The sequence below is a fragment of the Triticum urartu genome, chromosome 3A (genome assembly GCF_056163025.1).
Source record: "Triticum urartu cultivar PI428250 chromosome 3A, HENAU_Tu73, whole genome shotgun sequence".
Classification (NCBI taxonomy): Eukaryota; Viridiplantae; Streptophyta; class Magnoliopsida; order Poales; family Poaceae; genus Triticum; species Triticum urartu.
Genome location: NC_141875.1, coordinates 48057958 through 48129664, shown reverse-complemented (window position 1 = coordinate 48129664; position 71707 = coordinate 48057958). Strand labels below are relative to the sequence as shown.

General features: G+C 45.4%; 4 protein-coding genes across 5 annotated transcripts; 1 reads left to right on the top strand and 3 right to left on the bottom strand.

Annotated features, from left to right (window-relative positions):
- Window positions 1–15110: 15110 nt before the first annotated feature.
- Window positions 15111–18019, bottom strand: LOC147978403 (uncharacterized). Its single transcript, XM_087514741.1, has 4 exons — window positions 17647–18019; window positions 17504–17577; window positions 15909–17440; window positions 15111–15753 (listed from the first exon to the last, which is right to left on the bottom strand). Exons 1-4 carry the CDS (start codon window positions 18017–18019, stop codon window positions 15111–15113), a joined length of 2622 nt encoding a protein of 873 aa, XP_087370867.1.
- A 291-nt stretch (window positions 18020–18310) lies between these two features.
- On the top strand, window positions 18311–20398 carry LOC147978402 (uncharacterized). Its single transcript, XM_087514740.1, has 4 exons — window positions 18311–18375; window positions 18541–19666; window positions 19760–19972; window positions 20168–20398. Exons 1-4 carry the CDS (start codon window positions 18311–18313, stop codon window positions 20396–20398), a joined length of 1635 nt encoding a protein of 544 aa, XP_087370866.1.
- Window positions 20399–30007: 9609 nt separating this feature from the next.
- On the bottom strand, window positions 30008–34288 carry LOC125542673 (short-chain dehydrogenase TIC 32 B, chloroplastic). Of its 2 annotated transcripts, none has more exons than XM_048705806.2 (9): window positions 34001–34288; window positions 33782–33924; window positions 31740–31971; window positions 31501–31580; window positions 31250–31403; window positions 31095–31173; window positions 30682–30766; window positions 30523–30569; window positions 30008–30430 (listed from the first exon to the last, which is right to left on the bottom strand). In XM_048705806.2, exons 2-9 carry the CDS (start codon window positions 33897–33899, stop codon window positions 30263–30265), a joined length of 963 nt encoding a protein of 320 aa, XP_048561763.1. In that variant the 5' UTR covers window positions 33900–33924; window positions 34001–34288; the 3' UTR covers window positions 30008–30262. The 2 variants fall into 2 exon arrangements, with proteins under 2 accessions (XP_048561763.1, XP_048561764.1); XM_048705807.2 differs by having other exon boundaries at window positions 34011–34248.
- Window positions 34289–68090: 33802 nt separating this feature from the next.
- LOC147978401 (uncharacterized) lies at window positions 68091–69332 on the bottom strand. Its single transcript, XM_087514739.1, has 3 exons — window positions 69152–69332; window positions 68813–69042; window positions 68091–68723 (listed from the first exon to the last, which is right to left on the bottom strand). Exons 1-3 carry the CDS (start codon window positions 69330–69332, stop codon window positions 68091–68093), a joined length of 1044 nt encoding a protein of 347 aa, XP_087370865.1.
- Between the last annotated feature and the right edge of the window lie 2375 nt (window positions 69333–71707).

Below are 71707 nucleotides of genomic sequence, written 5' to 3'. Positions count from 1 at the left end.
TGCCTCTACTTGACTAGCTCGTTAATCAAAGATGGTTATGTTTCCTAACCATGAACAATGAGTTGTTATTTGATTAACGGGATCACATCATTAGTTGAATGATCTGATTGACATAACCCATTCCATTAGCTTAGCACCCGATCGTTTAGTATGTTGCTATTGCTTTCTTCATGACTTATACATGTTCCTATGACTATGAGATTATGCAACTCCCGTTTGCCGGAGGAACACTTTGGGTGCTACCAAACGTCACAACGTTACTGGGTGATTATAAAGGAGCATTACAGGTGTCTCCAAAGGTAGATGTTGGGTAGGCGTATTTCGAGATTAGGATTTGTCACTCCAATTGTCGGAGAAGTATCTCTGGGCCCTCTCGGTAATACACATCACTTAAGCCTTGCAAGCATTGCAACTAAATGAGTTAGTTGCGGGATGATGTATTACAGAACGAGTAAAGAGACTTGCCGGTAACGAGATTGAACTAGGTATTGGAATACCGACGATCGAATCTCGGGCAAGTAACATACCGATGACAAAGGGAACAACGTATGTTGTTATGCGGTCTGACCGATAAAGATCTTCGTAGAATATGTAGGAGCCAATATGGGCATCCAGGTCCCGCTATTGGTTATTGAACGGAGACGTGTCTCGGTCATGTTTACATTGTTCTCGAACCCGTAGGGTCCGCACGCTTAAGGTTACGATGACAGTTATATTATGAGTTTATGCATTTTGATGTACCGAAGGTTGTTTGGAGTCCCGGATGTGATCACGGACATGACAAGGAGTCTCGAAATGGTCGAGACATAAAGATTGATATATCGGAAGCCTATGTTTGGACATCGGAAGTGTTCCGGGTGAAATCGGGATTTTACCGGAGTACCGGGAGGTTACCGGAACCCCCCGGGAGCTATATGGGCCATAGTGGGCCTTAGTGGAAAAGAGAAGGGGCTGCCCAAGATGGGCTGCGCGCCTCCCTCCCTCCCCTAGTCCTATTAGGACAAGGAGAGGTGGCCGCCCCCCCCCCTCTCTCTTTTCCCCCTCCGCGAATCCTATTCCAACTAGGATTGGGGGGGGGATCCTACTCCCAGAGGGAGTAGGACTCTCCTGGCGCGCCACCCTTCACTAGTAGAAAACAAGGCTATGGTCCAGGACGGCTCAGCCCATTAGTCCCGGTTCAGTGTAGCACCGGGACTAATGTGGGCATTGGTCCCGGTTCGTGAGCCCAGGGGGCCGGCCGTACCACGTGGGCCATTGGTCCCGGTTCGTCTAGACCTTTTGGTCCCGGTTGGTGGGACGAACCGGGACTAATGGGCCTCGCTCCTGGCCCACCACCATTGGTCCTGGTTGGTGGCCTGAACCGGGACCAAAGGCTCCCCTTTAGTCCCGGTTCTTGCCACAAACCGGGACCAATGAGGTGCCTATATATACCCTCGCCCGCGAGCAGAGCACTCGAGTGCTCTGTTTTTCTCTGGGCGGCGAGGGGAGGGGTTTGTGGTGCTCTAGCTCACCTCCTATGCACATGAGGTGTTCGATGGAATGCCCGAGCCACACTACTTAAAATTTCTCCTCTTGAAGCTCGACCTCCAAGCTCCATTTTCCTCGAGATTTGTCTAGATTTAGCGGTCCGTCACGCCCCGTCCCCGTCTTCACCGCCGTCGATCACCCGCGCTGATCTCATCACCGACACCACCGTGGTGAGCCTCTTGTTCTTATCTTCTTTCTGAAAGGAAAAATATTCTTACTTGTCTGTTTAGATAGATACTTGTATCATTTTCTTACATTTATTATTGCATCTTATATAGTGCGATGGTTTTGGTATCCGCCCCCGTCGGCCCTCGTCCTGTCTATGATTCGGATTTGGTATGTATATTATCTTCATAACTATTGGTTCATTTATTGTTTATGAAAATTATGCCGACCAACGTGACATAGATTTTATTTATCTAGGATGTATGTGAATCGGAAATGCCAGCCGACCCTATTGTCGAGAGGTTAAATTTAGTTGAAGAAGAAAACAATTTGTTGAAGGAAAAAATAAAAAAAATTGAGGAGGAGAAGATGATATTGGAGTTGCATGTTGCGGATGTCGTCGATGATCACAAGATCAAGATGGATGCAATGCGCTTGAAGATTAGAAAGATTAGAAAATATGCCATTCATACCGAGGCTTGGTATCATTATGCCGTTGGATCAATTGTTACCTTGGTTGCGATTATGATCGCATTTGTTTTCGCATTGAAATGTTTTACATAGTTTCAATGTATGGTTTAATTAATTAGATGCTCTGGAGAGCTATATGTTGTTAGATGAGAACTATGTATGCACTTTGGTTTTAATGTGATGATGAACTTCTATTAATTTGGACACTTAATTATATATAATGCACGCAGATGAACCGGCAATGGATGTACGGTGACAGACATACCCGCGAGTACATTAAGGGCATGCATGAGTTTCTCGATGCGGCTGAGGCAAACAAGCAGAATGGTTTTATGTGTTGTCCATGCACTGAATGTGGGAATACGAGGTCTTACTCTAACCGGAAAATCCTTCACTCCCACCTGCTTTACAAGGGTTTCATGCCACACTATAATGTTTGGACGAGGCACGGAGAAATAGGGGTTATGATGGAAGACGGCGAAGAAGAAGAGTACGATGACAACTATGTGCCCCCTGAATACGGTGATGCTGCAACGGGGGGAGCTGGTGAAGATCAAGAGGAACCAGATGATGTGCCCAATGATGCTGCCACGGGTGAAGCTGCTGAAGATAAAGAGGAACCAGACGATGTGCCCGATGATGATGATCTCCGCCGGGTCATTGTCGATGCAAGGACGCAATGCATTAGTCAAAAGGAGAAGCTGAAGTTCGATCGCATGTTAGAGGATCACAAAAAAGGGTTATACCCCAATTGCGAAGATGGAAACACAAAGCTCGGTACCGTACTGGAATTGCTGCAGTGGAAGGCAGAGAATGCTGTGGCTGACAAAGGATTTGAGAAGGTACTGAAAATATTGGAGAAGAAGCTTCCAAACGATAACGAATTGCCCGACAGTACATACGCAGCAAAGAAGGTCGTATGCCCTCTAGGATTGGAGGTGGAGAAGATACATGCATGCCCTAATGACTGCATCCTCTACCGCGGTGCCTACAAGGATCTGAACGAATGCCCGGTATGCGGTGCGTTGCGGTATAAGATCAGACGAGATGACCCTGGTGATGTTGACGGCGAGCCCCTCAGGAAGAGGGTTCCTGCGAAGGTGATGTGGTATGCTGCTATAATACCACGGTTGAAACGTCTGTTCAGAAACGAAGAGCATGCCAAGTTGATGCGATGGCACAGTGAGAACCGAAAGAAAGACGGGAAGTTGAGAGCACCCGCTGACGGGTCGCAGTGGAGAAAAATCGAGAGAAAGTACTGGGATGAGTTTGCAAAGGACCCAAGGAATGTATGGTTTGCTTTAAGTGTGGATGGCATTAATCCTTTTGGGGAGCAGAGCAGCAATCACAGCACCTGGCCCGTGACTCTATGTATGTATAACCTTCCTCCTTGGATGTGCATGAAGCGGAAGTTCATTATGATGCCAGTTCTCATCCAAGGCCCTAAGCAACCCGGCAACGAAATTGATGTGTACCTAAGGCCATTAGTTGAAGAACTTTTATAGCTGTGGAATGGAAACGGTGTACGTACGTGGGATGAGCACAGACAGGAGGAATTTAACCTTAAGGCGTTGCTGTTCGTGACCATCAATGATTGGCCCACTCTCAGTAACCTTTCAGGACAGACAAACAAAGGATACCACGCATGCACGCACTGTTTAGATGACACTGAAAGTATATACCTGGACAAATGCAGGAAGAATGTGTACCTGGGCCATCGTCGATTTCTTCCGACCAACCATCAATGTCGAAAGAAAGGCAAGCATTTCAAAGGCGAGGCAGATTACCGGAAGAAGCCCGCCATGCGCACCGATGATCACGTGCTTGCTATGGTCAATGATTTACACTACGTAATCTTTGGAAAGGGTCCCGGTGGACTAGCTGTTCCGAATGATGCTGAGGGACACGCACCCATGTGGAAGAAGAAATCTATATTTTGGGACCTACCCTACTGGAAAGACCTAGAGGTCCGCTCCTCAATCGACGTGATGCACGTGACGAAGAACCTTTGCGTGAACCTGCTAGGCTTCTTGGGCGTGTATGGGAAGACAAAAGATACACCTGAGGCATGAGAGGACCTGCAACGTTTGCACGAAAAAGACGGCATGCCTCCGAAGCAGTATAAAGGTCCTGCCAGCTACGCTCTTACGAAAGAAGAGAAAGAAATCTTCTTTGAATGCCTTCTCAGTATGAAGGTCACGACTGGCTTCTCGTCGAATATAAAGGGAATAATAAATATGCCAGAGAAAAAGTTTCAGAACCTAAAGTCTCATGACTGCCACGTGATTATGACGCAACTGCTTCCGGTTGCATTGAGGGGGCTTCTACCGGAAAACGTCTGATTAGCCATTGTGAAGCTATGTGCATTCCTCAATGCAATCTCTCAGAAGGTGATCGATCCAGAAATCGTGCCAAGGCTAAGGAGTGATGTGGCGCAATGTCTTGTCAGTTTCGAGCTGGTGTTCCCACCATCCTTCTTCAATATCATGACGCACGTCCTAGTTCATCTAGTCGACGAGATTGTCATCCTGGGGCCCGTATTTCTACACAATATGTTCCCCTTTGAGAGGTTCATGGGAGTCCTAAAGAAATATGTTCGTGACCGCGCTAGGCCAGAAGGAAGCATCTCCATGGGCCATCAAACAGAGGATGTTATCGGGTTTTGTGTTGACTTCATTCCTGGCCTTAACAAGATAGGTCTCCCTAAATCGCGGTATGAGGGGACACTGACTGGAAAAGGCACTCTTGGAAGAGACTCAATAATATGCAGGGACGGATATTCTTGGTCTCAAGCACACTACACAGTTCTACAGAACTCTACCTTGGTGACCCCGTATGTCGATGAACACAAGAACAGTCTGCGCTCCAAACACCCGGAGCAGTGCGACGACTGGATTACATGTGAACACATCACGACTTTCAGCAGTTGGTTGGAAACACGTCTTAGAGGTGACAACATTATTTGTGATGAGTTGTACTTGTTGTCCAGGGGACCATCTTTGACTGTATTGACTTACAAAGGATACGAGATAAATGGGAATACATTTTACACGATCGCCCAAGATCAAAAGAGCACCAACCAAAACAGCGGTGTCCGCTTTGATGCAGCAACCGAGAGCGGAAAGGACACATATTATGGTTACATAGTGGACATATGGGAACTTGACTACGGACCTGATTTTAAGGTCCCTTTGTTTAAGTGCAAATGGGTCAATCTGTTAGGCGGCGGGGTACAGGTAGACCCACAGTACGGAATGACAACAGTGGATCTGAAAAATCTTGGGTACACTGACGAACCGTTCGTCCTAGCCAATGATGTGGCACAGGTTATCTATGTGAAGGACATGTCTACCAAACCGAGAAAAAGAAAAGATAAGGAAGCGAATACATCATACGATGAGCCAAAGCGCCACATAGTTCTTTCAGGAAAAAGGGACATCCTGGGAGTGGACGGCAAGACAGACATGTCTGAAGATTATGAAAAGTTTCATGAAATTCCTCCCTTCAATGTCAAGGCTGACCCAAGCATCCTGATAAACAATGAAGATTATCCATGGTTACGACGCAATAAGCAAATGACACAAGCAAAGAAAAAGTGAAGACTTTCTCCCGCAATAAGCAAATGCTATGTGGGTGAAATTATGATACCATCCCAACTTTCAACTTTTTCAGAGTTCATTTGAAATGCTTTCATGTCTTATGGTTCGAAACTTTGATACTTCGAAAGTGATTGTCCATTTTGTACACGAAGTGCATCAAGTTTTTGTCGTAACCCTCTCTACTTTTTGGAACATGCTATGTGGGTGAAATGATGATACCATGCCAACTTTCAACCTTTTCAGAGTTCATTTTGAAATGCTTTCCAATTTCAGAGTCATTTAGCTCAAAGAATGAATTAATAGCAAATAGAATGAACTACAAAACTTTTATGAAAATAAAAACAATCAATTAAAATATTATGTTATGATCAACTAAATAAAACTATAATATTCTTCAATAGCAAAAAGAATATAATTTGTGTGACCTAAAATCAAACTATAAGTATTTAATTGTAAGCATAAATAAAAAATAAATAGCAAAGAAGAAAAAAATTCTAATTTTATAGTAAATTTATTCATAAACTAGTGATTCACACAAATTTTTAAAAATTCAAATTTAAACTATTTAAAATTTAAAACTAATGGCACTAACAGAAAGTTTATAATATTTGTGACCTAAAAGCAAAAAGAAATCACTAAAAAAACTGTAATTATTTAGTTTTAAGTAGAAACAAAAAAATAAAAAACCAAAAAAATGTAGAAATAGAAAAGAAAAAACCAAAAAAAATGCCACCTACTGGACCTCCATGGCCTGAATACGACTAGAAACCCTACATGGGCCAGGATTCAGGCCCGCAGAGGCCCAACAGGTCCACAGGCAGTAGCAGTTTAGGCCCGAAAGCCTGCATTTCAGAGGAGCTCGAAAGGGGAGGCAGAGCAGCGCTTATAAACCAGTATCGGCGCCCTTCAGCTAGCGATGTGGGACTAAACTTCTGGGCGCGGGGCGCACAAGAGGATTGGTCCCGGTTGGTGCCACCAACCGGGACCAAAGGTCGCCGCTTCCCGCCCTTTGGCCTGCCGAAAATTGACCTTTGGTCTCGGTTCGTGGCACCAACCGGGACTAATGCCCACCTTTGGTCCCGGTTGCTGCCACGAACCGGGACTAAAGCCTGTTCTATATAAGGAAGCACTTAGCATTTTTTCATTCTCATCCTGCAGTTGCCCCGACGCCGCCCGCCCCCATCGTCGCCGTCGCCCGCGCCCATCGTCGCCGTTGCCCGCGCCGCATGCCGCCCCGGCCCGCCCCCGTCGCCGTCGCCCTCGTCCCTGCGCCGCCCCGCACCGCCCTCGTCCCTGCCCCGACGCCGCCCGCCCCCATCGTCGCCGTCGCCCGCGCCGCGTGCCGCCCCGGCCCGCCCCCGTCGCCGTCGCCCACGTCGCCCGCTCCGCGTGCCGCCCCGACGCCGCCCGCCCCCATCGTCGCCGTCGCCCGCGCCCATCGTCGCCGTCGCCCGCGCCGCGCGCCGCCCCGCTGTCGCCGTCGCCGTCGCCCGCCCGCCCCCATCGTCGCCGTCGCCGTCGCCCGCGTCGCCGTTCCGTCGTCCTCTGGTCCGGCCGCGGCGCCCTAGCTAGCATATTTTTTTTATATGCTTTTTTTCTGTTATATGCTTTTTTCCTGTTATATGCTTTTTTTTCATGTATATATGCAAAAAATAGTAAATATGAAAGAATATAGGATTTTTTCATATGATTTTTTTCATAGATTTTTTTCTGTTCATATGCAAAAAATAGTAAATATGAAGGAGAAGAAAGAATATAGGATTTTTTTTCTATTCATAGATTTTTTTGGTGATATTAATTATTGTAAATATGAAAATGTTTGTGTATTCATATGAAAAAATGAATTAGAAGAGGGAGAAGAAGAGGGGGTCGAGAGGGGGTCTAGGGTCGCCGAGGGGGGAGAGGAAGACGGGGAGAAATAAATAAGAAGAAGAAAAAAGAAGAAAAAGAAGAGGAGAAGAAGAAAGGAATAGAGGAGAAGAAGAGAAAAATAGAATATATATTCTATTTTCTCTTTTCTCCTCTATTCCTTTCTTCTTCTCCTATTTTTCTTCTTCTTTTTTTTCTTCGACACGTGGGGGGGGGTCGAGAACGCCGGACATTCATGAGAGAGGCGAGGAAGAAGGGGAAGAAGAAGAGAGGAAGAAGAGGAAGTCTTCTCCTCTATTCTTTCTTCTCTTCTTTTTTCTTCTTCTTCTTCCTCTTTATTTTATCGGGAACGAGGGTCGTCGAGAGGGTCGCCGAGCGGTAGAGGAGAAACCCTAAATAGAAAGTATCGTCGGTGTGAGATACATGTACCGTCGGTGTCGGACACTACATCCACATCCCACAAGTGGCGCGGGCTTCGACCCCCACGTCACTTGTGGGACGTGGATGTAGTGTCCGACACCGAAGGCCACATGTATCTCACACCCACGATACTTGCTAGCTATTTAGGGTTTCCTCTACCGAAAAGAAGAGGAGAAATAAATAAGAAGAAGAAAAAAGAAGAAAAAGAAGAGGAGAAGAAGAAAGGAATAGTGGAGAAGAAGAGAAAATAGAATATATTCTATTTTTTCTTTTCTCCACTATTCCTTTCTTCTTCTCCTCTTTTTTTCTTCTTTTCTTCTTCTTCTTCTTCTTCTTCTTCTTATTAGCCGGAAGTAGAGAGAGGTTTCCTAGTGTCAAAGTATTGAAGAAATCCATGCCTTCATCATTAGCCGGAAGTAACCAGGGCATGTTGGTACGAAGTTCTGCAAAGTTATTCTGGAATGGTGTCCCGGATAGAATAATCCGCTTTTTGGTACGAATTCAGCAAAGGCCATACAAATAGCGATATTCGGAAGGCTCTTGCTGAACTTTGTACCAAAAAGCGAATTATCCTATCTGGGACTCCGTTCCAGAACAACTTTGAAGAGCTTCGTACCATCATGCACATGTTACTTTTGCCTAATGATGAAGACATGGTTTTGTTGAATCCTTTGACACTAGGCAACCTCCCGACCCCTCGGCGATCCTCTCGAACATGAGACGAAGAAGAGGGTCGTCTAGGGGTCGAGGGTTCCAGGGTCGTCGAGGGTTCGAGGGGTCGAGAGAGGTTTCCTAGTGTCAAAGTATTGAAGAAATCCATGCCTTCATCATTAGCCGGAAGTAACCAGGGCATGTTGGTACAAAGTTCTGCAAAGTTGTTTTGGAATGGAGTCCCGGATAGAATAATCCGCCTTTTGGTACCAATTCAGCAAAGGCCTTCCAAATAGCGATATTCGGAAGGCTCTTGCTGAACTTTGTACCAAAAGGCGGATTATCCTATCTGGGAGTCCGTTCCAGAACAACTTTGAAGAGCTTTGTACCATCATGCACATGTTACTTTCGCCTAATGATGAAGACATGGTTTTGTTGAATCCTTTGACACTAGGCAACCTCCCGACCCCTCGGCGATCCTCTTGAACATGAGAGGAAGAAGAGGGTCGTCTAGGGGTCGAGGGTTCCAGGGTCGTCGAGGGTTCGAGGGGTCGAGGATCGCCGAGGGGTCGAGAGAGGTTTCCTAGTGTCAAAGTATTGAAGAAATCCATGCCTTCATCATTAGCCGGAAGTAACCAGGGCATGTTGGTACGAAGTTCTGCAAAGTTGTTTTGGAATGGAGTCCCGGATAGAATAATCCGCCTTTTGGTACCAATTCAGCAAAGGCCTTCCAAATAGCGATATTCGGAAGGCTCTTGCTGAACTTTGTACCAAAAGGCGGATTATCCTATCTAGGAGTCTGTTCCAGAACAACTTTGAAGAGCTTCGTACCATCATGCACATGTTACTTTCGCCTAATCATGAAGACATGGTTTTGTTGAATCCTGAGACACTACGCAACCTCCCGACCCCTCGGCGATCCTATCGAACATGAGAGGAAGAAGAAAAATAAGAGGAGAAGAAAGAATAGAGGAGATCTTCTCCTCTATTCTTTCTTCTCCTCTTATTTTTCTTCTTCCTCCTCTTTTTTTTATCGGGAACGAGGGTCGTCGAGGGACATAGATGTAGTGTCGTCGTTGTCGATATATACCCCCTCCCGATAGCTTACTATGATTAGGTAGCTAGTTCTACGTTTGGCACTAATATATCCATCTATCATGTTTGAATAATAATTGCCATGTTGTAAATATTTGTAGAAACTATGGACACCGCCCTAGACGAAGCAACAAAAGAAGCGTTGTTGAGGGACATAATCGCAGAAGGAAGTGATGCCATCTCGTTGTTTCTCAACGAAACCGATGGTCTAGAAGGACAGGGTGAACAATCTGGCTACGGTGACCTAATGCCGGTGCAAGAAGAAGAACATGAGGACGGCTCCGGTGACCCAATGCCGGTGCAAGAAGGAGACCGTGATGACGGCTCCGGTGACCGAACCGAGTCCGGCCAGGTATATATATTAGTTAAGCCTATGCTGACTAGCTGATTGATGCATTCATTGTTTTGGTATGTACACATATTAATTAAGTCTTTGTTCTTTTTTCTAGCCCTCCGAATCGAGCACAACTTCGGTAAAGAGACGAGGCCCGAAGAAAAAGTTGAGCTCGGATGAAAAGTTTGAGATCATAGCAATCGCACCCGACGGCCAACCTATTGAACCCCTCCGGACAAAGAGCGCATTTGTTGCTCAGTGCGGGGTTCTGGTTAGGGACAAGATCCCGATAAGCATCCAGCAATGGTTTAAGCCAGCTACAGAAGACCCTGAGGTGTCTTATGTCAATGATATGCAGAAAAATGATCTTTGGACTGAGCTGAAGTCAAATTTCACCCTACCGCCTGAGGATAATCCAGAGAACCCAGTTAAAGAGAAATTAATCAAGTCTTTTGCTCTGAAGAGGATGGCAGAACTATTTAGGAGGTGGAAGAAAGAGCTGAATAAGTTTGTCGAAAAAAATGAGACACCAGAATTCAAGGGCAGATATGAGAAGATCAGAGATCACTGGCCCGCATTTGTGGCCCACAAGACATCAGAAAAGAGTAAGAAGATGTCGGCGACAAACAAGCAAAATGCCGCGAAGAAGAAGCTTCACCATCGCACGGGGTCAGGTGGCTACCTCGTAGCCCGGCCTAAGTGGTCCAAGAGTGAGAATGATCTGGTTCATAAAGGGATCGAACCAGAGACAAATAACTGGCCAGACCGTTGCCGGACTTGGTTCTTCGGGGCTGGCGGAACCCTGGACCCTGAAACAGGGAAGTGCATTTGGACGAACGATCAAATGGACATACCAGTCAGTAAGCTTAAGCAGTATATCGAAGCAGCGCAGGAAGGGACGTTCTTTCCAGACAGAGAGAACGACGAGCTCACAATGGCCCTCGGGAATCCTGAGCACCCTGGACGGACACGAGGCACGCCAGGCTCCGTTCCGTGGAAGGTTGGGTTTCCGGACGCAGGCGGTTACAAATCCCATGAGAGGAGGAAAAAAGTGCAGCAGACCCAAATGCAGGCGCTGCAAGCAAGGGTGGACGCGATAGAGGAACGAGAAGCAAATCGTAGCAAACGTACTGCCGAAGCCTCCCCCGAAGCTACCCCGCCATCTCAGCGCAGAAGCAACGTGGCTTCCACCGAGCTGCTTCAGCTAGAGCATGCCTTGACGGCTCCTGCCAGCTATCCCGTGGATGCTATCACGGAGTCTCAAAATTGCCACCTTATGACGCAATGGATGAATTTGAAGGTCAAGGCGGCTGTTGGCTCTGTTTATCCTACTGAACCCGGCGCAACTTTTCACTGCCGGCCGATTCCAGAAGGATATGCTAGGGTGATGGTGGATGAGATAACGGAGGGATTTGAGGACCTCCAGCTTGACCACCCTACCGGTGAAGGGGAGACTCGGCTGGGGTCTGCTCTGAAGACTCCATGCCTATGGCGGAAGGACCTCATCAACCTTCCGAACTGGACGCCACCGCCTCCTCCTCCTCCTCTGGCGAGTCAGGGCACTCCGCCTCCACCGCCTCCTCCTCCTCCGGCGAGTGACGATCAGGGCCCTCGGCCGGCTCCTTCTCCGGCGCGCGGCGGCACTCCGCCTCCTTCTCCGCCTGCGCCGACGCGCCCGAGCAGCCCGCCTCCTCCTTCTCCGCCTCGTCAGCAAGGGTGGAAGAGACCTGCCGCCGCTCCAGCTGCTCCGGTGCGTCGTAGTCCTTCTCCTCCGCCGCTTAAGCAAGTAAAGAAGACAACTGCTACGTCTGCTCGGTCGGCGTCTAGCAGTACAACCAGAGGCGGGAGGACATACAGATTCGGTCCTTCTCTGAAGACTCCAGAGAAGTTACCATACGAGAGGACCCAGGAGGAGAACGCCGAGATCGCGCGAGAAGAAGTGAAGAAATTCTTTGAAGGGGTGAAAGCAAAGAAACATCCACCTCCGGAGGAGAAGGTAGATCGGGTGAAAGTGAAGTGCACTCTGGCTGCCCTGACAAAAACACCGAAGTCTGATTCGCCGAAAGGAAACTATGACTGCATTATTGGAAAGGAATTTGCCGAAGCGGAGCGGTCGGGAAGTACTGTCAGTGATCAAAGGCTGAAACAACGACGAGCTGGGAAACAAATTGCCCAGCTCGGCGAACAAGCGAAGCAATCGTGCCCCCCGCTCAAGGTGCCTAGCCACAACGTCGATAATGATCCGAGTATGGTGCCCGGTTATAGCAATCCTGCAGATTACCTGCCCGACGAAGTACATTATGACCCCATGGACGTGCAAATACAAAGATACGAGTACGGGAAGCCTCTCGTCAAAGATGAAAGATCTCTATCAACGATGATGCGAAGATTGCATGATTGGTACTTGAAAATCTGTAGAGACTCTGGGGGGAGGAGTACTTTGTTTGCGAGAGTTAAACCGGAGCATGACCTCGTTGGAATTGATCTGTTGCCTGTTCCATTTGAGGAGTTCTATCAGTTCTTCAATCAATTGGCCCTCGATAAAGCAACTGTCACCTGCTACTGTCTGTAAGTAGTACTACTTCTGTCATTAAGTTTCTCTATATAGCTTAGCTCTTTCATTGCATGTATTTATAATCATCCTCACTATATTATGCAGATTGAAGATCATCGAATTGAAGAAAAGACAAGTCGGTGATATTGGGTTCATTAACACAAATCTCATAGATGCAACTCAGGTTAAATTTCATGCCGCAGAAACCGAGGCCAGCATGCTAGAATCGTTGATAATAAATCAAAACAAAGATATAATACTCTTTCCTTACAACTTCAAGTGAGTGTTACTGTCTTGTGCGTATTCGGTTTCCCTTATATATATTAGTCAAGGTTATAGTAATGTAATTGATGAGTTATGCACAGAAGTGCTGACGCGTGGATGCCTATTGGTCCCGGTTGGTGCCACCAACCGGGACCAAAGGGTCTCCACGTGGGCAGTGCGCAGAGCCCAGTCAGGAGACCCTTTGGTCCCGGTTGGTGGCACCAACCGGGACCAAAGGGTCTCCTGACTGGGCTCTGCGCACTGCCCACGTGGAGGGCCTTTAGTCCCGGTTCTGGATTGAAACGGGACTAAAGGGTGGAGGTATTAGTACCGATACTTTAGTCCCGGTTCCTGAACCGGGACTAAAGGCCCTTACGAACCGGGACTATAGGACCTTTTGCTACCAGTGCTTGGCCGGCCAGCCTCCCCCCCTCTAGTCCTTTATATACTGAGGCAGAGGCACCCTAGAACACACAAGTTGATCCACGTGATCTATTCCTTAGCCGTGTGCGGTGCCCCCAGCCACCATAGTCCTCGATAATACTGTAGCGGAGTTTAGGCGAAGCCCTGCTGCTGTGGTACATCAAGATCGTCACCACGCCGTCGTGCTGACGGAACTCTTCCCTGACTCTTTGCTGGATCGAAGTCCGGGGATCGTCATCGAGCTGATCGTGTGCTCGAACTCGGAGGTGCCGTAGTTTCGGTGCTTGATCGGTCGGATCTTGAAGACATACGACTACATCAACCAAATGCTTCCGTTGTCGATCTACTAGGTATGTAGATCACACTCTCCCCTCGTTGCTATGCATCACATGATCTTGCGTGTGCGTAGGAATTTTTTTTTGAAATTACTACGAAACCCAACACAAAGAACTTGAGGGCCAATTTTGGACAAGGCCTGTTGGCCACTGAATGTTGAGCATAGGGTTGTAACTTGAGGTACACCTTGTCGCCAACCTGAAACTCTCTTTCACTTCTTTGTTGGTCAGCATAATGTTTGATCCTGGTCTGAGCTCTCAAGAGATGTTCTTTGAGCTGATCACAGTGTGCTTGATTTTCAGAAATCCACTGCTGCACATCAGGGTGTGGAGAAGAGGAGGTCACAGGAAATGTACCATAATGAGGTTCATGTCCATAGAGAGCTTTGTAAGGAGAGCAACCCAAAGAGGTGTGGTGGTTGGTGTTATACCAGAATTCCGCCACAGAAAGCCAAGATTGCCACTGTCTAGGTTGATCATGCACAGCACATCTCAAATACATTTCTAGACATTGATTCACCCTTTCGCTTTGTCCATCAGTTTGTGGATGATAGGCCATGCTCATCAAGAGTTTAGTGCCCCATAATTTGAAAAACTCTTTCCAGAAAACACTAGTGAAGAATTTGTCTCTGTCTGAGATAATAGTTTTGGGAGGGCCATGTAGCTTGACCACTTGATCCAGAAATGCTCTTGCTACTACAGGAGCAGTGAATGGATGCTTGAGTGGGATAAAACGACTGTATTTTGTAAACCTGTCGACCACCACGAGGATAGAGGAGTAACCATTTGATTTAGGCAGTCCCTCAATGAAATCCATTGTAATGTCCAGCCAAGGCCCCTGAGGCACAGGCAATGGATTTAACAAGCCCGGAGATCTGCAATGTTCATTCTTAGCTTGCTGACAGACTCCACATTGTTTGACAAAGTCTTGAACATCTTGTTTCAGATTTGTCCAGCAGAACAGTTTCTTGACCCGCTGATAAGTTGCTTGAATTCCAGAGTGTCCCCCTACTGCACTGGAGTGAAAGTTAGCAATAACTATAGTTTTGAGGGTTGTATTAGCCCCTAGCCAAATCCTTCCTTGATAGTGAATAATTCCCTCTTGCAGACTGTAGCCATCCAGAGGCTCTGAGGAAAGGGCCAATTTCTGCAGAAGTTGTTGTGCTTCCTTGTACACTGTATATGAATTTAAAACTTCCTGCATCCATGCTGGCTGAGTGTGGGAAATTAATCGAGTGGCCATAAGATGACCCACCCTGGATAAAGCATCAGCAACCACATTCTCCACTCCTTTCTTATACTGAAATTTGAATTCCAATCCTACCAATTTTGTCATTGCTTTTGTTTGCAATTCAGTTGAAAGCACTTGATCCCCCAGGTGACAAAGACTCTGGTGATCCGTCTTAATAATGAAAGGCCCCCATGCTCAAATAGGCTCTCCATTTCTCCACCGCCATGATGATAGCCAAAAATTCTTTCTCATAAATGGAGAGCTGCTGGTTTCGCACACTCAAAGCCTTGCTGTAAAATGCTATAGGGTGTCCCTCCTGAGCCAACACTGCTCCAATGCCCGTTGCACAAGCATCTGTCTCTATAGTGAATTGTTTAGAGAAGTCAGGTAAAAGCAGCACCGGAGTAGAGGTCATGGCCTTCTTGAGAGCTTGTAAAGCTAGGTTGGCCTCCTCACTCCATTGAAAAGCTTTCTTCTGAAGCAAGGTTGTTAGTGGTCTAGCCAACACTCCATAGCCCTTCACAAATTTTCTATAGTAACCAGTCAGCCCCAAGAACCCTCGCAGATCAGTTGGGTTAGTTGGCACTGGCCACTTAACCATAGCCTCTGTCTTGGCTGGGTCTGTGGCCACCCCTTTGTCAGAGATGATATGGCCCAAATATTCCAACTGAGACTGAGCAAAGGAGCATTTGGATTCTTTTGCATAAAATTGATGCTCCCTGAGCAGTTGAAACACCACCTTTAAGTGCTCCTTATGCTCTTCCAGAGTTTGACTGAAGACTAGAATATCATCCATAAAGGCGAGCACAAACTTCCTAATATACGGTGCAACAGATAATTCATGACACACTGAAATGTGGATGGGGCCATTGCCAAACCAAAAGGCATGACCTTAAATTGGTATTGTCCCAGATGTGTCTTAAAGGCAGTCTTGAACTCATCTTGAGGAACCATTCTAATTTGATGGTACCCGGCCTTTAGATCTATCTTGGAAAAATAGGTTGTTCCAACCAACTCATCCAATAATTCTTCCACAATTGGCATAGGAAATCTGTTCTTCATAGTGATAGCATTTAATTTTCTATAATCAATGCAAAATCTCCATGAACCATCCTTCTTTTTCACCAATAGAACAGGGGATGCAAAGGGACTCATGCTAGGTGTGATTAGTCCAGCTTTAAGCATTTCCTCCACTTGCCTCTCTATCTCATCTTTCTGTAGAGGTGAGTATCGATAAGGCCTGGAATTAACTGGCTGAGCATCAGGGATAAGATGGATTGCATCGTCAAAAGTCCTGTGGGGAGGGAGTGTCTTGGGCTCTTGAAATATGTCCTGATATTCAGTAATGAGCTGTTGTATAGGTTCCGGAGGGGCTACTGAAGTTGGAATTTCCTTAGGCATAAGCACAGCAGTGGCCCATATATCATTTCCTTTCTCCCATTTCAACACTTGATCAACTGGCATTCTCTGTAACACTGCTGGTTGCTGAGTCTGAATGCCCTTCAGTTTTATTTCTGTGCCTTTGTAGAGAAATTGAACCCACTTCTCCTTCCAATGGCAAGTCATATGACTCCATTGTTCGAGCCAATCCATTCCCAGGATTATGTCATGTCCTCCTAACTCCACCACTTTCAGTGGGTAACTTAAAGTGTTGCCCTGTATCCACCAAGTGAGTTCTGGAAGTTCAGCTTTACAAGGTAACACCTCCCCATTAGCTACTTTAACTGACAGAGCTGTCTGCAGAGATTGTGGCTGCAGTTTCAATCTGTCCAGGATAGCTTCATCAATGAAACTATGTGTACTGTCGGAGTCAAGGAGAATAATCACAACTTGATTTCCCACCATTGCTCTCAATCGAATTATTTTGGGATGATCTGCACCGGAGAGAGCATTGACAGATAACAGGAGCTCTTCTTCGACTGCTTCCTGCATAGCAATGGCGTCCAACACGGCGTCAGGTATTCGGTCAGCATCAGTGTCAGTCCCAACTATGGCATTTGCTTGAGCCACCGCAGGTTTAGCACAACTGTGACCTGGGGCAAACTTCTCCCCACACCCAAAACAGAGACCATTTGCATGGCGGTACTCTTTCAGTTGTCGTGCGTGCCAGATATCCCCAGAGGCTTGCCCCCCTTTGCTGTAAGGTTTAGTGACACTGGATTTTGGAAATTGTCGTGGTGCCCGAGCTCGAAGCAGAGTTCCCTCTTGAACGGATGCAAATGCTACAGCTGCTGCCACTGTGAGTGGAAACTGAATCTCCACTGCCCAACGCAATTCTTCTTTTAATCCTAAAATAAACCGTGTGACCAAGAAGGTATCACTGATAGCAGGGTCATACAGCCGCACCTGATAGACTAACTGAAGGAAACTTCTCTTGTATTCATCTACAGTGCTTTCCTGTTTCAACATCAGCAGCGCTTTCATCTTATCCCGCTGATAGTGAGCATCAAACTCTTGTATGACAGCCTCTTTGAACTGACGCCATTCCACCCATCCCACCTCCTATTTGTATGTGAGATACCAATGTGCAGCATCACCTCCCAAGTGCAGAGTAGCTGATGTTACCTTGAAGTTCTCCGGGATGTCATAGAGCAGGAAGAATGACTCACAACCATCGATCCAGATGCGAACATCGTCCCCTTCAAATCATGGGAAGTCCATTTTCGGCATCCATGGCCTGCGTGACGACTGCCCCTCCGGGGTCTGACCCTCCACACGTCCTGGATCCGGTTGAGCTGAAGATCTAGTTTGCGGCTGTGGTCGGGGAACTTGTAAGGGCGGAGGCGGGGGATGCGGAGGTGGCGAGGGCAGCAACGCCTCGGTCGCGTCGCGCGGTGAGGCGGTCTGCTGCGCCGCCTTGGCCCCCTTGGCCACCGAAACTTGCTCTTGGCGCACATCCGCGATCGAGCTCATCGTGAGGTTCACCTTTGCTTGTACTGCATCGATCCGGCCAGCTTGTTCCTCCATCTTCTTATCGATCTCCTCCAGCCGCGACGAGATTGCGTCAATCCCCTCAATTTTGTCCCGCACAAATTTGAGGGCCTCCAATTCCTTCATCAATCTCTCCTCAAACGCCTCCATGGCCGAAATCACCTTCCTCGATTGCACACTCGGCTTGGACGGCGTTGTTGCTGCTCCCGCCCCGAATCCGCTAACCCACTTCTGGATTTACGCAGATCAAACCCGAGGGCGTTCTGCAACCTTCCGCAGGATTTACCAGCTAGATCAAGAGAATAGGGAAGCGCAAACGGGTCAGACCAAGCTCTGAATACCAGCAGTGATGTACTGGGATCTCCTGATCGCCATCGGGGTAGGTAGGAGCGAGTAGGTGAGGTTTCCGTGGGGAAGGGGAAGAAGGAAGGAGGAAAGGGGATGGAAGAGAAAGTGAGCAATGAATCAATTCATCATAGCTATCGTTTACAGACGCACACCTCCAGGTTATATCCTCCTGGCCACTTACAGGCTCTCACACTCCAAGGCCCAACGACACGGCCCAGCACTTGCTATAACCCCTAGGCTAGGCCCAAACACACTCCCTCTACTACTCTCTATTTCCTCCTGACGGCATGCCCGCAGTAGTTGAAGCCATGGTGCTGACACAGTGAGGCGCGCCTCCGCCGCATCCGTGCTAACCTCTGCCTCCTTGATCCGCCGCCGGCCCTGTCCGCCGCCCACGACGAAGGCCTCCACGCCCTCGGCCTCCTCGACTTCGTCCGCCTCGACCTCCCCTCCTCCAGGGCCCCGCACCCCGACCTCGTCGCCGAGCTCATCGCCAACTACGAGCCAGATTACTCGAAGCCCGGATGGAGCTCCGTCCGTGGCCAAAGAATCGAGGTCTCCCTTGATTCATTCGCCCAGGCGCTCTGCCTCCTAGGAAGACCTAGACGGTCTGGTCCTGCTAGAACCGTCGTGGACTCCGCTGCCAAAGAGTTCATGAAGGTTTACATTCTGGCGCCAATAAAGGCTTCCACTGACAGGAAGCGCAGACTACCTATTGTGTTGGATTGCAACTCGAGCTGTGTGCAGTATCATCGGGCGCATCGTGTTTACTGGACGGGTCTACTCTGGGACCGAGTGGACGATGAAATGGAACACCTGATTAAGAAGAGCACCAACAGGGCATGCTACTACGGTGCATACCTGCAGAGGCTCATCTGGGTGCAGAGGCCAGATCTCTTCCAGCTGCCACCGGAACCATTCGTGGCAGATGCACCATCTGAGCCAGTGCCATTGGGGTCCCATAAGGAACGAGGAATGAATCGATCAACAATCAATGACAATCAGAATCGTGGCTCTAAAGCGATGTCTGAGAATATTGAAGTAAGGTCTGAGAAGGTTGATGCGGCGTTAGAGAAGATCGATGCGGCATCCAAGGTGATGATAGATGCGGCATTAGAGAAGATCGATGCAGCATCCAAGGTGATGATAGATGCGGCATTGGAGAAGATAGATGCATCATCCAAGGTGGTGATGGATGCAGCATCCAAGGTGGTGATAGATGTGGCGTTGGAGAAGATAGATGCAGCCTCCAAGGTGGTGATAGATGCGGCATTGGAGAAGATCGATGCGACGTCCAATATGATTGAAGCCACATCCAAGCAGCATGACGCTAGAGCTGGCGAGCAAGATGCTAACATGCAGGAGATGCAGTCACTCGTCCAGATGCTGGTTACCAAGGAACAACAAAGCAATGACGAGTTGCAACGTGCTCGGAAAATTCTGATAGATGTAGGTGAGCAGCTGACACCTTTTTCTTCCGTAGTGATAGCATCATATCTATCACTAATTCTTGTTGTCTGCAATACTCCTATGTTTTGGCAGGAACTGCAGAAGTTTACAAATGTGCAGGCACATATAGGGATCAAAAGGATGGGTGAGCTGGATCTGAAAGTATTTCCCAATGCTTGCAGCAAAAATGCACCACAAGAAGATGCACAAATTAAATCTGCTATTCTTTGTTCAAAATGGGAAGCTGAAATTGCAAACCCAGGCTGGCATCCTTTTAGGATAGTTATGGTTGATGGTAAAGAGACAGTATGTAGACAGTACAACCTCTACTATTGTTTCATGTAGCTCTGTTAGCCTATACTCATCATATTATTGGAGACTAATAGCATTCTATAACATTCTAATCAGATCTGCTTTTGCAAACATTATCTTCCTTTTATGAACTTACAAATATGTATAGGATTCCATCTGATGGCGCATACCTTCTTTCCTTTGGTTTAGGAAATTCTTTCGGAGGAGGATGACAAGCTTCGCAGCTTAAAAGAGGAGCATGGTGAGGAAATCTACAACTTGGTGACAAAGGCGCTGCTTGAGATGAACGAGTACAACCCCAGCGGACGCTACGCCGCACCGGAGCTGTGGAACCGTAAGGATGACAGGAAAGCAACGCTGGAGGAAGCCATCCAGTTCCTCCTGAGACAGCTGCAGTCACACAAGAGGAAGCGCCGTTGAGGCTCTGCAATACTGATGTGCAGGAGGCCCTCCTACTTTTGCTTCCGTAAAATTGTACGTGCGCGTTGTACTTGACTCTAGTGTAGTCGTAGTGCTGGTGGATTAGTTGGAGGCTTTGTAGTGGTCCACCAGTCTTGATGATCATGCGAACTAGATTAGCCATGATCGCCTTTTGATCGCTAGCTACATAGCTTAGCTAGATGATGCTATTGGAAATATGCCCTAGAGGCAATAATAAAATGGTTATTATTATATTTCTTTGTTCATGATAATTGTCTATTGTTCATGCTATAATTGTGTTATCCGGAAATCGTAATACATGTGTGAATACATAGACCACAACACGTCCCTAGTGAGCCTCTAGTTGACTAGCTCGTTGATCAAAAGATAGTCATGGTTTCCTGACTATGGACATTGGATGTCATTGATAACGGGATCACATCATTACGAGAATGATGTGATGGACAAGACCCAATCCTAAGCATAGCTCAAAGATCGTGTAGTTCGTTTGCTGTAGCTTTTCTGAATGTCAAGTATCATTTCCTTAGATCATGAGATTGTGCAACTCCCGGATACCGTAGGAGTGCTTTGGGTGTGCCAAACGTCACAACGTAACTGGGTGACTATAAAGGTACATTACAGGTATCTCCGAAAGTGTCTGTTGGGTTGGCATGAATCGAGACTGGGATTTGTCACTCCGTATGACGGAGAGGTATCTCTGGGCCCACTCGGTAATGCATCATCATAATGAGCTCAATGTGATCAAGTGGTTGATCACAGGATCATGCATTACAGTACGAGTAAAGTGACTTGCCGGTAACGATACTGAACAAGGTATTGGGATACCGACGATCGAGTCTCGGGCAAGTAACATACCGATTGACAAAAGGAATTGTATACGGATTGATTGAATCCTCGACATCGTGGTTCATCCAAGGAGATCATCGTGGAGCTTGTGGGAGCCAACATGTGTATCTAGATCCCGCTGTTGGTTATTGACCGGAGAGGCTTCTCGGTCATGCCTGCATGTCTCCCGAACCCGTAGGGTCTACACACTTAAGGTTTGGTGACGCCAGGGTTGTAGAGATATTAGCACACGGTAACCCGAAAGTTGTTCGGAGTCCCGGATGAGACCCCGGACGTCACGAGGAGTTCCGGAATGGTCCGGAGGTAAAGATTCATATGTAGGAAGTCCAGTTTCGGCCATCGGGAAGGTTTCGGGGGTCACCGGTATTGTACCGGGACCACCGGAAGGGTCCCGGGGGTCCACCGGGAGGGGCCACCTATCCCGAAGGGCCCCATGGGCTGAAGTGGGAGGGGAACCAGCCCCTAGTGGGCTGGTGCTCCCCCCTTGGGCCTCCCCCTGCGCCTAGGGTTGGAAACCCTAGGGGTGGGGGGCGCCACCCTTGCCCTGGGGGGCAAGGCACCCCCTTTGGCCGCCGCCCCCCTAGGAGATTGGATCTCCTAGGGCCGCCCCCCCCCTAGGCATCCTATATATAGTGGGGGGAGGGAGGGTTGCGCACCCAAGCCCCTGGCCTCTCCCTCTCCCTCCCGTGACACTCCTCCGTCTCCCTGCGCTTGGCGAAGCCCTGCCGAGATCACCGTTGCTTTCACCACCACGCCGTCGTGCTGCTGGATCTTCATCAACCTCTCCTTCCCCCTCGATGGATCAAGAAGGAGGAGATGTCTCCCAACCGTACGTGTGTTGAACGTGGAGGTGCTGTCCGTTCGGCACTTGGTCATCGGCGATTTGGATCACGTCGAGTACGACTCCATCAACCCCGTTCTCTTGAATTCTTAGCACGCGATCTACAAGGGTATGTAGATGCACTCATCTCTACCTCGTTGCTAGATGACTCCATAGATTGATCTTGGTGATGCGTAGAAAATTTTAAAATTCTGCTACGTTCCCCAACAGTGGCATCATGAGCTAGGCTATGCGTAGTTACTATGCACGAGTAGAACACAAAGTAGTTGTGGGCATCGATATTGTCAATTATCTTGCCATTACTAGTCTTATCTTGATTCGGCGGTATTGTGGGATGAAGCGGCCCGGACCAACCTTACACGTACGCTTACGTGAGACCGGTTCCACCGACTGACATGCACTAGTTGCATAAGGTGGCTGGCGGGTGTCTGTCTCTCCCACTTTAGTCGGATCGGATTCGATGAACAGGGTCCTTATGAAGGGTAAATAGAAATTAGCAATGCACATTGTGGTTTTGGCGTAGGTAAGAAACGTTCTTGCTAGAAACCTATAGCAGCCACGTAAAAACTTGCAACAACAATTAGAGGACGTCTAACTTGTTTTTGCAGCAAGTGTTTTGTGATGTGATATGGCCAAAGGATGTGATGAATGATATATGTGATGTATGAGATGATCATGTTCTTGTAATAGGAATCACGACTTGCATGTCGATGAGTATGACAACCGGAAGGAGCCATAGGAGTTGTCTTTATTTATTTATGACCTACGTGTCAACATAAACGTCATGTAATTACTTTACTTTATTGCTAAAGCGTTAGCCATAGTAGTAGAAGTAATAGATGACGAGACAACTTCAAGAAGACACGATGATGGAGATCATGGTGTCATGCCGGTGACAACGATGATCATGGAGCCCCGAAGATGGAGATCAAAAGGAGCAAATGATATTGGCCATATCATGTCACTGTTTGATTGCATGTGATGTTCATCATGTTTTACATCTTATTTTCTTAGAACGACGGTAGCTTAAATAAGATGATCCCTCGTAATAATTTCAAGAAAGTGTTCCCCCTAACTGTGCACCGTTGCGAAGGTTCATTGTTTCGAAGCACCACGTGATGATCGGGTGTGATAGATTCTAACATTCAAATACAACGGGTGTAGGCCAGATTTACACACGCAATACACTTAGGTTGACTTGACGAGCCTAGCATGTACAGACATGGCCTCGGAACACAGAAGACCGAAAGGTCGAGTATGAGTCGTATAGAAGATACGATCAACATGAAGATGTTCACCGATGTTGACTAGTCCGTCTCACGTGATGATCGGACACGGCCTAGTTAACTCGGATCATGTTATACTTAGATGACTGGAGGGATGTCTATCTGAGTGGGAGTTCATTGAATAATTTGATTAGATGAACTTAATTATCATGAACTTAGTCTAAAATCTTTACAATATGTCTTGTAGATCAAATGGCCAATGTTGTCCTCAACTTCAACGCGTTCCTAGAGAAAACCAAGCTGAAAGACGATGGCAACAACTATACAGACTGGGTCCGGAACCTGAGGATCATCCTCATAGCTGCCAAGAAAGATTATGTCCTAGAAGCACCGCTAGGTGACGCACCCGTCCCACAGAACCAAGACGTTATGACCGCTTGGCAGACACGTGTTGATGATTACTCCCTCGTTCAGTGCGGCATGCTTTACAGCTTAGAACCGGGGCTCCAAAAGCGTTTTGAGAGACACGGAGCATATGAGATGTTCGAAGAGCTGAAAATGGTTTTTCAAGCTCATGCCCGGGTCGAGAGATATGAAGTCTCCGACAAGTTCTTCAGCTGTAAGATGGAGAAAAATAGTTCTGTCAGTGAGCACATACTCAAAATGTCTGGGTTGCATAACCGCTTGACTCAGCTGGGAGTTAATCTCCCGGATGACGCGGTCGTTGACAGAATCCTTCGGTCGCTTCCACCGAGCTACAAGAGATTTGTGATGAACTTCAATATGCAGGGGATGGAAAAGACCATTCCTGAGGTATATTCAATGCTGAAATCAGCAGAGGTAGAAGTCAAAAAGGAACATCAAGTGTTGATGATGAATAAAACCACTAAGTTCAAGAAAGGCAAGGGTAAGAAGAACTTCAAGAAGGACGGCAAGGGAGTTGCCGCGCCCGGTAAGCAAGCTGCCGGGAAGAAGCCAAAGAATGGACCCAAGCCCGAGACTGAGTGTCTTTATTGCAAGGGAAGTGGTCACTGGAAGCGGAACTGCCCCAAATACTTAGCGGACAAGAAGGCCGGCAACACTAAAGGTATATGTGATATACATGTAATTGATGTGTACCTTACCAGTACTCGTAGTAGCTCCTGGGTATTTGATACCGGTGCGGTTGCTCACATTTGTAACTCAAAGCAGGAGCTGCGGAATAAGCGGAGACTGGCGAAGGACGAGGTGACGATGCGCGTCGGGAATGGTTCCAAGGTCGATGTGATTGCCGTCGGCACGCTGCCTCTACATTTACCTACGGGATTAGTTTTAAACCTCAATAATTGTTATTTGGTGCCAGCTTTGAGCATGAACATTGTATCAGGATCTCGTTTAATTCGAGATGGCTACTCATTTAAATCCGAGAATAATGGTTGTTCTATTTATATGAGAGATATGTTTTATGGTCATGCTCCAATGGTGAATGATTTATTCTTAATGAATCTCGAGCGTAATGCTACACATATTCATAGTGTGAATACCAAAAGATGTAAGGTTGATAATGATAGTCCCACATACTTGTGGCACTGCCGCCTTGGTCACATAGGTGTCAAACGCATGAAGAAGCTCCATGCAGATGGACTTTTAGAGTCTCTTGATTACGAATCATTTGACACGTGCGAACCATGCCTCATGGGTAAGATGACCAAGACTCCGTTCTCAGGAACAATGGAGCGAGCAACCAACTTATTGGAAATCATACATACTGATGTGTGCGGTCCAATGAGTGTTGAGGCTCGCGGTGGCTATCGTTATGTTCTCACCCTCACTGATGACTTGAGTAGATATGGGTATGTCTACTTAATGAAACACAAGTCTGAGACCTTTGAAAAGTTCAAGGAATTTCAGAGTGAGGTTGAGAATCAACGTGACAGGAAAATCAAGTTCTTGCGATCAGATCATGGGGGAGAATACTTGAGTCACGAATTTGGCACACACTTAAGAAAATGTGGAATAGTTTCACAACTCACGCCGCCTGGAACACCTCAGCGTAATGGTGTGTCCGAACATCGTAATCGCACTCTATTGGATATGGTGCGATCTATGATGTCTCTTACCGATTTACCGCTGTCATTTTGGGGCTATGCTTTAGAGACTGCCGCATTCACTTTAAATAGGGCTCCGTCGAAATCCGTTGAGACGACACCGTATGAATTATGGTTTGGGAAGAAACCTAAGCTGTCGTTTCTAAAAGTTTGGGGATGCTATGCTTATGTCAAGAAACTTCAACCTGAAAAGCTCGAACCCAAGTCGGAAAAATGCGTCTTCATAGGATACCCTAAAGAAACTGTTGGGTATACCTTCTACCTCAGATCCGAGGGCAAGATCTTTATTGCCAAGAATGGGTCCTTTCTAGAGAAAGAGTTTCTCTCGAAAGAAATAAGTGGGAGGAAAGTAGAACTTGATGAAGTATTACCTCTTGAACCGATAAGCAGTGCAGCTCAAGAAAATGTTCCTGAGGTGCCTGCACCGACTAGAGAGGAAGTTGATGATGATGATCATGAAACTTCAGATCAAGTTGCTACTGAACTTCGTAGGTCCACAAGGACACGTTCCGCACCAGAGTGGTACGGCAACCCTGTCTTGGAGATCATGTTGTTAGACAACGGTGAACCTTCGAACTATGAAGAAGCGATGGCGAGCCCGGATTCCGACAAATGGCTGGAAGCCATGAAATCCGAGATAGGATCCATGTATGAAAACAAAGTATGGACTTTGACTGACTTGCCCGATGATCGGCGAGCCATAGAAAATAAATGGATCTTTAAGAAGAAGACAGACGCGGATGGTAATGTGACCATCTATAAAGCTCGGCTTGTCGCTAAGGGTTATCGACAAGTTCAAGGGGTTGACTACGATGAGACTTTCTCACCCATAGCGAAGCTGAAGTCCGTCTGAATCATGTTAGCAATTGCCGCATTCTATGATTATGGGATATGGCAAATGGACGTCAAAACGGCATTCCTTAATGGTTTCCTTAAGGAAGAATTGTATATGATGCAGCCGGAAGGTTTTGTCGATCCTAAGAATGCTGGCAAGGTGTGCAAGCTCCAACGCTCGATTTATGGGCTGGTGCAAGCATCTCGGAGTTGGAACATTCATTTTGATGAGATGATCAAAGCGTTTGGGTTTATGCAGACTTATGGAGAAGCCTGCATTTACAAGAAAGTGAGTGGGAGCTCTGTAGAATTTCTCATATTGTATGTGGATGACATACTGTTGATGGGAAATGATATAGAATTCTTGGAAAGCATAAAGGCCTACTTGAACAAGTGTTTTTCAATGAAGGACCTTGGAGAAGCTGCTTATATATTAGGCATCAAGATCTATAGAGATAGATCGAGACGCCTCATTGGTCTTTCACAGAGTACGTACCTTGACAAGATATTGAAGAAGTTCAAAATGGATCAATCAAAGAAGGGGTTCTTACCTGTATTGCAAGGTACGAGATTGAGCACGGGTCAATGCCCGACCACGGCAGAAGATAGAGAAAAGATGAGTGTCGTCCCCTATGCCTCGGCCATAGGGTCTATCATGTATGCTATGCTGTGTACCAGACCTGATGTAAACCTTGCCGTAAGTTTGGTAGGAAGGTACCAAAGTAATCCTGGCATGGAACACTGGACAGCGGTCAAGAATATCCTGAAGTACCTGAAAAGGACTAAGGAAATGTTTCTCGTTTATGGAGGTGACGAAGAGCTCGTCGTAAAGGGTTACGTTGATGCTAGCTTCGACACAGATCTGGATGACTCTAAGTCACAAACCGGATACGTGTATATTTTGAATGGTGGGGCAGTAAGCTGGTGCAGTTGCAAGCAAAGCGTTGTGGCGGGATCTACATGTGAAGCGGAGTACATGGAAGCCTCGGAGGCAGCACAAGAAGCAGTCTGGGTGAAGGAGTTCATTACCGACCTAGGAGTCATACCCAATGCGTCGGGCCCGATGACTCTCTTCGGTGACAACACTGGAGCTATTGCCCTTGCCAAGGAGCCCAGGTTTCACAGGAAGACCAGGCATATCAAGCGTCGCTTCAACTCCATTCGTGAAAGTATTCAAAATGGAGACATAGAGATTTGTAAAGTACATACGGACCTGAATGTGGCAGATCCGTTGACTAAACCTCTCCCTAGAGCAAAACATGATCAACACCAGAACTGCATGGGTGTTCGATTCATCACAATGTAACTAGAATATTGACTCTAGTGCAAGTGGGAGACTGTTGGAAATATGCCCTAGAGGCAATAATAAAATGGTTATTACTATATTTCTTTGTTCATGATAATTGTCTATTGTTCATGCTATAATTGTGTTATCCGGAAATCGTAATACATGTGTGAATACATAGACCACAACACGTCCCTAGTGCGCCTCTAGTTGACTAGCTCGTTGATCAAAAGATAGTCATGGTTTCCTGACTATGGACATTGGATGTCATTGATAACGGGATCACATCATTAGGAGAATGATGTGATGGACAAGACCCAATCCTAAGCATAGCTCAAAGATCGTGTAGTTCGTTTGCTGTAGCTTTTCTGAATGTCAAGTATCATTTCCTTAGACCATGCGATTGTGCAACTCCCGGATACCGTAGGAGTGCTTTGGGTGTGCCAAACGTCACAACGTAACTGGGTGACTATAAAGGTACATTACAGGTATCTCCGAAAGTGTCTGTTGGGTTGGCATGAATCGAGACTGGGATTTGTCACTCCGTATGACGGAGAGGTATCTCTAGGCCCACTCGGTAATGCATCATCATAATGAGCTCAATGTGATCAAGTGGTTGATCACAGGATCATGCATTATGGTACGAGTAAAGTGACTTGCCGGTAACGAGAATGAACAAGGTATTGGGATACCGACGATCGAGTCTCGGGCAAGTAACGTACCGATTGACAAAGGGAATTGTATACGGATTGATTGAATCCTCGACATCGTGGTTTATCCGATGAGATCATCGTGGAGCTTGTGGGAGCCAACATGGGTATCCAGATCCCGCTGTTGGTTATTGACCGGAGAGGCTTCTCGGTCATGTCTGCATGTCTCCCGAACCCGTAGGGTCTACACACTTAAGGTTCGGTGACACTAGGGTTGTAGAGATATTAGCACACGGTAACCCGAAAGTTGTTCGGAGTCCCGGATGAGATCCCGGATGTCACGAGGAGTTCCAGAATGGTCCAGAGGTAAAGATTCATATGTAGGAAGTCCAGTTTCGGCCATCAGGAAGGTTTTGGGGGTCACCGGTATTGTACCGGGACCACCGGAAGGGTCCCGGGGGTCCACCGGGTGGGGCCACCTATCCCGAAGGGCCCCATGGGCTGAAGTGGGAGGGGAACCAGCCCCTAGTGGGCTGGTGCGCCCCCCTTGGGCCTCCCCCTGCGCCTAGGGTTGGAAACCCTAGGGGTGGGGGGCGCCACCCTTGCCTTGGGGGGCAAGGCACCCCCTTTGGCCGCCACCCCCTAGGAGATTGGATCTCCTAGGGCCGGCGCCCCCCCCTAGGCACCCTATATATAGTGGGGGGGGAGGGCTGCGCACCCAAGCCCCTGGCCTCTCCCTCTCCCTCCCGTGACACTCCTCCGTCTCCCTGCGCTTGGCGAAGCCCTGCCGAGATCACCGTTGCTTCCACCACCACGCCGTCGTGCTGCTGGATCTTTATCAACCTCTCCTTCCCTCTTGCTGGATCAAGAAGGAGGAGACGTCTCCCAACCGTACGTGTGTTGAACGCGGAAGTGCTGTCCGTTCGACACTTGGTCATCGGTGATTTGGATCACGTCGAGTACGACTTCTTCAACTCCGTTCTCTTGAATACTTCCGCGCGCGATCTACAAGGGCATGTAGATGCACTCCTCTCTCCCTCGTTGCTAGATGACTCCATAGATTGATCTTGGTGATGCATAGAAAATTTTAAAATTCTGCTACGTTCCCCAACAGATGCTCCTGTTGGATGTATCATGTATGGAGCCTTTGGCATGATGGATGCTAGTACTAATCTCAGAATGTAGTTTGTATGTAGCCCTGGCATGGATGCTAGTACTAATCTCAGAATGTCCAATTAGGTTTCCTATTGTCTGACTGCCTATGGCAAGAAACCTTACTGTGTTACTGAGAATTTGGGGGTTATAACTGCATCATGGAATGTCCAATATATATTTGGGTATTGGAAACTGCATGAGGTTGGAGTTAGCAGAGCACCTGAGCTGGGGAGTGGAGTAGTTCAAACTTGACAATCCGACTGCCACTTGCTCTGTTGTGCTCTCGCGCCCGAGCTCGCCTTTGTCTGGGGTGTCGCACCAGGGGCGCCGCACACCAAGGCATGCCCCGGCAGCACATTCACTGGAGGGAGCATCAGGCTGCCGCTCAGCAGGCCACCGCAGGATGTCGTCTGCCTATTTGGCCTGACCATCTCCGACGTGGCTGTCCCGCGTGTGTTCGCCACCCCAACGTGGCTGTCCCGCGTGTGTTCGCCATCGTGGTCGTTGCCAGCGTTGGGTTCACCACTCAAGATGGAATTTGTTAGTGGCAACAAATCAAAGCAGAGGAATTTCTTCTAAACCTCTCCAACTGTCTGTATATAGTACTCCTATATGTGACACTGAGAAAGTTTCAGGAAAAACAGAAATCTGAAAATAAGCGAGATGATTAACTAGATTCATTAATCCAATCCGAAACCGACCGACAAATATACTTGAGGTGAATATATTGACAAGAACACAATTCGATCATAGCCACGACATCAAACAAGGACGGAAAATTTATTCGTGAACAATATTGGTTCACTTCACCAGGTGACAGTTTCCTACTTGTAGCTACTGCTTGTGCTGCTGCTACTTGCTAACCAACCATTTGTACCATAAACTCGACAGCATCCCGAAAGACGCCTTTTCCGAGCTCTCATTTGGCGGATCTGATGAGCTCCTCGCTGAACTCCCAGAGTTGCTTTGCCAAGGCGTCACTCTTCGCGTGCGCGCTCGTCTTCTCCTCGTTGCAGTCGGCAAAGTATTTGCCTGTCATCCCCTTCAGCTGAGGGTTGAGGCCTACGTAGCAAGTAGTTGCCGCTCCCTGCAAGAAAAAAACACGAAGTTCTTTGTAAGGAAGATGCTGTGTCATTGTTAGGATTAGGAATTTTGTCAAAGCCAGGAATAGATAAGAACCTGGGGTACATTCTTCCAGAACAAGTAGGTGACAACTTGAATCGCCTCTGCAAATGAAAACAGAATAAATAAATTATAACGTCGTGGGGACATAAAGCTTGACGTTTGAGAAATATATTCAGTCATATGAAAGGATGAGCCTAAGTGCTTAGTGCTTACTCATGAGAGCAAAGGAATGCCTCATCAAATTGGTCATGATCAATCCAGGATGAACGCAATTAACTGTGATGTTAGCTCCTTCCTCCTGTGTAAGTACAGCACATTATTCATGGTGCATCAGAATGGAACACCTAGCTGGCAGTAAAGAATTTAATACCTACAAGCTAGATCAATAGGTCTAATAGAAAAATCACTGTCCTCGTTGAAAGCTACTAAAAGGCTAAACCGCTGCGTTATTATGGTGATGATAACTAATAACAGTTTTAGCAATACAAATCAAGATAAGCAAGGGTATTATAACCTAGGTAATATCTAGGCAGTTCATGAAGATCTGAAGTTATTATTTCGAAGTTTTCTCCTGATGAATGAATAAAATGAAGAGAAAAGACCAAAAATATGGAGAAAAATGATACCTTGAGCCGCCTAGAGAGCTCTTTCGCGTGCAGTATGTTTGCAAGCTTAGATTGTCCATAGGCCATTTTATCATTGTATCTGCCAATAGAAAAATACATTATTAGCAGTTGAATCGATAGTAGATTTTCTACTAAATAACCATAAGAACACATACATTTTCTTGTCATTGAGCTGATCAAACAGAATCCCCTTTGGATATGTATGGAGGTGGGCAACTGATGACAAGTTCACAATGCGACCCTCAATACCCGTAGACTTGGCAGTAGTTTTCATGTTATCAAGGAGAAGGTTGGTCAGTAGGAAGTGACCTGATTGAGCATTGGAGTGAAAGGGAAAACTATTAGTATCAGGATATCCACCATTGATTCTGTCTATTTCAAGTATTGCTGGCAGTTAGAGACTAACCAAGATGATTTGTGGCAAACTGCATCTCCACTTCGTCTTCAGACAGTTGGAAAGGACAGAACATCACACCTGCATTATTTCTGCAGAACAGAAGAATTCGGATGGCTTGATTCAGTGAAGCGTAGGCAGTGCTGGAATACACTAGCAGTGATATACAGCTACCCTAAACTGAAATTTAATGTGACACAGCAATGTACATATCAAAGAAAAGAAGGAATGATAAGAGATGAAGGGATTACATCAAGATGTTTAGAGGAAGATTCATGGAGTTGAACTGGTCAGCGAAGGCCCTGACAGACTTGAGGGAGCTAAGGTCAAGCTTCAGAACATCGACACGGGCTACTGGGTGTATCTCCATGATGCGCTTCCTTGCCTCTGATGCAGCCTCTGTGTTTCTCGCAGCAATGATGACATGGGCTCCTCTCAGGGCAAAGACTCTCGAGGTCTCTAGACCAATGCCACTAGATCCTCCTGAAAGATATCAGAATTGCGGCTTTCAGTAAAAAACATAAATAGATCTTGGAAACATGTTATAAAATGTGATTAACTCAAAAAGATTGATTTTATCACAGGCTTGGTGGCAATGTACTGATGGCATTAGTAAATGCCCATAACAAATTATCGCAAGTATGCATAAGCATAACCCACACCCATGCTTTACGAATAAGCAATATTGACGCGACCCAAAACGGTTCCTCCAATTGTTCCAACACATACTAATGGAAGCTCTTGCACTCCATTAGAAGTCCCTATGTCCTGAACTTATTATTGTTTGTAAAAAACTTCCAGAAAAAGTTGTTGTAAAAACAATAGCAGAAAAGCTCCCATCAATATAACCAGACTTAGTTCTCAATGAATGTGAACACTGTAGTCTAACAACCAACCTTACAGATGTTGATAATTTTGACTTTTTCAAGTAAACATAGGAGCTTCAAAATCCTAGTGCGATGAAAAGGATGGAAGAAGATTGTCAGCTAACTGAAAGGATCGTGTCACTGCAGCATATGATCACTCTTGCTGTAGACTTCTAACAACCAACTAGCAAAAGGGACAAAAATGACAGTTTCTGCTAATTTCTACTTTTCAAGTAAACATCGGAGCTTGAAAACCATAGTGCAATGAAAAGGATAGAAGGAGATTGCCATCTAACTGAAAGGACCTCGTCAATAATGCAAAAAATCACTCCTGCGATAAACTAAAGCACATAAAAGAGAGATATAAAAATAACAAAAAGTACTACGTTCCTTCCTAATCCCTAACCGTAAATTTGGTATCATCACGATACTGGCAAGAAGGGTGGGAGGTTCACAAATTGTCTGCACTACTACTTAAGACAAGTGAAAGCTTGGATCCATGGTGTGGTTTACCATGAAAACAAAATATTCATCTCAACAAAAGCAGCTAGGGATATTTGATTGGTTCTTGTGAAGAGGAGAAACTGGCAGATAACAACAAATAATTCAGTATTTATTCAAAGCCACACAAAACAGTCCCCAAAAGACAGGACCCAGAAATCTAGGCTGCATACTCTCATTCTCCACATAAAAAGGCAGACTAAACCAACTTGTTCACATCAAGAGTTTGGAAAAATACAAGCAACAGCGTCCTTGCAATTGTTTGAAGAACAGATCATCGTAACATACGTCATGGTTCAGATTAAGAACAGAGCATAAATCTGAACAAAGACCAGTGCTTGTGTACGAAAAACAGTTGCGACAACAAATGTTCAGAAGTTAGTACTTCAGTACATACCCCCAAACAACAAAATCCCGGTCATAAACCCACTTCCCAACTGCTTGTCTACATAGCACAAAGAAGAGAGCAGAGCAACTCCCTGCAGAAAATATTCAGAAAGGTTGCACATGAATCTAACCGACAACATCACAGAGACTATCTGAGCATTGCACCATGAACAAAGCCAGCTAATTTGATTCACTAGTACACGGTTAGCACACCCGTCAGGCTGCAGGGATGAAAATTAATTTGATGTGAACATGAAGCTGGTACCGGTAGCGATGCTCCTGTTCTTGTGCTGACAGCGATGCATAACCAGCAGTCAGATTCAGGACGCGTGTGCCCAAACAGGAAAGAGATCATCATCACCACATATGAGTATATGACTAAACGAAACGCCCAAAAGGTGGTGTCCCCATCACACAGCCAAGAAGATGAGGGTGAACATGTCAGGTGGCACAGCGAACGCCATTGGTGATCTGGCGGGCGGCGCAAGAGCAGGGGAGGAATCCGGCCGGTTGGGTGGGAGTGGGGTTGTGGTGGGTACCTGTGACGAGGACGGTGAGGCCGGCGGCGGAGATGCCCTCGGTGACCTGCTCCGCCGTGGAGCCCGAGCCGAACCCGCTGGCGCCCGGCTTGCCGGTGATGAGGGACAGGATGCCCATCTGGTTCTTGGGTCGACTCCCGAAACTGCGGAACAGAATGTGAGTCCCCAATCAAGAAGAAGAAGGAGGGAGAAGAAGCAGAGGAATCTTGGCGAACTCACCTGGACGGACCTGGACGGATTAGCCGATGGCGAGATTGGTTCCGGTGATGCGCGACGGAAGGGAGGGAGGAGGGCGGCGTGCAGGAGCGGGCGCAGGGGAGGAGGTTATTTATGGCCGCGGGGAGCGGTAGCAGCAGTTTGGTTGGGGAGTAGGCAGGCAACCGGCCGGAACGCAAACTCTGCAGTGAATCCGGCCGGGCCGGGACTCCTCCTACTATTGCTACTCGATGGAACAGGTTTCCTCTCTGGATTCCCTCCCTCCCTCCCTTCTTCTTGCACGGGAAGAATATGTATGTGTGTGGTCTCTGGCAGTGGACAAAAAAACCGAATCTTCTTTTCCTTTTGGGTCGAGAGAGAGAGAGAGAGAGAGAGAAAATTGCATCTTTTTTCTTGATGGAGGAGTCTGATATCCAGAGAAGAGTCCACAGTCCACACGTGTTGATCAACTCCTGCATTTTTTTTTGACATGAATAAGACTCTATTCTCAGATAATTGACATATCGGTCACAAATAATTGGCACCGAGCTCTTCCGGAAATCAGAGGATTTGTTGGTATATAAGAATAGTATTGTGTTTGCCTCTCGATAGCTACCTTGCAACCGTGTTGATCAACCGACGTAGTCGCAGCTTGCGACCAGATATTACTGTTGTCGCGTACAACAATCAAAGGATGCAGGATATGTGTGTGCACAAACTCTGTCTAATAGTGATCGCTGGAAATGTCGAGTGCGAGACATAGAAGGATACACAATGTATGCGTTGAACTTCCTCCAGGGCCTTTCTTGATGAAAGCCGCCACCTGCAACTAGTGAAAAACTAGATGGTGCACACAATCTCCATGGCAATAATGTGTCACGCATATTACTGTGTGTGTGCTTTGTTTATGTGGCGAGTTAATCATGGATTCTATTAGTTGGAGACCGTGCCCTAACATGTAGGGGCATCCAAATAGACCGCTTTCCGATACCGCTCATTCCCAATAAGTATTCTAGACCAACCTATGTAGAAGGTATTTGGATTCTCTTGCAATGCAAGCCATGTGAATGCTTGGTCGGTTGTAACTTCTAACTATATGTTAGTTTGCATATGCGCACATCTCTAGTTATATATAGGTGAAAAGAGATGTGCACAAATAAATGCATAAAGGCTTATATATTCTCTCATTCCTGTCTTTGAATGAGGAGTAGGTGAGCAGAAACTAATATATGATCTTCTGACAACAATGAATATCGGAGCAGTACATGAGACATCGCATGTTATCTTAACCGAAGAAAAAGCACTACCCCCAATGACCATTCTCAAAACAAGGATTTGCGTTGTTCTTCACCTTTCTTGCCTCACAATGAAACTAGTCTTGCTAATAACTGAAACATGCATGCATGCACGTTTCCAAAAATCATGTAAACCAAATGGGTCCTAAGTGGATGGAAATTTTTCTCCAAAATAGAGTAAATATGATTCCTTAGGGAGTTAGGGACAATTCCTATGATCCAAGTGTGCTCCAGGTATAAATGATTCCATAAGCATTTAGTGGCCAGGATCCTATGATTCAAATGGTTATATAGGAAAAGTTCCTTTAATCCAAATAGGTCATGAGAATTCCATTTCTATGAATCAAACGATCCATGTAGAATAATTCCCTTGGATTCAAACTCTTCAAATATCCTGCACTATTCCTTTGAATCAAAACATGCCCCAAATCAAACGTATTAGGAGTACTACAAAATGGGTAATCAAATGTAGTAGTAGTACAAATAAGAAGGGACCACGACAGGTCGTGTGCGGTCATTGTTGCTTCATGTTAAACATGATTAATTTTAACACATGGGAATGATGAAACATACTATTTTCTCAACATGCTATAGTGGATGAAAAATTTCCAATCTAGCACAAATGACAAAAGATCTCCTGTACCTTATGATCATATAATTTAAGCTGCCAACATGGATTTTTCTTAAGGATGAAAATTCTCAAAAAAAAAACCTTGAAAAGTTATTTGAATCAAAGAGGGCCCGTATCCGATGATCTCACAAGCGAGGTTTCATTTCTTGTTGACAACCCACATACAACAATTCTCCGTGGAGCTTCCATATGCAATGAGTACTTGGATGTAATCAGGCCAATGCATTTGAAACAACATACATGAGAGCACCGTCCTTGCATGTACACTGGAAGAATATGTATGTGGTCTCTACTGGAACGATAGAATATGTATGATGTCACATCTTATTTTCCTTTCGGAACGATAGAAAAAAAATATCTTGAGTGATGAAAGAGTCGGAGATCGAGATGAGAGGAGTCCAGAGTCCACACACTCGATGGAACAGGTTTCCTCTCTGGATTCCCTCCCTTCTTCTTGCACCGGAAGAATATGTATGCGTGTGGTCTCTGGCACTGGACAAAAAATTGCATCTTCTTTTCCTTTTCGGATGGGTCGAGAGAGAGAGAAAATTGCATCTTTTTCTGGATGGAGGGGTCTGATGTCCAAAGGAGAAGAGTCCACACTTGTTGATCAACTGCCGCATTTTATTTTTGACATGAATAATACTCTATTCTCAGATAGTTGACATACCGTTTACAAATAATTGGGAAATAAAGTCAGGACCGAGCTCTCCCAAAAACTAGAGGATTTGTTGGTATAAGAATAGTACTGTGTTTGCCTCTCAATAGATACCGCGCAACCGTGTTGATCAATTGTTGTAATCACAGTTTGCGACCAGATATTCCTGTTGTCGTGTAGAAGAATCGCAGGATGCAGGATATGTGTGTGCGAGCACTCTTTCTAATAGTGATCGCTGGAATTGTCGACTCCAAGCCATAGAAGGATACAGAACGGATGCGATGAACTGCCTCCATGGCCTTTATTGATGGCATCCGCCACCTGCAACCAGTGAAAAACTAGATGATGCACAAAGCCTCCATGGCAATAAGGTGTCACACATATTACTATTCGTGTGCTTTGCTTATGTGGAGAGTTGATCATGGATTCTGTGAGTTGGATACGGTGCCCTAACATGTAGGGACATCCAAATAGACTGCTTTCTGATGCCGCTCATTCCCAACAATTATTCTAGACCAGCGTATGTAGAAGGTATTTGGTTTCTCTTGCAATGCAAGCCATGAGAATGCTTGGTTGGTTGTAACTTTCTAACTATATGTTAGTTTGCATCGTGCACACATGTGTACTTATATATAGGTGAGAAGAGATGTGCACAAATAAATGCACAGAGGCATATATATTCTCACCTTCTTGTCTTTGAATGCGGAGTAGGTGAGCACAAACTAACTAATATAATATCTTCCGACAACAATGAATATGATAGCAGTACATGAGACATCACATGTGATCTTAATAAAAAAAAAAGTAGTACCCCAATTACGACGAAACTAGTTGTGCTAATAACTGAAACATTCTTGCACGTTTCCAAAAATATCCTCTAAACCAAATGGGTCCTAAATGGATGGAAACTTTTCTCCAAAATATAGTAATTATGATTCCTTAGGTAGTTAAGTACAATTCCTACGATCCAAGTGCGCATTAGTCTAGGTACAAAAGATTCTATAAGGATTTAGTGGCCATGATCCTATGATTCAAATGGTTATATAGGAAAAGTTCCTACATAATGAAATCCTCTAAGAAAATTATGAAATTCCTTCGATCCAAAGAGGTCATAAGAAATCCATTTCTACAAATCAAACGATCCACATAGAATAATTCCCATGGATTCAAATTCTTCAAATATCCTGCACTATTTCTTTGAATCAAAACATGCCCCAAATCAAACGTATTAGGAGTACTGCAAAAGAGTAATCAAACGTACTAGTACTACCAATTAGAAGGGACCACAATAGGTCACGTGCCGTCATTGTTGTTTCTTGTTAAACAAGATTCTAACACATAGGAATAACGAAACACATGATTTTCTCTACATGCATGGTAGAGTGGATGAAAATTTTACCATGAAATCTAGCACATATGACAAAAAAAAACTCCTATACTTTATGATCATATAATTTAGGCTACCAACATGGATTTTTTCTTAAGGATTAAAATTCTCGAAAACCCCCTTGAAATGTTATTTGAATCAAAGAGGGCCTGTATCCGGTGATCTCACAAGCTAGGTTTCATTTCTCATTGACAACCCACATACAAGAAGTCTCCGTGGAGCTTTCATATGCAATGAGTACTTGGATGTAGTCGGGCCACCGCATTTGTAACAACGTACATGAGAGCGTCGTCCTTGCATGTATGGAAGAATATGTATGTGGTCTCTACTGGACAAAGAATCACATATTCTTTTCCTTTTGGAATGATATAGAAAAAAATTCTTAATTGATGAAAGAGCCGGAGATCGAGAGGAGAGGAGTCAAGAGTCCACACACGTTGATCAACTGTTGTAATCTGAGTTTGCGACCAGGTGTTACAATTTTTGCACACAAGAATTAAGCACATAGAAATTAGCCAAAAAAACAATTGTTTGATACATCGCACGAAAGACAAAGGACGCAGGATATGTGTGTGCACATTCTTTTTGATAGTGATCATTGGAATTGTTGAGTGCAAAATATGGATGCGCAGATCAGCATCCAGTATCTTTCTTGATGGCACATGTCACTCACAACTAGTGAAAAACTTGATGATGCACATCGACTGCACGGCGGTAAGGTATCACACATAATGCAATGAGGATGCTTGGCTTATGTCATGAGTTGATTATGGATTCCTGGATGTGAAGCTTTTGCACTACAAGTTAGCCGCTTCCTAAGAGACTATTTTCTGACGGCGCTCATTCCCAACATTTATTCTAGACCAACCTATTTAGAAGGTCTTTGGTTTATTTTGCAATGCAAACCTTGAAAATGCTTGGTCGGTTGTTCTCTAACTATATGTTTTCTTTCACCGTGCTCACACTCTAGTTATATATAGGTGAGAAGAGTTGTGCTCAACTAAAGACACATATATTCCCTTCCTCTTGTCTCTGAAAGAGGAGTAGGTGAGCACAAATTAATATATGATCTTATGACAACAATGAATACGAGCGGCACATGAGACCTTACATGTGATCTTAATCAAAGAAACATCAGTACCTTGATACTTTCATACTAACATCACTGTTTTCATTTCAAGGGCTTGTGTTGTTCATCACCTTTCTTGCCTCGCGACCAAGCTAGTTGTACTACGAAGGAACTAATAACTAAAACATGCACACACATTTCCAAACATCTTTCAAATCAAACGAGTCATGAGTGGACGTAAACTTTCCTCCAAAATAGAATACAAATGATTCCTTAGAGACTATTCCTATTATCCAAATGTGCATTAGTTTGGGTACAAATGCTTGTATAAGAATATAGTGACCCAGATGCTATGATCCGACTGGTTATATACGAGAAATTCCTACAAAATGAAATCCTCCAAATTTTTTTTGAAATTCTGTCGATCCAAAGCTGTCCTGGAAATTCCATTTCTATGAATCAAATGATATAGTACTGCATACAAATATTCTTATGGATTCAAATTCTTCAAGAATCCCGCGCTATATATTCCTTTGAATCAAAAGAAGGCCCAAATCAAACAGATTAGTACTCCTTCCGTTTCTAAATCAGACCTTTTAAAGATTTCAATACGGACTATATATGGATGTATAGTGCATTTTAGATTGTAGATTCACTCATTTTGCTTCGTATGTACTGTATTGGAATATCTAAAAGACTTATGTTTAGGAACGTAGGGAGTAGTATACAAAGAGCGTGATCAAACGCAGTAGTACCACAAATAAGAAGGGACAATGACAGGTCAGGTGCGGTCGCTGTTGCTTGATGGCCGTGTGCGCGTGCGTCTCCTTGTTATCTTGCCCAGTTTGCGCCATCGCAGGTCGCTCTCGGAGCAGAACGTGCGTGGCCTGATTGTTGTTCGCTCCACCCAACAATTCCGACGAAGCATTAAATTGATTGATCCTCGCTCCGTCTCCTCTTGCATCGACAATGACCAGACCACTCGTCCGGTCTGCTGTTATTCCTTCCTTCATATCACAGCAAAACAACGCAGAGTTCTAGTGACAACGGCAGCAAAACATCCTCGCTTCATTTACAGGATTCTCAAAGTATGGAACCGAAAAACATAGGAATCTTTCGAAGAGCCTGGAGTGGATGTAAAATTTTCCTGTGAAAGATAGTATAAATGAATCATAAGAAGAAGAAAATGCTATGTAGTATAATTAAACAAACAACATAGGAATAACTTCTTAAGGATTAGAATCCTGGCTCCAAAACTCCTTTGAAAATTCTTCGAATCAAAGAGGCCCTGTCTGGTGATCTCACAAGCTAATATTTCATTTTTCTCATTCACAACCCATGCAACATTTTTCTTTGGAAGAAAACAACTTATCCAATCTGGGAGCTTCCATATGCAATGAGTACTTGAATGTGGTAGGCCAGAGCAATTATAAGAGCGTAGATGAGGGCACCGGCCTTCCACTCCAAGCATGTGCCGTGCTGATGCTCATGCGGCAGCTAGCAGCCTGCCACCATTTACGCCACTCCACTCATCTCTTGAAAAATCAATTCAGACAGGTACTACATATGGCACTCACTGATGTAGTACATGCAAACATGGCCTGCCGTGTGCATATGCTGCAGGCGACTTGGATGAGGAGATACATAGATAGATACTCTGTGTGGGGAATGTATTGGAGCACCCGGATGCCACTCACCCCTATATGAATAGCATTAAAAAAATATCAGAAAATTTCAAAAAAAATCTAAATTTTTGGTATATGAAACCTGGGTGTCCATTGTACACCCATGTTCATTTTTGTGGGAAATGGGTGCCTATGATATCAGCGGCGCAGGAATTACGGTCTGACATATGCCACATTCAGTTTTTTTCTACGCATACAAGTTTTTTTTGGGTCTTTTTTACTGACATTACCACAGGTACCCATTCCCCATGAAACTGAATATGGTGTACAACGGGCACCTATCCCAAAATTTTAGATTGTTTTTAAATTTCCTAATATGTTTTTAATGCTATATTTATATAGGGGTGTGTGCACCCGAGAGCTACAAATCCTCTTCCAATACTCTGTTTCTTATACTCTAGGTGTGCCATAGATATAGCTGCATGGATGGATGGGCAATGCGTGGATAGCTCCACCCTCCATGGACGGACGAATGATTGAATGCACGCCGCCACGCCATGCCATGCATTTGATGGGCTATTAGCTTCACTTCACCAAAAGCAACGTACCACGTACGCATGGATGCTGATGCTGATGCTGCCTGGCCTCATGGCTGTCTTTGTCCTTGCTAGCTAGATCTGGAACCAGGCACTTAAATGGCTGCAAAAATCAGATCCATCCTCCAGTTTAATCTTCTTCCATTCAGCCGGTACAAGTTTCAACTCCATCAAGTACTTCCTCTCAACTATTATCCTGGTCTCTGGAGCAACTTAGTGCGCGTATGCATAATCAGATTGATGTGGTAGGAGTAATTCCTGGAAGAGAGGAGAGGTGAATGCATGCATGTGGCAAGCCCGTAAAGAATTTATGTCCCACTGATTCCAGAAAATGCTGAAGGAAAGATGAGGATTTAGTGTTTCTGGAATGACTCTGCAAGTCCATAACTGATCTGAGTGATCACAAGGCTGCATGCACACGGGAAGAATAGGTATGTGGTCTCTAGTGGACAAAGATTCACATATTTTTTTTCCTTTTGGGACGAGAGAGAAAAAAAATTGTAGCTTTTTTCTTGATTGATGAAAGCATTGAAGATTGAGAGGAGAGGAGTACAAAGTCCACGTATATTGATCAGCATCTTTAATCAGAGTTTGTGACCAGGTATTACTACCATGTTGCATACAAGAATCAGAATCACATAGAAATTGGCCGAAAAAAATGTTAGATACACAGTATGAAAAGACAAAGCATGCATGATATGTGTGCGTGCACTCTGTCTGATAGTGATTGTTGGAATTGTCGAGTGCCAAACATAGAAGGATCCACGAAGGATGGACGGAACAACATCCCATATCTTTCTTGATGGCACCTGCCACTCGCAACCAGTGAAAACTGAAAACCTTGATGATCCACACCTGACACACTTGGATGAAGAATATTGCCTTATGTCACGAGTTGATTATGAATTCCTTGGTATGGCGTATTTGCAGTGCAAGTTAGCCACATCCTAATAGACTATTTTCTGACGCCGCTCATTCCCAACATTTATTCTAGACCAACATATGTAGCAGGTCTTTGGTTTCTCTTGCATTGCAAACCACGAAAATGCTTGGCCGGTTGTAAATTTATCTCTAACTATATGTTTGCTTGCACCGTGCTCACATCCCTAGTTATATATAGGTGAGAAGAGATGTGCTCAACTAAAGTCACATATATTCTCTCCCTCTTGTCTCTGAAAAAGGAGTAGGTGAGCAGAAATTAATATATGATCTTCTAACAACAATGAAAATACGAGAGCGGTACATGGCGTCGGGGTGGCTCCGATGGCTGTACGATCTGGTGTCCTGTCCAGATCTGTCTTGGTACGGCCTTGGCCGGCCGATGGTGCGAGGAGGACCGATGAGGGGCGGCTGGAGGCTCCCTGTCGGCGTGCCGACGACGGCTCTCGTCTCCACGGCGAGGCTCCGTTCGGCTCCAGCCAGCTGCGAGGTTTGGGGGATGTGACTTCCGGTGAAAATCACGCCGACTTCGGTCATGGCGGACGATGGCGACGTCTATGATGTCATTCCCTTCTCAAGGCATCGTTGTTGCAGGTCGTGGCACCCCACTCATGATGCTCCGGGGGAAACGCTAGACTGGATCTACCGGATCGGATGATGATGATACCTTTGATGCCATTGTCCCTCTTGAGGGCATCGTTTTGTAGCAAGTGCTGGTTGGACGGGACAAGCGGAAGAGCGGTGTCTCATCCATCGCAAGGCTGACGACGGATCCCGGTGGCATGGTGTTGCGGAGGTTCGGCGACGGGCGCGTGTGGACGGATACGTGCAGGATGGTGGAGTTGTCTGACTTCGTGGTGGCGTCGACGGCAGGCCGGGCAAGGTCGATGGGTCAGTTTGTGCTCTGGAGATGGACCGGTGGAAGATGGCGGTGGCAACCTCTGAGAGTGCGTCGGTCCGGTATGGGACCTAGTCCCAGTGTGTGGCTGGGTTGGGGCATCCGGCTTTAGATGTTAGGGTTTGGTGCGATGTCCGTTTGGTATTATGCCCGGATATTCGGCACCTTCATCGATGGGATAGGAGTAGCAACAGGTGTTACCTAGATGGCTTCAGACTAACTGATGTATTACTTTATATGGTCTCTATGAATAATTAATAAAATGCATGCATGCATCGTTCAAATATAGAGGTCGGGGTCTATCCTCCTTAAAAAAACACCGAGAGCGGTACATGAGACTATATGTGATCTTAATCGAAGAAAAGCTAGTAGCTCAATACTTCCGTACAAACATCACCGTTTTCAGTTCAAGGATTTGTTTCTTTTCTTCACCTTTCTTGCCTCACAACGAAACTAGTTGTATTATAATAACTAAAACATGCGTGCAAATCCTAAAAATCGTCTAAACCAAATGAGACCTTTAAGTGGATGGAAACTTTCCTCCAAATGAGGCGTCCTTGTTAAACAACCTCGTCGTCCATGCAGTGTCATCATATACTTGCTGCGAATATGGTCGTTGTTATAGTTTGCCGATCATAGATCTGATCGCTTTGGACTTTTTTGTATCTTGTATACACATAACTTTGGTCTTATATGACTTTGCTAGTTGCTGCCGTGTTTTTGTGTGTGTGTGTGAGAGTTGGTGTCGGCTGTGTGCATCCCAACTACATGGAAGGCAGGTATAAGCTCATTGTGTTATGTATCTTCTCGATGCTTCATTCTGAGCAAGCAAAGTCCACACTTTATCGAAAAAATAGAGTATAAATGGTTCGCTGGGGACAATTTCTATGATCCAAATGTGCATTAGTTTAGGTACAAATGATTCTATAAGAATTCAGCGACCTGGATCCTATGACCCAAATGGTTATATAGAAAAAATACCTACAAAATGGAATCCTCTATTTATGTTTTATGAAATTCCTTCGATCCAAAGAGGTCCTGAGGATTCCATTTCTATGTAGTATCAAATGTTCTACATAGAAAGTTTCGAATTCTTCGAAAATCCTGTGCTATTCCTTTAAATAAAAAAAGAAACCCCAAATCAAATGTATAAGCAGTACTACAAAGAGCGCGATCAAACATAGTAGTACTGCAAATAAGAAGGGACCACGACCATGACAGGTCAGGTGCGGTCGCTGTTGCTTCATGGCCGCGTGTGCGTGCGTCTCCTTGTAATCTTGCCCAGTTTGCGCCATCGGCGGTCTCTTTCGGAGCAGAACGTGCGTGGCCTGATTGTTGTTCGCTGCACCCAACAATTCCGACGAGCCATAAATTGATTGATCGCCACTGCGTCTCCTCTCGCATCGACAATGGCCACTCGTCTGGTCTGCTGTTATTCTTCCCTGCAGTTCACAGCAAGGCACACATAATTTCCCGTAAAAACAGATTACTTTTTTTGGAAGAGATCACATTTAGAATCTTCGGAGACGGCAGGAAAATCGTCTTTCACTTCATTGACAAGGGGCAACGAATAGAAAAATGCAGGATTTTCTCAACATTTAAATTCTTGGGAGAACGGTCGGAAAATCGTCTCTCGCTTCATTCACTCGGTGCAAAGAATTATACATGATTCTTAACACATAGAAATAGTTAAACGTTCGGTTTTCCTAACATGCTAGAGTGGATGCAGATTTTCCTATGAATTCTAGCACTAATGAAGAAAACTGCCCTGTAGTTTAAGGATAAAAATTCTCCGAAAAAACCATGAAGAAATATATTATTTGAATCAACGAGGCCCTTATCCGGTGATTTCTGGAAGAAAACAATCCATCCAATCTGGGAGCTTCCATATACAATGAACACGTACCTGGATGTAGTAGGCTGTAGCATTTATAAGAACGTACATGAGGGCACCGGCCTTCCATTCCAAGCATGTGCTCTGCTGATATGCTCCTGCTGCAGCTAGCAGCCTGCCACCATTTACGCCACTCCACTCATCTCTTGAAAATTCAAATCACCTCTTCAATTCAGACAGGTACCCCATATGGCACTCACTGATGCAGGCGACTTGGATGCAGAGATAGATAGATACTCTGTTTCTTGGAGGTGCCATGGATGGGCAATGCGTGCGTGGATAGCCTCGATCTCTGCTGATCTTGTTGACAATATAGCTCCATCGTCCATCGCCCATGGACGGGCGATTGGATGCGCCGCCATGCCATGCTAGCTTCACTTCGCCGCAAGCAACGTGCTGCGTACGCATGGATGCTGATGCTGATGCTGCCTGGCCATTTTCCATTAATTGATGCCAACGAACATGCCTCTCATGGCTGTCTTTGTCCTTGCTAGCTAGATCTTGGAACCAGGCCCTTAAATGGCTGGAAAAATAAGATGCACCCCCCAGTTTAATCTCCTTCCATTCAGCCGGTACAAGCTTCAACTCGATCAAGTACTTTCTTTCAATTACTGATTGCTAGTAGTAGTACTATTAACCATTATCATGGTCTCTGCAGCAACTTAATCATTCATGCATTTAGTGCGCGTCTGCATAATTAGGTCAGATTGATTTGATAATTGATTGAGATCCCGGAAGAGAGGTGAGGTGAATGCATGCATGTGGTAAGCCCATGAAGCATTTATGTCCCACTGATTCCAGAAAAAGCTGCATGAATGATGAGGATTCAGTGTTTCTGGAATGACTCTGCAAGCCCATAATAACCAATCAGGTGGTCATAAGGCTGCTCCTCAGAGAAACCAAATAGTAACACTTAAAAATAAATAGATTCCAGGCTCAAGAGCATGCATCTCCAAACTATGGTGGGCTACGAAGAGAAGAACAAAGACAAATAATAGATCCACATATTTGTGCAGACAAAAAATATTATGTAGTGACAGATAGATAGTATGGCACATCTACATGTACATGTGAAACAAAATCTATTTATTCTTGGAGTATTTATATTAGCTGGGCAGGAACAAAGCAGATACACCAATGTATCGCACCGTGGATGCAACGGGTCGAGAGTTGGATGTGGATTTCAGGCGGAAGTTCAGAGCCCGGCGTTAAATTAATAAAGCCATAAACGGCAGGTATAGGGTGCTTCGTTCTCCCGAGAAATCTATCACAGAGGCAATTTTGAAGCATCTTTCTTTTGGACTGCTGATGACACTTCCTCCATGGCTCAGTGCTTAGTTGCTTGGGATAGGGTTTGCACTCCAAACAATGCAGTCGCCTATGTGTTTGAAACATGCATGCAGTTTTTTTTTTGCCTTATGCTGAAGTTCACCTATAAATTGTTACACCCCACTAATATGCCACGGAAAGAATGGCCACTCACCCCCTCACCACTATCCCTACAGGATGGGCCAAACACCTCTCACAAATCCAAAATTATTCATACTCAACTTTCAAGCCTCCGCATAATTTCATTGTGCAAATGTGGTAGTGGTACCTCCGCGTTTTCTGGCATGATAGAGGAATCCTCCATGAGCCATTAGTTGTTGCCTTCCTGAAACATTTTTTCTGTCACATATGCCGCATTGCCGTTGTATCCCAGATTATGCAGAAAAGGATTGATCATGGGCTTCATAATCAGCGAACCATAATTGTTGCAGGCGAGCTAGCTATTGTTAAATCTTTGTTGCAGGTGATCAATTTATCTGCCATGCTGGACACAAAATATTTAATGGTTCGGATGGATCCACCTTTTTTTTGAAAGATCCGGGGTCACCGGCTTCATTGATTTAGGAGAAAGCAGCGGGAAATACATGATTGATCAAGTGATCATGGTTTACAAGAACTGGGAAGATCTAACTAACCAGACTGAAGAAACCAAGGAGTTTTATCTCGCTACATCTTCCCCGAATGGGGGCTCAAGGCATCGTGCTCCTGCAAGCCGCCAGAGCTCCAGTGTGCCCCTGATTGCTCTCTGAACATCCTCCGTCTGTGGCATTTTTCCTCTGAAGACGCATGCGTTTCTCTCTTTCCAAAGCTCCCAGGTGATCAGCAGCAACATAGTCCTGAAACCCTTTCTGCAGCTTTGAGGCGTCAGGGTGGTAAGCCGTTTCCAGTGCCTGAGAGAGCTGTGGCTCGCTTCCCGCTTCTCCTTTAGCGCTGCACAGCCAACTCTTGAAGACGCCATCTGCCAGACTGATCGAGCGAAAGGGCAGTCCCAGAAAAGGTGTGTGGAACTCTCCAAATTTCTGTTGCAGCAGGTGCAGAAATACCCATTAGACCATCCTCGACGTTGCAGACGATCATTGCACCATAGGCTGTCCTTAGGAGAAGCCAGGCGAAAATCTTCACTGTGCCTGGCACCCAAGCCTTCCAGCATGCTGCTTTAATTCTCGAGGAAGGAAACTCATTGGTTTGAAGATTGTACGCAGCTCTGGCTGAGTAAGAACCTCCTCCTCTTCCTGCGACCCAGTTGATCTTGTCCTCTTTGGAGGAAAGCACAATGCCTGCTCCCTGAATCTTCACTAGTAGAAAAAGGGTCAAACGTGAAGCACATTAGTGCCGGTTTGTATTTGAGCCGGCACTAATGTATACATTAGTGCCGGTTCCAACGGCTAGCCGGGCCGCTTTCATTAGTACCGGTTCGTGGCGAACCTTTAGCACCGGTTCGTGCCACGAACCGGTACTAATGAGAGTGGTGGCAGGATGTTGTCAGACTGGGGCCCCTCCAGCCCCTTTAGTACCGGTTCTTGGCACGAACCGGTACTAAAGGTCGTCCTACATAAACCCTTCGTCCACCCGAGCTCGCTCTGTTCTTCCCCTTTCCCCTCTCCTCTCTCTGTTCTTCCCCTCTTCCTCTCGAGCTCATCACACATTTTGCCCAAAATTTGTCAAGATTTGAAGGCCCCCATCCATTCAAATGATCACAAAGGTTAGCAACTTTGTCCTTTCATCTCTCATTGCTAGATTAGCTCTTGAATGCTTTATATAGTGATTAATTTGTGAGTTTAGTAATTTGGGAGGATATATATGTGCTAGTATTTGATTTATATGCAATTTGAGGTCAAAAATAACACTTAGTTTGCATATGTAGGTGTGGTTTACTTAGTGCCTTCTAAATCTCCGTCGTAACCACCGTCGATCGCTCGCACCGTCCCTTCGCCGGCACCACCTTGTGGTGAGCCTCTTGTTCATGAAATTTTATATAAAAATTGATGTTTGTGTGATTTGGATATATAGTTACTCGTATAATTATCTTACCCGTACGTTGTTTGTTATATATATAGTGCCATGGTTTTGATATCCGTCCCCTCGGCCCTCGTCCTTGTTATGATTCGGATGTGGTATATATATTCTCTTTTAAAACTAGTTGCATTTCGTGTTTATGACAAATTATGCCGATCAAGTTGACATAGAAATTTTTTCTAGGAGGTATGTGAACCGGAAATTCCAACCGACCCTATTGTCGAGAAGTTAAATTTAGTTGAAAGATAAAACGAGTACTTGAAAGAAAAATTGAAAAGAATTGAGGGGGAGAAGACGGAATTGGAGTTGCATGTTGCCGATGTCGTCGATGATCACAAGATCAAGATGGAGAAAATGCGCTTGAAGATTAGAAAGATTAGAAAATATGCCATCGATAGTGAGGCTTGGTGTCATTATGCTGTTGGATCCATTGTTACCTTAGTTGCGATCTTGATCGCATTTGTTGTTGCATTTAAATGCTTTAGCTAGAGAGTTATTTGTTTGTTGCATTTAAGTGTTGTATGAACTTTATGTATGAACTTGTATTAATTTGGTCTATTCGGTGTTGTGTAATGAAGATGAGCCGACAATGGATGTACGATGACCGATACTCTCCCCAGTTCATTGTGGGCGTGCATACTTTTCTGCTTGCGGCCGAGGCAAACAAGCGGGCGGATGGTTTTATGCCTTGTCCATGTGCTGGCTGTAAGAATGGTCACAATTACTCTACGTCAAGAACCATTCACGTCCACCTGTTTAAGTCCGGTTTCATGCCCCACTATAATGTTTGGACCAAGCACGGAGAAAGAGGCGTTAAGATGGAAGACAATGAAGAAGAAGAGGACGACGACAGCTATCCTGGCCATGGGTTCCCTGAATACGATGATACAAGAATGGGGGAAGAAGTTGAGCCGGTAATGCGGGAAGAAGCTGAGCCGGCAATGCGGGAAGAAGCTGAAGAAGAGGCATCAGATGAGCCCGTTGATGATCTAGGTCGGGCCATTGCCGATGCAAAGAGAAACTGTGCAAGTGATTTGGAGAAGAAGAAGTTGCAGCGCATGTTAGAGGATCACAAAAAATTGTTGTACCCGAATTGCGTAGGTGACAAGAAAAAGCTGGGCACCACAATGGAATTGCTGCAATGGAAGGCAGAGAATGGTGTATCTGACAAGGGATTTGGAAAGTTGCTGGTAATGATAAAGGATATGCTTCCAAAGGACAACGAATTGCCCGAGAGTACGTACGAAGCAAAGAAGGCTGTCTGCCCTCTAGGGTTAGAGGTGCAGAAGATGCATGCATGCCCTAATGATTGCATCCTCTACCGCGGTGAGTACGAGGATTTGAACGCTTGCCCGGTATGTGGTGCATTGCGCTATAAGATCAGCCGCGATGACCCTGGTGATGTCGAGGGCGAGCGCCCCAGGAAGAAGATTCCTGCCAAGGTGATGTGGTATGCTCCTATAATACCACGGTTGAAACGTTTGTTCCAAAACAAAGAGCATGCCAAGGCGATGCGATGGCACAGAGAAGACCGTAAGAAAGACGGAAAGTTGAGAGTACCCGCTGACGGGTCGCAGTGGAGAAAAATCGAAAGAAAGTACGGGAAGGAGTTTGCAGATGACGCAAGGAGCGTATGGTTTGGTCTAAGCGCAGATGGCATTAATCCTTTTGGGGAGCAGAGCAGCAACCATAGCACCTGGCCTGTGACTCTATGTTTGTATAACCTTCCTCCTTGGTTGTGCATGAAGCGGAAGTTCATTATGATGCCAGTGCTCATCCAAGGCCCTAAGCAACCCGGCAACGACATTGATGTGTACCTAAGGCCATTAGTTGAAGAACTCTTACAACTATGGAATGGAACAGGTGTACGTGCGTGGGATGAGAACATGGGGGAAGAATTTGACCTAAAGGCGTTGCTGTTTGTGACCATCAATGATTGGCCTGCTCTCAGTAACCTTTCAGGACAGACAAATAAGGGATACTGCGCATGCACGCACTGTTTGGACAATACCGACAGTATATATTTGGCTAATTGTAAGAAGAATGTGTACCTGGGACATCGTCAATTTCTTCCGAGCAGGCATCCCGTAAGAAAGAAAGGCAAGCATTTCAAAGGTGAGGCGGATCACCGGACGAAGCCTCGCCACGTACTGGTGCTGATGTACATGATATGGTCAAGGATTTGAAGGTGGTCTTTGGAAAGGGTCCTGGTGGACAACCTGTTTTGAATGACGCTGACGGACACGCACCCATGTGGAAGAAGAAATCTATATTTTGGGACCTGTCCTATTGGAAAGACCTAGAGGTCCGCTCCGCAATCGACGTGATGCACGTGACGAAGAATCTTTGTGTGACCCTGCTTGGCTTCTTGGGCGTGTATGGGAAGACAAAAGATACACCTGAGGCACGAGAGGACCAGCAACGTATGCACGGAAAAGACGGCATACATCAGGGTCATGCAAGCTACGCTCTTACCAAAGAAGAGAAGGAAATCTTCTTTGAATGCCTGCTCAGTATTAAGGTACCATCTGGCTTCTCGTCGAATATAAAGGGAATAATAAACATGGCAGAGAAAAAGTTCCAGAACCTAAAGTCTCATGACTGCCACGTGATTATGACGCAACTGCTTCCGGTTGCATTGAGGGGGCTTCTACCGGAAAACGTTCGATTAGCCATTGTGAAGCTATGTGTATTTCTCAATGCAATCTCTTAGAAGGTAATCGATCCAGAAATCATACCAAGGTTAGAGAATGATATGGTGCAATGTCTTATCAGTTTCGAGTTGGTGTTCCCACCATCCTTCTTCAACATCATGACGCACGTCCTAGTTCACCTATGCGAAGAGCTTAACGTTTTGGGTCCTGTATTTCTACACAATATGTTCCCCTTTGAGAGGTTCATGGGAGTCTTAAAGAAATATGTTCATAACCGTGCTAGGCCAGAAGGAAGCATCTCCAAAGGCCGTTAAAATGAGGAGGTCATTGAGTTTTGTATTGACTTTATTCCTGACCTTAAGCCGATTGGTGTTCCTGAATCGCGGCATAAGGGCAGACTGGATGGAAAAGGCACGCTAGGAGGGGAACAAATAATATGTATGGACGGACATTCTCTCACTGAAGCACACTACACAGTTCTACAGAATTCCGCCTTGGTGGCTCCGTATATGGATGAACACAAGAATTTGCTACGCTCCAAACACCCGGAGCGGTCTGATGACTGAATTACACGTGAACAAACCAGGAGTTTCGCCAGCTGGTTGCAGACACGTACCATGCATGACACCTCTATTGAAGATGACCTGTACTTCCTGTCCCAGTTACCATCTTCGAATATAATGACTTTCAAAGGGTACGAGATAAATGGTAATACATTTTACACGATCGCCCAAGATAAGAAGAGCACCAACCAAAACAGTGGTGTCCGCTTTGATGTAGAAACCAAGACGGGAAAGGAAACATATTATGGTTATATACAGGACATATGGGAACTTGACTATCGACGTGGTTTGAAGGTCCCTTTGTTTCGGTGCAAATGGGTCAATATGACACGAGGCGGGGTAACGGAAGACCCGCAGTACGGAATGACAATAGTGGATCTCAACAATCTTGCGTATGCAGACGAACCATTCTTCCTAGCCAATGATGTGGCACATGTTTTTTATGTGAAGGACATGTCTACTAAGCCAAGAAAAATAAAAGATAAGGAAGCGAATGCATCGTACGATGAGCCAAAGCGGCACATAGTTCTTTCTGGGAAGAGAAACATCGTGGGAGTGGATGACAAGACAGACAAGTCAGAAGATTATGAAAAGTTTGATGAAATTGCTCCATTCACAGTGAATATTGACCCAAGCATCCCGTTAAATGATGAAGATTTTCCATGGTTACGGCGCAAAGGGACACACGCGAAGAAAAAGTTTCACACCCAAAGATCTGGGATGTGATCGGCTTCACTATCATCACTTTCTTCTGTGTTTCACACCCAGAAGGGAATCTCTATAATAGTTAGGGTAGTTAATTATGTGTTTTGGCATTTGAAACGCGAAGAAATTTTATGTGCAAACAAATTCTTTCATGCCTTTACTGATTTTTAAAGTTAAGTTATTCACAAACTAGTGATTCACACTAATTTCAAATAATTCAAAATTTAAACTATTCAAATTTGAAAACTACGGGCACTAACAGAAAGTTTGTAATTTTTTGTACCTAAAGCAAAAATATTCACAAATAAACTCTAAATACACAAAAAAAAACTCAAAAAAAAATAAAGCAAAAAAAAGCCCGCCTACTAGGCCAGAGCGGCCTGCATACGACCAGAAACCCAACCTGTTGTAGGCCCAGTAGGCCTGCTTTGGAGAGGAGCTCGAGAGAGCTACCGCACGGGGGTTTATAAACCAGTGCGGTCGCCCCTCGGCTAGCGAGGTGGGACTAAACTTGCGCACTGCACCTGCGCCAGCGCACCCCCTTTAGTACCGGTTCGTGGCACCTATTTTTCAGTTTTTGAATGGATGTATAGAAGTTGTGTTTTCTGTTTTTAGTGTTAGATGCTTAATTAGTATGAAATAGCATATAGAATTTTGACATATGCAATGATAGCATAATTAGTGTTATATAGAAATGTTAGAAATTTTAGTTATCAAAATCCAATCATTAAAAAAATGTTACTTTTTGCGGGCATATAGCTAGTATTTGTTCTCGACGATGCCCGGCCGGCATCCTCGCCGTCGACCCGTCCGCGATGACATCCGACTCACCCATGTCCGGGACTGGGCTCCGCCGGGCTAGCACTGGGAGGTGCTGCCTGGAGGGGCGCGCCGCTTGATGAGGAACCCGGCCCCGGGTCCCGTCGTCGATCTTGATCTCGTTTGGTGGCGTTCGCGTGGGCCAGTTTCGGTGCGGAGGGAGCCGGCCCCGCCGGAGGTGGTACGTCGCCGTGTCAGGGAGGAGGACGAGCACGTCCATCGCTACATGGTTGCGTTAGAGGGCGGCAGGTTCTCCAATACCTGGCAGTTTCTTCAGGGATCTCACTTCAGCTATGATCCTGTGAGGGTTCCTTCTCTTTGGGTGTCCACTGCCCGCACCGCAGGAACCGCGAGTGTCCTAGATTCTTCTGTAGTATTCGATCTTTAATTAGCTACCTAGCCAGTGATGTACTATTCAATATTATATATTATTCGAGACGATGTATTCGAGATTATATCTATTATTCGAGACGATGTATTCGAGATTATATCTATTATTCGAGACGATGTATTTGAGATTATATCTATTAGTCAAGACGATGTAATTTGAATACTAAATTGTTTTATATTTCTTTTGGCATAGTTAAATAAAAGCTATGGCGGACAATACCGACAGAGAGGGAGAACAGACCATGTTCGATATAATACGCGGGCCATATGATGATCAGAATGAAGAAGATTATGACGGCTCCGAATTTCTAAACAACACCGGAGAGGGTGATATGATATTCGATCGCGACGAACGAATTGATGAAGTCATGAACTACGATTATGACAATGACGAAGAACATGTTGATCCTGAAACAACAAAGACCGGCGAGGTATATATATTTATATAAGCAGGCATCTAGTGACCATCACATGTTTTAAATGAGTTGAAGATATATTAACGAATCGATCTTTCTTCTTTCAGCCATCCGGATCGAGCAAATCTTCAGGCAACAGGACGAAACGAGGCCCGAACAAAAAGTTGAAGGAGGGCGTAAAGTATAATATCGAGGCAATCAAACCTAATGGCGAACCATTAGCGCCTAAGAAGATTGCGGACAAGTTCGTTCGTCAGTGCGGAGTTCTTGTGAAGGACCAACTCCCGATCTCCCTTCAAGAATGGAGAGAGCCAGCAAAGCCACGTCCAGATCTTACTTTTGTCAACGACAGACAAAAAAGTCTGCTTTGGGATACTCTCATGGAACATTTCACCCTACCAGATCATTTCACAGAAGTAGATGTGCAGAAAGTCAAGGACGCTGCTCTTAGGAAGATGGCGGTTGCATTCAAGAACCACAAGAATCGTGAATGGGACACGTACGTCAAGGGAGGAAGGAAGACTCCAGTATTCGAGGGGACACTAGAGAATCAAAGTGCTCATTGGGACGATTTCGTGAAATTCAAGGATTCAGAATTAGCTAAGGAACGGTCGAGAATAAACAAGAAGAATGCCGAAAAAAAGGATAAGTTCCATAAGCTGGGGCCAGGTGGCTACGCGGTGGCAATGCCTAAGTGGGATAAGTCTGAGAAAGAGATGGAGGATGCAGGTGTCACTCCGGTTACTAAGAGCTGGCCCCCCAGGTGCAGGACTTGGTTCTATGCGCATGGGGGGGAGTTGGACCCGAAGACAGGCAAAGTTTCGACGAAGGCATGTATGAACGGAGCCGACGATAATATACTTGTTGCAATAGAAGAGGCTCAAACGGGGGTGTTCCAGCCCAACAGAGAGAACGACGAGCTTACGCGTGCCCTGGGAAATCCTGAACACCCGGGAAGAACACGAGGCAAGGGCGCTATTCCATGGTATGAGGGGTTTTCAGACTGGAACGCCGACTACAGAACCCGTGCGAGAAGGAAGATTGCGGAGGAGAAGCAGAGGAAGATGGAGGAGGAGAAGAGGAAGCTGGACTATGAACACCTTCAAGGCCTAGAATCAGCGCACGCGGACTTGGTAGTCAAATTCCAGCGGCAGCAGGAGCAGATCGACTCACTTAGCCAGCAAAGGGGGTCTCAGCAGCTGCAGCAGCTAGCGGATGATCCAGCATTGGATACCACCGCCCCATCCATGCCGAGAAGCAGCGTGGGTTCCGCCCCGTTTGACGCAATGCTGGATAGATACCCCATGGATGACATCGCGGAGAACACTAACTGCGAGCTACACTTCAAAATTAAGAACATATCCTTGAAGGTGGCGGACGGCGTTGCTTATACAAATTCCCCCGATGCAACCTTCCATTGCAACCCGATTCCAGCAGGCTATGCTCGTGTCGTGGTTGATGAGGTGGTGGACCAATATTCGGGGCTAGAGCTTGACATTCCTGGAGGTGACGAGGAGCACACATCGGAGATGCCAAACATCGTATCATCCTATGGAGAAAGGATTGTATCATCTTTCGAATGCCACCGACACCGCGTCACCCGACTCCTCGTCGAAGTCCACCACCGAGTCAGCAAACTCCCGCTCCTCCAAGTCCACCAACGCGTGAGGCCACTCCTCCTCCTCCAAGTCCGGCAAAGTGTCAGGCCACTCCTCCTCCAAGTTCGACACAGCGTCAGACGTCCACTCCTCCTCCAAGTCTGGCACAACCTCAGGCCACTCCTCCTCCAAGTCCGGCACAGCTTCAGGCCACTCCACCTCGTCCAACTCAGCCCCGTCAGCCGTCTCCGCCGCCTCAGCAATCGCAGAAGAGACTGTTGGGTTTCGTAGTAATTTCAAAAAAATTTCTACGCACACGCAAGATCATGTGATGCATAGCAACGAGAGGGGAGAGTGCTGTCTATGTACCCACGCAAACCGACTGCGGAAGCGTTGACACAACGTAGAGGAAGTAGTCGTATGTCTTCACGATCCAACCGATCAAGCACCGAAACTACGGCACCTCCGAGTTCGAGCACACGTTTAGCTCGATGACGATCCCCGGACTCCGATCCAGCAAAGTGTCGGGGAAGAGTTCCGTCAGCACGACGACGTGGTGACGATCTTGATGTACTACAGCAGCACGGCTACGCCTAAACTCCGCTACAGTATTATCGAGGACTATGGTGGCTGGGGGCGCCGCACACGGCTAAGGAATAGATCACGTGGATCAACTTGTGTGTTTCTGGGGTGCCTCTGCCTCAGTATATAAAGGACCAAAGGGGGGGAGGCTGGCCGGCCACATAGGGCGCGCCAGGAGAGTCCTAGTCCCTCTGGGAGTAGGATCCCCCCCCCAATCCTAGTTGGAATAGGACTCCTTGAGGGGGGAAAGAGAGAGAGGGGGCCGGCCACCTCTCCTAGTCCTAATAGGACTAGGGGAAGGGGGGAGGCGCACAGCCACCTTGGGCTGCCCCTTTCTCCTTTCCACTAAAGCCCACTAAGGCCCATATAGCTCCCGGGGGGTTCCGGTAACCTCCCGGTACTCCGGTAAAATCCCGATTTCACCTGGAACACTTCCGATGTCCAAATATAGGCTTCCAATATATCAATCTTTATGTCTCGACCATTTAGAGACTCCTCGTCATGTCCGTGATCACATCCGGGACTCCGAACAACCTTTGGTACATCAAAATGCATAAACTCATAATATAACTGTCATCGTAACCTTAAGCGTGCGGACCCTACGGGTTCGAGAACAATGTAGACATGACCGAGACACGTCTCCGGTCAATAACCAATAGCGGGACCTGGATGCCCATATTGGCTCCTACATATTCTACGAAGATCTTTATCGGTCAGACCGCATAACAACATACGTTGTTCCCTTTGTCATCGGTATGTTACTTGCCCGAGATTCGATCGTCGGTATCCAATACCTAGTTCAATCTCGTTACCGGCAAGTCTCTTTATTCGTTCTGTAATACATCATCCCGCAACTAACTCATTAGTTGCAATGCTTGCAAGGCTTATGTGATGTGCATTATCGAGAGGGCCCAGAGATACCTCTCCGACAATCGGAGTGACAAAACCTAATCTCGAAATACGCCAACCCAACATGTACCTTTGGAGACACCTGTAGTACTCCTTTATAATCACCCAGTTACGTTGTGACGTTTGGTAGTACCCAAAGTGTTTCTCCGGTAAACGGGAGTTGCATAATCTCATAGTTATAGGAACATGTATAAGTCATGAAGAAAGCAATAGCAACATACTAAACGATCGGGTGCTAAGCTAATGGAATGGGTCATGTCAATCAGATCATTCTCTTAATGATATGTGATCCCGTTAATGAAATAACAACTCATTGTTCATGGTTAGGAAACATAACCATCTTTGATTAACGAGCTAGTCAAGTAGAGGCATACTAGTGACACTTTGTTTGTCTATGTATTCACACATGTATTATGTTTCCGGTTAATACAGTTCTAGCATGAATAATAAACCTTTATCATGATTATAAGGAAATAAATAATAACTTTATTATTGCCTCTAGGGCATATTTCCTTCAGTCTCCCACTTGCACTAGAGTCAATAATCTAGATTACACCGTAATGATTCTAACACCCATGGAGCCTTGGTGGTGATCATGTTTTGCTCGTGGAAGAGGCTTAGTCAACGGGTCTACAACATTCAGATCCGTATGTATCTTGCAAATCTCTATGTCTCCCACCTGGACTAGATCCCGGATGGAATTGAAGCATCTCTTGATGTGCTTGGTTCTCTTGTGAAATCTGGATTCCTTTGCCAAGGCAATTGCACTAGTATTGTCACAAAAGATTTTCATTGGACCCGATGCACTAGGTATGATACCTAGATCGGATATGAACTCCTTCATCCAGACTCCTTCGTTCGCTGCTTCCGAAGCAGCTATGTACTCCGCTTCACATGTAGATCCCGCTACGACACATTGTTTAGAACTGCACCAACTGACAGCTCCACCGTTTAATGTAAACACGTATCCGGTTTGCGATTTAGAATCGTCCGGATCAGTGTCAAAGATTGCGTCAACGTAACCATTTACGACGAGCTCTTTGTCACCTCCATATACGAGAAACATATCCTTAGTCCTTTTCAGGTACTTTAGGATGTTCTTGACCGCTGTCCAGTGATCCACTCCTGGATTACTTTGGTACCTCCCTGCTAGACTTATAGCAAGGCACACATCGGGTTTGGTACACAGCATTGCATACATGATAGATCCTATGGCTGATGCATAAGGAACATCTTTCATATTCTCTCTATCTTCTGCAGTGGTCGGGCATTGAGTCTTACTCAACTTCACACCTTGTAACATAGGCAAGAATCCTTTCTTTGCTTGATCCATTTTGAACTTCTTCAAAATCTTGTCAAGGTATGTGCTTTGTGAAAGTCCAATTAAGCGTCTTGATCTATCTCTATAGATCTTTATGCCTAATATGTAAGCAGCTTCACCGAGGTCTTTCATTGAAAAACTCTTATTCAAGTATCCCTTTATGCTATTCAGAAATTCTATATCATTTCCAATTAGTAATATGTCATCCACATATAATATCAGAAATGCTACAGAGCTCCCACTCACTTTCTTGTAAATACAGGCTTCTCCGAAAGTCTGTATAAAACCAAATGCTTTGATCACACTATCAAAACGTTTATTCCAACTCCGAGAGGCTTGCACCAGTCCATAAATGGATCGCTGGAGCTTGCACACTTTGTTAACTCCCTTTGGATTGACAAAACCTTCCGGTTGCATCATATACAACTCTTCTTCCAGAAATCCATTCAGGAATGCAGTTTTGACATCCATCTGCCAAATTTCATAATCATAAAATGCGGCAATTGCTAACATGATTCGGACAGACTTAAGCATCGCTACGGGTGAGAAGGTCTCATCGAAGTCAATCCCTTGAACTTGCCGAAAACCTTTTGCGACAACTCGAGCTTTGTAGACAGTAATATTACCGTCAGCGTCAGTCTTCTTCTTGAAGATCCATTTATTCTCAATTGCTTGCCGATCATCGGGCAAGTCAACCAAAGTCCATACTTTGTTCTCATACATGGATCCCATCTCAGATTTCATGGCTTCAAGCCATTTTGCGGAATCTGGGCTCACCATCGCTTCTTCATAGTTCGTAGGTTCATCATGATCTAGTAGCATGACTTCTAGAACAGGATTACCGTACCACTCTGGCGCGGATCTCACTTTGGTTGATCTACGAGGTTCAGTAGTATCTTGATCTGAAGTTTCATGATCATTATCCTTAGCTTCCTCACTAACTGGTGTAGGTGTCACTGGAACAGTTTTCTGTGATGTACTACTTTCTAGTAAGGGAGCAGGTACAGTTACCTCGTCAAGTTCTACTTTCCTCCCACTCACTTCTTTCGAGAGAAACTCCTTCTCTAGAAAGTTTCCAAATTTAGCAACAAAAGTCTTGCCTTCGGATCTGTGATAGAAGGTGTATCCAATAGTTTCCTTTGGATATCCTATGAAGACACATTTCTCCGATTTGGGTTCGAGCTTATCAGGTTGAAGCTTTTTCACATAAGCATCGCAGCCACAAACTTTTAGAAACGACAACTTTGGTTTCTTGCCAAACCACAGTTCATAAGGCGTCGTCTCAACTGATTTTGATGGTGCCCTATTTAACGTGAATGTGGCCGTCTCTAGAGCGTATCCCCAAAACGATAGCGGTAAATCAGTAAGAGACATCATAGATCACACCATATCTAGTAAAGTACGATTACGACGTTCGGACACACCATTACGCTGTGGTGTTCCGGGTGGCGTGAGTTGCGAAACTATTCCACAATTTTTCAAATGTACACCAAACTCGTAACTCAAATATTCTCCTCCACGATCAGATCTGAGAAACTTTATTTTCTTTTTACGATGATTTTCAACTTCACTCTGAAATTCCTTGAACTTTTCAAATGTTTCAGACTTATGTTTCATTAAGTAGATATACCCATATCTGCTTAAATCATCTGTGAAGGTGAGAAAATAACGATGTCCGCCACAAGCCTCAATATTCATCGGACCACATACATCTGTATGTATGATTTCCAACAAATCTGTTGCTCTCTCCATAGTACCGGAGAACGGTGTTTTGGTCATCTTGCCCATGAGGCACGGTTCGCAAGTACCAAGTGATTCATAATCAAGTGGTTCCAAAAGTCCATCAGAATGGAGTTTCTTCATGCGCTTTACACCGATATGACCTAAACGGCAGTGCCACAAATAAGTTGCACTCTCATTATCAACTCTGCATCTTTTGGCTTCAACATTATGAATATGCGTATCACTACTATCGAGATTCAACAAGAATAGACCACTCTTCAAGGGTGCATGACCATAAAAGATATTACTCATATAAATAGAACAACCATTATTCTCTGATTTAAATGAATAACCGTCTCGCATCAAACAAGATCCAGATATAATGTTCATGCTTAACGCTGGCACCAAATAACAATTATTTAGGTCTAATACTAATCCCGAAGGTAGATGTAGAGGTAGCGTGCCGACTGCGATCACATCAACTTTGGAACCGTTTCCCACGTGCATCGTCACCTCGTCCTTAACCAATCTTCGCTTGATCCGTAGTCCCTGTTTCGAGTTGCAAATATTAGCAACAGAACCAGTATCAAATACCCAGGTGCTACTGCGAGCATTAGTAAGGTACACATCAATAACATGTATATCACATATACCTTTGTTCACCTTGCCATCCTTCTTATCCGCCAAATACTTGGGGCAGTTCCGCTTCCAGTGACCAGTCTGCTTGCAATAGAAGCACTCAGTTTCAGGCTTAGGTCTAGGTTTGGGTTTCTTCTCTTGAGTAGCAACTTGCTTGCTGTTCTTTTTGAAGTTCCCCTTCTTCTTCTCTTTGCCCTTTTTCTTGAAACTAGTGGTCTTGTTGACCATCAACACTTGATGCTCCTTCTTGATTTCTACCTCCGCAGCTTTCAGCATTGCGAAGAGCTCGGGAATAGTCTTGTTCATCCCTTGCATATTATAGTTCATCACGAAGCTCTTGTAGCTTGGTGGCAGTGATTGAAGAATTCTGTCAATGACGCAATCATCTGGAAGATTAACTCCCAATTGAATCAAGTGATTATTATACCCAGACATTTTGAGTATATGCTCACTGACAGAACTGTTCTCCTCCATCTTGCAGCTATAGAACTTATTGGAGACTTCATATCTCTCAATCCGGGCATTTGCTTGAAATATTAACTTCAACTCCTGAAACATCTCATATGCTCCATGACGTTCAAAACGCCGTTGAAGTCCCGATTCTAAGCCGTAAAGCATGGCACACTGAACTATCGAGTAGTCATCAGCTTTGCTCTGCCAGACGTTCATAATATCCGGCGTTGCTCCTGCAGCAGGCCTGGCACCCAGCGGTGCTTCCAGGACGTAATTCTTCTGTGCAGCAATGAGGATAATCCTCAAGTTACGGACCCAGTCCGTGTAATTGCTACCATCATCTTTCAACTTTGCTTTCTCAAGAAACGCATTAAAATTCAACGGAACAACAGCACGAGCCATCCATCTACAATCAAACATAAACAAGCAAGATACTAATCAGGTACTAAGTTTCATGATAAATTTAAGTTCAGTTAATCAAATTAATTAAAGAACTCCCACTTAGATAGACATCCCTCTAATCCTCTAAGTGATTACGTGATCCAAATCAACTAAACCATAACCGATCATCACGTGAGATGGAGTAGTTTTCAATGGTGAACATCTTTATGTTGGTCATATCTACTATATGATTCACGCTCGACCTTTCGGTCTCCGTATATGCTTGGCTCGTCAAGTATAACCTGAGTATTCCGCGTGTGCAACTGTTTTGCACCCGTTGTATTTGAACGTAGAACCTATCACACCCGATCATCACGTGGTGTCTCAGCACGAAGAACTTTCGCAACGGTGCATACTCAGGGAGAACACTTCTTGATAATTTAGTGAGAGATCATCTTATAATGCTACCATCAATCAAAGCAAGATAAGATGCATAAAAGGATAAACATCACATGCAATCAATATAAGTGATATGATATGGCCATCATCATCTTGTGCTTGTGATCTCCATCTCCGAAGCATCGTCGTGATCACCATCGTCACCGGTGTGACACCTTGATCTCCATCGTAGCATCATTGTCGTCTCGCCAAGCTTGTGCTTCTACAACTATCGCTACCGCTTAGTGATAAAAGTAAAGCATTACATCACGATTGCATTGCATACAATAAAACGACAACCATAAGGCTCCTGCCAGTTGCCGATAACTCGGTTACAAAACATGATCATCTCATACAATAAAATTCAGCATCATGTCTTGACCATATCACATCACAACATGCCCTGCAAAAACAAGTTAGACGTCCTCTACTTTGTTATTGCAAGTTTTACGTGGCTGCTACGGGCTTAAGCAAGAACCAATCTCACCTACGCATCAAAACCACAACGATAGTTTGTCAAATAGTCTCCGTTTTAACCTTCGCAAGGACCGGGCGTAGCCATACTTGGTTCAACTAAAGTTGGAGAGACAGTCGCCCGCAAGCCACCTATGTGCAAAGCACGTCGGGGGAACCGGTCTCGCGTAAGCGTACGCGTAATGTTGGTCCGGGTTGTCTCGTCCAACAATGCCGCCGAACCAAAGTATGACATGCTGGTAGGCAGTAATTTCAAAAAATTTCCTACGCACACGCAAGATCATGTGATGCATAGCAACGAGAGGGGAGAGTGCTGTCTACGTACCCACGCAGACCGACTGCGGAAGCGTTGACACAACGTAGAGGAAGTAGTCGTACGTCTTCACGATCCAACCGATCAAGCACCGAAACTACGGCACCTCCGAGTTCGAGCACACGTTCAGCTCGATGACGATCCCGGGACTCTGATCCAGCAAAGTGTCGGGGAAGAGTTCCGTCAGCACGACGGCATGGTGACGATCTTGATGTACTACAGCAGCAGGGCTACGCCTAAACTCCGCTACAGTATTATCGAGGACTATGGTGGCTGGGGGCGCCGCACACGGCTAAGGAATAGATCACGTGGATCAACTTGTGTGTTTCTGGGGTGCCTCTGCCTCAGTATATAAAGGACCAAAGGGGGGAGGCTGGCCGGCCACATAGGGCGCGCCAGGAGAGTCCTACTCCCTCTGGGAGTAGGATTCCCCCCCCCCAATCCTAGTTGGAATAGGACTCCTTGAGGGGGGAAAGAGAGAGAGGGGGCCGGCCACCTCTCCTAGTCCTAATAGGACTAGGGGAAGGGGGGAGGCGCACAGCCACCTTGGGCTGCCCCTTTCTCCTTTCCACTAAAGCCCACTAAGGCCCATATAGCTCCCGGGGGGTTCCGGTAACCTCCCGGTACTCCGGTAAAATCTCGATTTCACCCGGAACACTTCCGATGTCCAAATATAGGCTTCCAATATATCAATCTTTATGTCTCGAAAATTTCGAGACTCCTCGTCATGTCCGTGATCACATCCGGGACTCTGAACAACCTTCGGTACATCAAAATGCATAAACTCATAATATAACTGTCATCGTAACCTTAAGCGTGCGGACCCTACGGGTTCGAGAACAATGTAGACATGACCGAGACACGTCTCCGGTCAATAACCAATAGCGGGACCTGGATGCCCATATTGTCTCCTACATATTCTACGAAGATCTTTATCGGTCAGACCGCATAACAACATACGTTGTTCCCTTTGTCATCGGTATGTTACTTGCCCGAGATTCGATCGTCGGTATCCAATACCTAGTTCAATCTCGTTACCGGCAAGTCTCTTTACTCGTTCTGTAATACATCATCCCGCAACTAACTCATTAGTTGCAATGCTTGCAAGGCTTATGTGATGTGCATTATCGAGAGGGCCCAGAGATACCTCTCCGACAATCGGAGTGACAAAACCTAATCTCGAAATACGCCAACCCAACATGTACCTTTGGAGACACCTGTAGTACTCCTTTATAATCACCCAGCTACGTTGTGACGTTTGGTATTACCCAAAGTGTTCCTCCGGTAAACGGGAGTTGCATAATCTCATAGTTATAGGAACATGTATAAGTCATGAAGAAAGCAATAGCAACATACTAAACGATCGGGTGCTAAGCTAATGGAATGGGTCATGTCAATCAGATCATTCTCTTAATGATGTGATCCCGTTAATCAAATAACAACTCATTGTTCATGGTTAGGAAACATAACCATCTTTGATTAACGAGCTAGTCAACTAGAGGCATACTAGTGACACTTTGTTTGTCTATGTATTCACACATGTATTATGTTTCCAGTTAATACAATTCTAGCATGAATAATAAACCTTTATCATGATTATAAGGAAATAAATAATAGCTTTATTATTGCCTCTAGGGCATATTTCCTTCAGAGACACCCCGCAGCTATGGTGCGTAGCGGTACGAGTCGAGGTCATAGTACAGGAAGTACAGGCGGAGGCAAGCGATATAAATATGGTCCAAACCTCACTACTCCTCTTCCTGAGAGGGCTTACGACAGGACCGAGGAGCAAACCAATGCCATAGTGCGGGCAGAAGTCGACGCCCATTTTGGACCGAAACCGCCACCGCTGCCAAGGGAGAAAGTGCCTGTGGAAGTAGTTGACCACTTCATTCATATGGCTCAACCACCAGCTCCTAAGCCTGTTGACACAGACTATGAGCGCCACATCAGGAAGTTACATCGACAACGTCTACAGAAGGAGGCGAGCTCGAGCTCGAGCAAACAACAAGCAGCTGTCAAAAAATGCGGGAAAACCGTTGCCCAGCTGGGAGAACAGGTGGCGCAATCGATCCCTCCGCTTGTTGTGCCGCCAACAACACGTGACAGTACGCGCGCCCAATATTATTGTGGGCAAACAGTTTACGTTCCCGAGGTGGGCGATGTGGTAATAACCCAGGAGCATATAATGCAGGCTGAAACTCTCAACATCACTGTTGGATAACTCCTCGAGATCGAGGACATGCCTGTGCTTACAGAGGAGGAAATAAAACGGAAATATGTCCGGGGCCAACCTTTGATCAAGCCAGAAGAGGTCAAGAAGCTCCCAACGAGAATGTATGAATTGCATCAATGGTACATGGACATTACCAAGAGATCCGATCGAGAGTCCCTCATGGTGCAAGTCAAGAAGGATCATTACTACCATCAGAAACCTGTGGCCGTTGAGTATTCTGAACTGTTTCAATTATACAATCAAGACGCACTCGACAAATCTATCATCAGTTGCTATTGTCTGTAAGTGATTTCTTTCTGTAATTTAAGTCTCAAGCTAGCTGTAGTGATCCTTTTGATCAATCATTACCTGTAATTATCCTCACTATATTCTTTTCTGTGGTATTATGCAGGATGAAGATGTATGAAATGAGAAAAGGTGGACGCTATGGCATTGGGTTCATTGACCCAAACACCGTTAATGAATACACATGGAAAATAAACAAGCATCATGAAAAGCAGGTAGAGGACAGCATGCTAGAGTTCTTGAAGCGCCTCAAATACAATGAAGATATACTACTTCCTTACAACTTCCAGTGAGTCACACTTTCTTGTACTATAAATTCTCTATTTTTGCCTACTAGCTAGCTACATGTTTTTGCTTACATATGCCCGCTTAATTAAGACATGCAAACGTGTGTGCATGCAGATTTCACTGGATCTTGTGTATCATTAAAGTTGACGTCGGAACAGTTCAAATACTGGACTCACTACTCAAAGCAAATAATGACTATAACATCTTGTTTGGGATAGTCAACAGGTAATTTCAATCATTATTAACTATATATCTCGGCCTATTTAGTTCGTCATTTCATGATATGAACTATTTAATAACCCCTTTATTCATTTTCTTTGTCGGCGGGCAGGGCTTAGGCAAGGTTCATCAGCGTCACGGAAGGCGAATGGAAACGACAACTGAAATGGTTTCGATCCAAGGTAAGTAATTAAGTAGTACTAGCTAGCTAGCTAGCTGCCATCTCTTTAATTATCATACTTGATTAATTATTATCTGATCAAATTAAATTCCATTCTCGTAATAAAGGCCCTGAAGCAGGCGCAGGGGACTGATCTGTGTGCATTCTGCGTTTGCGAGAACATTCGCATGATGGCGTCCGAAAGGAGCAGATCTCAAAGACAGGAACGGGTACGCTTGTCAGAACACTATTTACAATTTTTACACCATTATCGATATCTAGTCACACAACTAATACACATGCATATTGATCTCCTTCTTAACAGTTCACAGAGGTGCGGGACAAGCTCCTAGAAACGGAGCGCGTAGAAGCACTTCAAGAGGAAATAGCGGGATTTTTGCTCGACCAGGTCATAAATCCGAAGGGAGAATACTATTACCCGCTACCGCCCCCATCGACCAGGTCATGAACCACTTCCAATTGTCATCGTGCTCCGAAGGCACCAATTAGGCTAATGCCACTGGCTCTGAAGGCAACATGCATATGTAGGAGAAATTGTATATAGCTATACATGTGTGTATGTGTGAATTAATATGATGGTTTGTGAGACATTGATGATATATATATGATTAGTTCTACTAGAAATTATATATATATATATATATATATATATATATATATATGCATAACGTGTACAATGTGTAGTATCGTAAAATACCAGCAAACGAAAAAGAATTAAAATGGAAAACACAAAATTAAATGAAAAAGAAATCATAAAACCAAAAACCCCCAAACATTTTAATACCGGTTGGTGTTACCAACAGGTACTAAAGGGCTCTCGGCCCCCGGAGCTGGCTCGTGCCACGTGGTTGCCCTTTAGCACCGGTTCGTGCTGAACCGGTACTAAAGGGGGGGGGCTTTAGTGCCCACATTTTAGTGCCGGTTATGGAACCGGCACTAAAGGGCCTTACGAACCGGTGCTATCGCCCGGTTCTGCACTAGTGCTTCCTCCACATTTGTGAGAACTCAAGAGCAATCTCAGTGAGTTGTGTCGAGAGGGATGCACAGGCAACCTTGGTTGTGAAGGTGGATCCATCGACCGCGAGTTGTTTGCATCTGCTACCTCGGTCCAGTTGGGCAACGGAAAATCTGCGCTCTTCTGGACATGCGACTGGATTGGGTCTTCCAAGCTGCACCGTGAGTTCCCAACTCTGCCTGTGCATCCCTCTCGACACAACTCACTGAACCCCATATGTCATTCATATGGGTCTCTCGGGTGCTGAGCAAGGTAAATATATTCGGTTGGCTATTCCACCTCGACCGGCTCGACACAAAGACAAACCTTCACCACAAGGTAATTCTACGACATGCAGTATGACCCTGATGTGATTATACTTGCGAGGACAGACGGCATCTCTCTTTCACATGTCTGTCGGCACGAGGGTTGTGGCGTGACATCAGCATCCGGCCACAACACTGTCTGATCAGTGACCTCTGGAAATAATATAACACTCGCGCTGCCTACATCCATCACCATATTCCTCCTCCTTGTCATATGGAAAATCTGGGATGCCGCGAATGCACATGTGTTCTATGTTCAAAACTTGATTACTTCAGAAGATGTAATTAACAACATCATATCAGACGTAACTTTGTGGTTTCATCGCCTGAAACCGCCAGAACTTAGGGATCATGCCGGTCTGTGGTGTGGCTACCTCTCCTCGCACTCTGCTTAACACTGTAACCCTGTGAAAGGTGAATATTAAGGTGGGGAGCTTCCTCCTCCCGTTGGCATAAAAACACACACAGGGAGTGTTTATCTCAAGACGTTAGATCAAATCTAACTGTTTTGATGGCTTTGTACACCCAATCGACCAACACAAGGTAACTTAGCTGGTAAACATATATGATGACGGGCATCATATGGTGAGTGAATTCGTCAGGATGATTTCAAACATCGTCCGAAAGAAGCAAATGTGGCAGCCATATATTAGCGAGTGGTGCAAGAAATGTTTGTAGGTCGTCGTTAGACAGTTTTCCTCCACGATGTGCTCAATAAGGTTGAATGTTTGACATTCTCGTTAATTAGTTATAGTTACTATAAAATACTCGTACTAGTACTACCACTTTAACAAAATAAACTGACAGAAGGCTGAAGTTGTCAGAAAAAAGTAAACAAAATCAGTATTTGGAGCATCTGGATACAACAAAGTCATTGAGCAATCATCAACATTGCTACATTAGTCAAGTTATAATTCTTGAAAAGTGACCAGGCAACAGTGAGCTGGATATTACATGGGCCAACATTAAGCACACCACAAGTTCTGCCATTTTTCTTGGGTGTGAAAACTATATCATCTCTCACACTAACTTGTTCATCATTTTCACACCGGGCAACGATAGAAACTTTCAGCTCTCCATCATGATGTTCAACAGAAACAACACGTCGTGTGAGCTTGATCATGCCATCATCAGCAATAACATGCAATTTACCTCCTCCAAAAGCAAGCAAAGAAACTTCGGCATCTTCTGTATCGGAAATACGAGCGGCCATTACACCTTGCAAACCATGTGGCCATGATGATCCACCAATAAGGCGTGCACCGATTGTCGCCTCCACAGAGTTGTCAATGTGCCTGAATGTTAACTCCAGGGTGCTATGTTTGCTAGTGTAATATCTGCCATATTCACAATACATACGATTCTTCAACGGTAAGACAAGAAGACTTAGATCTCTATTGTCAGATTCAGTTGCACCCTTAACTTTGAGTACGATCTCGATTTTCCCTGGATCGCAAGATGTCACAATGGCACGGGTTGGGCCCGTGAGTTCTAGATATGGATGCTGCATTCAATAATCAATTAAGTAAAACACATGTTTATGTTTCACCCGCAAGGACTGTCGATGGACAGTGAACAAAAACAAATGATTACCTCCTCCGTGATGGTTTGAGGGTTACTCCTTGGGCGAGCGAAGATGATATTGCGCTTGCGATCAATGTCCAAGACGTCACGAGCAATGACCATGCCAAACACGTCGAGCGGCCACCTTAAGTCCCCTCTTACCGATTCAACTTTGATAGAAAAGATCTGCAAGGCATCTCTCGCACGGGCATCGTTGAATTGGCCAGCGTCATCGGTGCAACACATCGGTGGGATAGAAGCTGCATCATCAACGCATGTACGTACATGCAGTACAGTCAATAGTTGTATACTTGGTTGCTGTAGAGGAGTTAGAAAGAAGTGCAATTAGCTAACAAGGAGGCGACATACTGATCTCCTCGGTGTCCCATATCCTGTTGTAGGCGTAATATTCGCCGGCGCGGACGGCCTCCCGGTCAGGCTCGTGCTGGTTAGGGTCCCAATATCTCTCCAGTGATTCCTGCCTAAGGCGACGCCTGGCCGTCTCCCTCTCATATCTCCTTCCCCTCGCCGGCGGCGGATCCATGTCCATCGTCCGGTGTCTCCACAATCCACGCCTCTGGCCGTTGGGTTGGATTTGGTTTTGCTTTGGGCTAGCAATGGTGGATATATTGCAACGTACTTATGGCCTGTTAACTAGTCCAATAATTAATCCAATACGTTGCAACCATGCCTTTTATTTTATTTTATTATGTTATAAAGTATAATCCAGCTCTCTTTGTTACTCTTTTTTAGGTATAATAATCTAGCTCTCCTTTTTTTTAGGTGAATCTAACTCTCCTTGTTACTCAACGCGGATTTTTTTTTGAAACTATAATGATTTTTGTAGCAAATTCCGAAACTATACGCTCTAATGCATAAAAATCGAAACTATAACCCCGTCGGCCTTCTGTTGGCTGAAGAGGGACTTTTCGGCCTACCGTAGGACGAAGTGGGCTCTTCAGCCTTCCGTTGGCCGAAGAGTGCCTAGCTTCGCTGACGAAGAGCACTCTTTGGCTTCACGTTGGCCGAGGAGTGTCAAGGCATGTTGATAACTTTTTCATTTGAGGCCATCTTAATTACATTTTGTGCCCCCAACACTCCTCGGCCAACGCATGTTGATAACTTTTTCATTTGAGGCCATCTTAATTACATTTGTGCCCCTGACACTCCTCGGCCAATGGGAAGCCGAAGAGTGCTCTTCTTCGGCCAAGCTGGGCACTCTTCGGCCAACGGGAGGCTGAAGAGCCCACTTTGGCCAACGGTAGGCCGAAAGTCCCTCTTCGGCCAATAGAAGGCCGACGGGGTCATAGTTTCGAATTTTATGCATTAGGGCGTATAGTTTCGGAATTTTCTAAAAAAATCATCATAGTTTAAAAAAAAATCCTCAACGCGTGGGTCTCTGGGTTGGGTTTTGCTTTGGGCCAGCAACGTGGGGGATACGTACACGGATATGTACTAATATGAGCCCGTTATTAATGAGGCACCCTGATGAGGATATCGACGACCGCAAAGACTATTTTTATATGCATGTTCCTGATTTGTTCTACCTTTTCTATTCCTGTTTCTTTTTCTGGTTCTTTAATGAGTTAATGTTTATTTCAAATTTGCGCAAACAAAATTTTAGCACTTCCATGAACATTTTCTAAAATGGGTGTTTTTTTGAATTGTTGTGATCTTTTATATATATCATAAACATTTTTAAAAACTGTGCGAACAATTTTTCATATTTCATGAAGATTTTTCATAAACATCATGTATATTTGTTTATAATGTCATGATTTTTTTAATGTATGAACATTTTTATATGTGCTGAACATTTTCTTTAATGTTACGACTATTTATCATAAACTAGACGAACATTTTTCAAGGCACAACAAATATTTTCTATTACATCTATAGGAACAGCTTTTGAAATACAGATGAGCAGTTTCTAAGGAATGATGCACATATTTTTTAAGACGCGGTGAACTTTTTTTAATATATGTATATGAACACTTTTGAAATACAGATGAACACAGTTTTAACACATGATGAGCATTTTCGAATTAGCTTATTGACAAGTTTTCAAAGACATGATTAATACGTGACAATACACAATGCACATATTAATACACTGATTAATTTTTTAGAATAACTGTAATATACAAAAATATTAAAAACATATGTATTACAATAAAATATACTCGCTTTGTTCCTAAATATAAGTATTTTTCAGGATTTCAATAAGGACTCCATGCAAATGTATATAGACATATTTTAGAGAGTAGATTCACTCATTTTTCCCTATATGTAGTCCACATTGGAATTTCTAAAAACATTTATATTTAGGAAGGGAGGGAGTATAATGGAAAAGGCTTGCGCTAGCCGGCTATAAATGAAGGAAAAATTAGCCATGTGCGCAGCCATTCGATGCGACAGGTGTGAGCTGTTTGATCTTCTTCCATTCCCTCACGCTCTTGAAGCGCATTTGGTACACTGGGTCGTCTTGCGCCCGACGGCAGGACCGAACTCGTCTCGCGCCCGGTGCTGCTGGACGGATCGATGGAGGCCAGTTTTGGCCGGCCTATTGGGTCTCGGCACTGGGGCCGCCCAGGGATGCGAAAGGCGGGACCTTTCCGTTCGTCTCTTTGTTGGGGTAGCGGCGTGTCTCGGGTGAGGTTGTGTCAAGGTTTTAGATTCCAGGGCGGCGGCCCTGGTGGTGGTAGCGCAGTGCTCATGGACAGAGTCCGTGGCTCGGTGCTGCCTGGTGGCCATGACCATGACCATGTGGGCGTAGTGGTAGCCGAGGTGTGGCGTTCGGTGGCGGTGATAGTTAGTCGGGGTGAAAACCTGTTCTATCTTTGGACGGACCGGCGGCGACGAAGCCCATTCGCTTCTTGAAGGCGTCGTCGCGGCTCTCATTGCCCGTCGTGTTGCGCCAGGGGA

Bases quoted from the DNA above. Each gene is read 5' to 3' on its own strand.
- LOC147978403 (XM_087514741.1), bottom strand. From the start codon at position 18,019: ATGGAGGCGTTTGAGGAGAGATTGATGAAGGAATTGGAGGCCCTCAAA. The intron at 17,441-17,503 runs GTAACATCAGCT...ACATACAAATAG, and splicing joins ACATCCCGGAGAACTTCAAG to GAGGTGGGATGGGTGGAATG. The intron at 15,754-15,908 runs GTACCATCAAAT...ACCGTATATTAG, and splicing joins AAGATAGATCTAAAGGCCGG to GAAGTTTGTGCTCGCCTTTA.
- LOC147978402 (XM_087514740.1), top strand. From the start codon at position 18,311: ATGGAAGAGAAAGTGAGCAATGAATCAATTCATCATAGCTATCGTTTA. The intron at 18,376-18,540 runs GTTATATCCTCC...GTGCTGACACAG, and splicing joins TTACAGACGCACACCTCCAG to TGAGGCGCGCCTCCGCCGCA. The intron at 19,667-19,759 runs GTAGGTGAGCAG...ATGTTTTGGCAG, and splicing joins CTCGGAAAATTCTGATAGAT to GAACTGCAGAAGTTTACAAA.
- LOC125542673 (XM_048705806.2), bottom strand. From the start codon at position 33,899: ATGGGCATCCTGTCCCTCATCACCGGCAAGCCGGGCGCCAGCGGGTTC. The intron at 31,581-31,739 runs GTAATCCCTTCA...TCTGTTCTGCAG, and splicing joins CTTCCTCTAAACATCTTGAT to AAATAATGCAGGTGTGATGT. The intron at 30,570-30,681 runs GTAAGCACTAAG...TTTCATTTGCAG, and splicing joins GCATTCCTTTGCTCTCATGA to AGGCGATTCAAGTTGTCACC.
- LOC147978401 (XM_087514739.1), bottom strand. From the start codon at position 69,332: ATGGACATGGATCCGCCGCCGGCGAGGGGAAGGAGATATGAGAGGGAG. The intron at 69,043-69,151 runs GTATGTCGCCTC...TTGATGATGCAG, and splicing joins ATGGGACACCGAGGAGATCA to CTTCTATCCCACCGATGTGT. The intron at 68,724-68,812 runs GTAATCATTTGT...TATTGAATGCAG, and splicing joins CTCAAACCATCACGGAGGAG to CATCCATATCTAGAACTCAC.